The sequence below is a fragment of the Cajanus cajan genome, chromosome 3 (genome assembly GCF_000230855.2).
Source record: "Cajanus cajan strain Asha chromosome 3, NIPB_CcT2T_4, whole genome shotgun sequence".
Classification (NCBI taxonomy): Eukaryota; Viridiplantae; Streptophyta; class Magnoliopsida; order Fabales; family Fabaceae; genus Cajanus; species Cajanus cajan.
In genome coordinates this window covers 38,953,103-39,025,191 of record NC_138519.1, presented here as the reverse complement: position 1 = coordinate 39,025,191, position 72,089 = coordinate 38,953,103, and the positions used below count along the sequence as shown (strand labels likewise).

At 34.0% G+C, this 72,089-nt stretch overlaps 4 protein-coding genes and 1 non-coding gene across 5 annotated transcripts in view; 4 read left to right on the top strand and 1 right to left on the bottom strand.

Moving 5' to 3' along the window:
- The window catches only part of LOC145956278 (uncharacterized), a 1,131-nt gene extending 362 nt beyond the window's left edge, over window positions 1-769 (top strand). The window contains exon 1 of the mRNA XM_083071850.1: window positions 1-769. This exon is cut by the window's left edge and continues 362 nt beyond it. Coding sequence (XP_082927976.1) covers window positions 1-769 — 769 coding nt within the window.
- Window positions 770-982: 213 nt separating this feature from the next.
- On the top strand, window positions 983-7,684 carry LOC145956277 (uncharacterized). Its single transcript, XM_083071849.1, has 8 exons — window positions 983-1,592; window positions 1,770-2,543; window positions 2,901-3,047; window positions 3,369-4,002; window positions 4,135-4,365; window positions 4,558-4,735; window positions 7,204-7,450; window positions 7,518-7,684. Exons 1-8 carry the CDS (start codon window positions 983-985, stop codon window positions 7,682-7,684), a joined length of 2,988 nt encoding a protein of 995 aa, XP_082927975.1.
- A 17,906-nt stretch (window positions 7,685-25,590) lies between these two features.
- Window positions 25,591-26,969, bottom strand: LOC145956555 (cell division control protein 48 homolog C-like). Its single transcript, XM_083072132.1, has 3 exons — window positions 26,924-26,969; window positions 26,528-26,680; window positions 25,591-25,734 (listed from the first exon to the last, which is right to left on the bottom strand). Exons 1-3 carry the CDS (start codon window positions 26,936-26,938, stop codon window positions 25,606-25,608), a joined length of 297 nt encoding a protein of 98 aa, XP_082928258.1. The 5' UTR covers window positions 26,939-26,969; the 3' UTR covers window positions 25,591-25,605.
- A 21,314-nt stretch (window positions 26,970-48,283) lies between these two features.
- TRNAD-GUC (transfer RNA aspartic acid (anticodon GUC)) lies at window positions 48,284-48,355 on the top strand. The gene has a single exon. It is a non-coding gene; the product is annotated as a tRNA-Asp (tRNA).
- A 20,319-nt stretch (window positions 48,356-68,674) lies between these two features.
- LOC109792471 (MLP-like protein 43) lies at window positions 68,675-70,347 on the top strand. The gene is made up of 2 exons (XM_020351886.3): window positions 68,675-68,916; window positions 69,787-70,347. The coding sequence occupies exons 1-2, from the start codon at window positions 68,733-68,735 to the stop codon at window positions 70,056-70,058; spliced, it is 456 nt and encodes a 151-aa protein (XP_020207475.1). The 5' UTR covers window positions 68,675-68,732; the 3' UTR covers window positions 70,059-70,347.
- Window positions 70,348-72,089: the final 1,742 nt, after the last annotated feature.

Below are 72,089 nucleotides of genomic sequence, written 5' to 3'. Positions count from 1 at the left end.
TATTGTATGTTCTACCATGAAGCCTCCTGATGTTCAAGAGGATCACATCTACCTGAAGGCATTTCCACATTCATTGGAGGGAGTTGCTAAGGACTGGCTGTATTATTTGGCTCCCAGGTCCATCACTAGCTGGGATGATCTCAAAAGAATGTTTCTGGAGAAATTCTTCCCTGCCTCACGGACCACTGCAATTAGGAAGGATATATCAGGGATCAGACAACTCAGTGGAGAAACCTTGTATGAGTACTGGGAAAGATTCAAGAAATTATGTGCAAGCTGTCCTCACCACCAGATTTCAGAGCAGTTGTTGCTGCAATATTTCTATGAGGGACTGAATAACATGGAGCGGAGTATGATAGATGCAGCAAGTGGTGGAGCACTTGGTGACATGACCCCAGCTGAAGCCAGGAACTTAATAGAAAAGATGGCCTCCAACTCTCAACAATTCAGTACCAGAAATGACAATGCAATTGTTGTTAGAGGAGTTCATGATGTGGCCACTGATACAGATAAAAAGCTGGAGAGTAAACTTGATGCCTTGGTCAGCCTGGTGAGTCAACTTGCTGCGAATCAAAAGTCAGCATCTGTGGCAAGAGTTTGCGGCCTTTGCACATCAAATGATCATCATACAGATTCGTGTCCATCATTGCAGCAGTCTTCTGATGTTAATGCTCCTCAAGCCTATGCTGCAAATATCTACAATAACAGACCAATGCAGCAGCAACAACAAAATTGTGATTTGTCCAGTAACAGATATAATCCAGGATAGAGGAATCATCCTAATCTTAGATGGTCTTCGCAGCAGCAGCAACAACCTTCACCACCATTTCAGAGTTCTGCTGGTCCAAGCAGACCTTATGTGCCTCCACCAGTTCAGCAGCAGCAACAGCAGCAATATCACAGGCAGCAGAATGAAGCTCCTGCACCATCAGCTCCTCAACCTTCTACTTCCGAACCTTCATTGGAGGAGTTAGTGAGGCAGATGACAATTCAAAATATGCAATTCCAGCAAGAGACCAGAGCTTCCATTCAGAGCTTGACCAATCAGATGGGACAGATGGCTACTCAACTTAATCAGGCACAGTCACAAAATTCAGATAAGTTGCCTTCACAGACTGTGCAGAATCCAAGAAATGTGAGTGCCATCACATTGAGGTCCGGGAAACAGATTGACATGCCCACTGTAGTACCTCCACCGCCATCTGCACCTGTACCAGTTCCAGTTCCAACATCTGCATCTGAGCAAAATGATCAACCAGTTGGTGTCAAAAATTTTCATGCAGGTGGACCTTCTTCCAGCACCAGTTCAGATTTGCAGCCTCCTATCCCTCTTCCATTTCCTCCTAAGGTGATTCCAAGCAAAAAAATGGAAGAGGTGGATAAGGAAATCTTGGAGACCTTCAGGAAAGTAGAGGTGAACATACCTTTGCTTGATGCCATAAAGCAAATCCCGAGATATGCAAAATTCCTCAAGGAGCTGTGCACTCATAAAAGGAAGATGAAGGGAAATGAGAGAATCAGCATGGGCAGAAATGTGTCTGCTTTGATAGGTAAATCTGTTCCTCACATTCCTGAAAAATGTAAGGACCCAGGTACTTTCTGCATACCTTGTATTATTGGGAATAACAAATTTGAAAATGCCATGCTTGATCTGGGTGCTTCTATAAATGTCATGCCTCTGTCCATTTTTAAATCTTTGCCTCTTGGTCCTATGCAACCTACGGGTGTGGTGATACAGTTGGCAAATAGAAGTGTTGCCCACCCTACAGGTTTGATTGAGGATGTTTTAGTTCGGGTTGGTGAACTGATTTTCCCTGCCGATTTTTATGTGCTTGATATGGAGGAGGGATTCTCCCATGGATCTGCCCCAATCATTTTAGGCAGACCATTTTTGAAAACAGCCCGAACTAAGATTGATGTGTATGCTGGTACATTATCCATGGAATTTGGTGATAGTATTGTCCATTTTAACATTCTTGATGCCATGAAACATCCATCTGAAAACCATTCTGTTTTTCGTGCTGAGATACTTGATGATATTGTTGATGAGTATTCTTCTAATTTTCATTCTCTGCATGATAAGAAACATTGTTTTCTGTCTGATCTATATACTTCTCTTGCATGCACTGATTCTGATTCTGTTTTTGATTTTGAATCTATTTCTGTATCAGATTTTGATTCCTGTCCCAAGAATAATTGTGATTTTGTAACTGATTGTGCATATGATGTTTTGGGTGCTGTACCTCTGGATATTATTTCTTTAGAGTCAGAATGCACTAACCATGTTTCAGGAAGTACACGTGAGTCTGACTTGCAGGTTGAGGTACATGCTGTGGAACCCTTAGTTCCTTCCACTGTTCAGCCAGCACCCATTCCAGAATTAAAGCCTCTACCAGAAAACCTCAAGTATGCCTACTTGGAGGATGATGAGAAGTTTCCAGTTATCATTTCCACCTCCCTTGATGCTGTTCAAGAGGAGAAACTGTTGCACGTTCTGAAAAAGCATAAGAAAGCCATCGGTTGGACCCTGGCGGACATCCCTGGTATCAGCCCATCCACTTGCATGCATAGGATACTCTTAGAGGATGGAGCTAAACCAGTCAGACAACCCCAGAGGCGACTCAACCCTGTCATTTTGGATGTAGTGAAGAAGGAGGTGACCAAGCTTCTTCAAGCTGGGATCATTTATCCTATATCAGATAGTCAGTGGGTGAGTCCGGTCCAGGTTGTCCCCAAGAAGACAGGTCTCACTGTTGTGAAAAATGAGAGGGATGAGCTCATTCCCACTAGAGTGCAAAACAGTTGGAGGGTCTGCATCGACTACCGGAGGCTGAATCAAGCAACTAGGAAGGATCACTTTCCTCTGCCCTTCATTGATCAGATGCTTGAGCGTCTGGCAGGTAAATCTCACTACTGTTTTCTTGATGGTTTTTCTGGTTACTTTCAAATCCACATTGCTCTTGAGGATCAAGAGAAAACCACATTCACCTGCCCCTTTGGCACTTTTGCCTATAGGAGGATGCCCTTTGGCCTATGCAATGCCCCTGGTACCTTCCAGCGGTGCATGCTTAGTATCTTTTCTGATTTTCTTGAAAATTGCATAGAGGTGTTTATGGATGATTTCACTGTGTATGGATCCTCTTTTGATACATGTTTGGATAGTCTGGATAAAGTTTTGAATAGATGCATTGAGACTAACCTTGTTCTTAATTTTGAGAAATGTCATTTCATGGTTGAGCAGGGTATAGTTTTAGGGCATATCATCTCTAGTAGGGGCATTGAGGTAGATCCTGCAAAGATATCTGTTATTTCACAATTGCCTTACCCCTCTTGCGTGCGAGAGGTGCGATCTTTTCTCGGCCATGCAGGTTTCTACAGGCGCTTCATTAAAGACTTCAGCAAGAAGGCCCTTCCACTATCCAATCTACTGCAGAAGGAGGTTGATTTTGTTTTTGATGACAGGTGTAAACAGGCATTTGACTGCCTCAAGGAAGCACTGACCACCACTCCAATCATTCAGGCACCTGATTGGACAGTCCCATTTGAGCTGATGTGTGATGCATCCAATTATGCATTGGGAGCTGTCCTAGCACAGAGAGTTGACAGGTTGCCTCGAGTGATATATTATGCTTCCAGGACTTTGGATGCTGCCCAAGCAAACTACACTACCACAGAGAAAGAGCTTCTTGCCATTGTTTTTGCTCTTGATAAATTTAGATCTTATTTGCTTGGTTCTCGTGTTATTATCTATACTGACCATGCAGCTCTGAAGTACCTGCTGAAAAAGGCTGAGTCAAAGCCTAGATTGATCAGGTGGATGCTTTGGCTCCAGGAGTTTGACTTGGATATCCGGGACAGGAGTGGAGCTCAAAATTTGGTGGCAGACCATCTTAGCAGAATTAAAAGACCTGAGGATAGTGCTGACATCTTGCCCATCCAGGATAATTTTCCATATGAAAATTTGTTTATTATTTCTTCTGTTTCTGCTTCTTCTACCCCTTGGTTTGCAAACATTGTTAATTTTTTAGTTGCTTCTGTTTTTCCTCCCTTAGCATCACGAGCTCAAATTGATAAAATTAAGAGTGATGCTAAGCATTATACTTGGGATGACCCCTATTTGTGGAAGTTTTGCAGTGACCAGGTGATTAGGAGATGCATACCAGATAATGAGATTGATTCGGTCCTGCAGTTTTGTCATTCTTCCCCACCAGGTGGCCATCTAGGCATTCAGCGGACAGCTCGCAAGGTGCTTGACTGTGGTTTCTACTGGCCCACGATCTTCAGAGATGCGTGGAAGATTTGTAGCACTTGTGAGCAGTGTCAGCGAGCAGGAGGATCCCTTACATGGAGACAGCAGATGCCTCAGTAGCCCATGCTATTCTGTGAGGTGTTTGATGTTTGGGGTATTGATTTCATGGGTCCCTTTCCTGTTTCTTTTGGATTTTCCTACATTCTTTTAGCTGTTGATTATGTTTCAAAATGGGTGGAAGCCAAACCCACCAGAACTAATGATGCTCGGGTTGTAGTGGATTTTGTTAGATCTCACCTATTTTGCAGGTTTGGAGTACCCAGAGCCATTGTTAGTGATCAAAGAACCCATTTTTGCAACAGATCTATGCAGGCTTTGCTCAAGAAGTATGGGGTAGTGCACAGAATTTCCACACCTTACCACCCCCAAACTAATGGGCAAGCTGAGATTTCAAATAGGGAGATCAAGAGAATCTTAGAGAAGATTGTACAGCCCAACAGAAAAGATTGGAGTAACAGGTTGGATGATGCTCTTTGGGCACATAGGACTGCCTACAAAGCACCTATAGGGATGTCTCCTTATCGGGTTGTCTTTGGCAAGGCATGTCATTTACCTGTTGAGATTGAGCATCGGGCCTACTGGGCTGTGAAGACCTGCAACTTCTCCATTGATCAGGCTGGTGAGGAAAGAAAGTTGCAACTGAGTGAGCTGGATGAGATCCGCCTGGAAGCCTATGAGAACTCTAAGTTCTACAAGGAGAAAACCAAGAAGTTCCATGATAGTTTGATAGCTAGAAAGGACTTCACGGTTGGGCAGAAAGTTTTACTGTATAATTCAAGGCTTGGTCTCATGGGTGGTAAGTTGCGTTCTAAGTGGATTGGACCTTTTGTTGTTACTAATGTTTTTCCTTATGGTACAGTTGAGATCAAAAGTGAATCCACAGACAAGAGCTTCAAAGTTAACGGGCACCGTCTGAAACCTTTCCTCAGCAATCCTTCCCTGTTGAATGCAGTTGTAGAGGAGATGTCTCTGCTCGACCCCACTTCCTTTCCACCATCTTCATGACTTAGGGAGTTCTCTTTTCCCCCTCTTTGCACATGTCCCATTCTGTTGATTATTTTAATTGCTTTGATCTTATGATGTGAGCCACATTGGGACAATGTGTGATTTAAGTGTGGGGGGGTGTCTTGTTTAGATTCTTTTAGGGTTTATTTGTCAATTTTGGTTTAGGTTCTATGTTTAGGTGTCATGTACAGTTTTGCATGTTTCTCTTTGATTTCTGGGTTTTGATAGTTTGTGGGCACTTGCTTCACTCTTGGATATGAGTTACTTGATATTCTATGGATTGAAATCCCTGTCTTTCTCTGCTTGGCAATTTGATTATGAGGTTTGAGAGGTTGAATTGAATGTGACAGATTTACCCTATGTGAGGTTTGACCCTTTCTCTGCTCTTTCTTGTGTGTTTTGCCTCTTGATTGCTTGCACAATATCCTTGGCTTGACTCTGTTTGATATTTCTTGGTCCACATGCATGTTTGGAAAGGATTAAGGCATTTTTATTCTGATAAGCCTCTAGCCAAATAAGCCTACCTTGAATTAACTCCTCTGATAACCCCTGCTGAGCCTATTTCCCCTTCTTTGTTTGAACCTCATTACAAGCCTTAAGTGAAAAACCATGATTACCTTAACCTTAGGGAGTTTTGGAGCTTTGGAATTGTTTTGGGAATAAGTTCTTGAATAAGTGTGGGGGTGTGTGTGTATGTTTCATTGGATGATATATATTGGCTAGTTAGTTCTTCATGCTGTATATTTATTTCTCTGCACATCTTATATTAGATTATCTCAAAATTTCGTGTGTACTGTTCATGCTATTAAAAAAAAAAAACAAAAAAAAAACAAAAAAAAACAAAAAAAAAAAAAAAAAAACGAAAAAAAAAATGAAAAAAAAGAGAAATTGTATGAGGCAAAGGGGAAGAGGATTGGTTATTGGTTATTTTAGAGGTCATTAGAGGTTTTGGGTTTGCTTATTATGTTTATTCTTGACTTATCCCCCATTGCTCCTCTGCTTCCTCTGGTTTGTAGTTACTTATCCCATATATTATCTTCTACCCTGTCCTTGGCCTCATTACAACCCTAAAAAGACCTTTTGATCCTCATGTGCATGTGTGTTGAGTGTTGATTTTAGAGGCTTGCCAAGTCTATCTGTTGCTTGTTTTTCATGAGTGCTTTGAGAGTATACAGTTGCCTAGACACTTGAGAGATACAGTGATACAGTGCATCTTGTGAGGTTCTGTTATTTTTGATTCACCTCTTAAGTTGATTGATTGTCTTGCCATGTTTTGAAATGCTTGGATGATTTCCATAAGTATCTGGTTTCTTTGACTCTTTGTGTGTTGCATGTTGCCTATTCCTCTCTTTTCTCAGGATTCAATGAGGATTATGTAACTCTGTCTGTTTGTGTGTTGTTGTTTTTGTTTTCGTTTTTCTCCATGTGGCTCTCTTTGCTATCTTTGGTATCTTTTAAATTGTTCCTTGCTCTGCTTTTTGATTTTGCCCAGGAGTGCAAAAGGCTAAGTGTGGGGGAATTTGATGAGTCATTATTTTCCCTTATTTTCTTACCTTTCTGTGCTTATCTTAATCTCTGATTTGTGCTTAATTGTTTATATTCTGCACTGTTTTCTATTTGGGCTTTAATTGGACCGGTAATTCATATTTTAACTAAATTGAATTTTCTGGATCTTATTATCCCAATTTTTATTTTCAGGGCAATTTAATAATTATTTGGGCTTGGAATAAATTTTTGGACTTCAAGAAGATCTGCCACATCACATGCCATGTCACCATTGCACCACTTATGCCATATCAGCATTTTATTTTCTTTTTCGTTTATTTTTATTGTATTTTCGGGTCAGACCAGTGGGGGCCCATTTTTACACTCTATTAGGGTTTTTCTAGGGAGAGGAGCAGCTACCCACATGCAGACTTGATGTGACCACGTTGTTGTCTCTCTTGGAACTTTGTTTTTTTTCGTTTTATGCTGGTGGCTCTTTGTTCTTCACGGTTTCTGGTTGTTTTCTGGTTGATCTTCCTCTTGTATCTGAACATTCACGTTTTGCTATTATTATTCACGTTTTGTATTTTGTTCCTGCTTCCATTTTCGTTTTCTTCTTCCTCTTCTCTGTTACGTTTTGCTTGCATTGCTGTTGCCACTTTCATGTTTTCTTGTATTTTCGTTTCTGTTGCTATTTTAATGGAGGGCTAAATCCCAGGGTTTGGGCCCTTGGACAGAATGCAATCCTCTGAAAGAGGTTCTCTGTGCGTTGCATTTCTGCTCCGCTTGATCCTCCCTTGTGGGATCTCTGTTCTGAGGCGTTCAACATCTGAGCCATGCTTAATGACTCTGGGTTGTTCACGTTCAGTATCTCAGGTTGCTTAATCCTGGGGAAGGAGGTCTTGCAAGGTTCACGTTTGCTTAATTCGTGTAGTGAAGTCTCATGTTAGTTTTCGCTTAGTTGATTAATCATGGACTGAACAGGATTATGTTTGGACAGATTATTTGTTGTGAACCAAGGAAATCAGAGGTGCATTATGTTCAGGGGTCTGACCTATTTTAATTACTGCAAGTAATCCATACTTCTGCTCGTTTTATTTAACTCGATAATCTGAACCAACCCCCCCCCCCCCCACTGTGTGTTTGAACCTTTGACTGAGACAATTGGTCCTTGGGAGACGACCTAGGAGTCACTTCCTAGTACTACATTAATTGTTTTTTATTTGACCGGGTACGGCCTCGATCAGTGGGTCTTAGCTCATCTTGGGCTATGGGTCTCTAACTAAAAGTCCAATACCTCTCATATGATTGTATATACATAGTAGTCCATATTATAGGAATTATATTTTTTAGCCTTGTATTTTGGGCACGTAGATTACGATTTTTGGCCTAGTAGCCGATTTAGGCCAATTAGTGGGCTTCATGGGCTTTGGGCTTTTCATGGCCAATATTGATATTGGTCTCATTTTCTTTGTCTTTTAATTTTAAGAATTTTGGACTAGTTTATTTTTGACCTTGTATTTTAGGTCATATAATTTAAGACCATTTAGGGTAGAATGGATTAAATGTACATTATAATGTAAATTAGGATGCATTTCATTTGAATTTGAAGCATGCATGGAAGGCCACACCTAGGAGCCGTTCACATGCTTCAAACCCAAGTGAAATGCACCTTAAATTACATTCAATTGGACATGAAATCCATGTGTGTGTGTGCAGCTTGTGTGTGACCGGCCAAGGCACCCAAAATTTGAATTTCAAATTCAAATTTCAGGCGGCTGGGGTTTAAAGTGACCATACCAAGGTCTACTTTAAACCCTAGTTAACCTAGCATCTCCCACAAGCTTCTCCACTCCTATAAATACCCTAAACCTATGTAGCTGATCACTTTTTGATGATATATGATTTTCACTTAAGAAAATTCTCTCAAAGAGTCCTTATAGCCTTAGGGAAATTATCCCTCCTTAAGCACTTTCACAAAGGAATCCTTCCTTTGTGTTTTGGTGTTTCTTCTTCCTTCTTTAGGAAGACATTACCAGCCATGGATTTAGCTGCATTTACACCATTTCCAAATTCAATTTCATCCATTGGAACCTCAAGGAAGGCGTGTGGACTTTGGAGGAAGCTGGGAGAAGCACTTTCAATCACTTCTACATGAGTTTCTCCATCACAAACAACATATGTGAATCTCTAAGATCATCTTCGGTTCTCCTTCCTCAATGAGAAGCAAGAAGATGAAAATTAACCCTCAAAAGTATAGCTCTTACTACAAAACATTTTTCTCCAACTATAGATATTATTTTGATGATCCGACCATTGAAAACGTATAATGTCCTATAAATGAACTGTCCAAAAATCAACCTAATCCAACGGCAAATGTGTTGAAGATTGAAGAATCTACATCTGGAAGATGTTCCCTAGAAGTTTTAGTTTTGATGTTTTGCTCATGTTGCTTTTTATTTTAAGCCTATGTCAAAAGGATAATGTATTGTTTGTTTAAAAGATTAGGCTTGTATGTGTTTGTTTGTTATGTGTTAAAAATTAGTAATTAACATGAAGGTGAAAATATCATAATACTCATTTTTCTTATTTCATTCATTGTTGAGAACATGAAGTATTAATTTACTGAGTGTTTGAGACTTTAAATGAAAACTTGAAAACATCAGAAATTTTCTGAGTTAAGGAATAGATTACCTGAACTGGTAATAGATTACCTGACTCATGTTGAAAAACTGATTGATACTGGAATAATCGATTACCATGTGTGGTAATAGATTACCAAACTGATTCTGATGATTTCAAGAGGAAAAAGGATCGTGTTAATCGATTACCTCTTTAAAGTAATCGATTACCTCTGTTCCAAATGTGAGTTTTGTGTTATTTTGGCATCGTGTTAATCGATTACCATGTTAGGTAATAGATTAAAACAGGAGCTGAAACAATTAGTTCAGTTATTCTAACTCGTGGTAATAGATTACCATCACAGGTAATAGATTATCTCTGTTATGAATATAACTGAAATAACTGTTTCCTTGCACATGAAAATTATCTTTAAATAAGATTAAAACTGAAGCTTTTAAAAGAGAATTTTCACACACGGAAAGAAGAGAAAATACTTACACGAACAAGAGAGACTTTTTTTTGAATACACATTACTGCAAAAGAGAAAAAGATTTTCTGAAAAAGAAAGAAAGAACATATCTGCTGAAAATCAACTTTTGGAAAAAGAAGTGTGCAAGATCAATTCAAGAAGATGAAGTTCATATAGAAAATTCATTCTAAACTGGTTTACATTGTTGAAGATCATATCTACACGAACAGGTGTACTCGTTTCTGATCTTTTGTTATTGTTTGAATGGTTTTAACTCTTGAGATTAGAGAATCTCTGGAAGAGTTGTGTAAAGAGAAATCTTGAGATAGGTTTTTCTCAAGTAGGATATTGTGGGATCAATATTCTTGGGTTATATGTTTCTTGTGGAGTCAAGAAATGGTTTGTTAATCTTGTAGGTGTCAAGATTTGCTTGTTAAATTCATTGATTGGATATTGCTTGTGCAGGGTGCATGTAAAGAATATCAATAGTGGATTTGACTGGATTTAGAGGTGTATCTAAATCTGAAACTGGATGTAGGCCTTTGGATGGCTGAACCAGTATATATCTTGGTGCATGATTTTCTTAACTCTTACACTCTTTACATTCTGTATAAGTTTCATGATTAATGTTGTATGAAGAAAAACATTATCTGCAGAAACTGAACTTTAAAGATTCTTGGTAATTGATAAATTCAATCTTTACATATCTTGTTATTCAAATCTTGTTGGATAAGCTGTGCATTTATAACTCTGAATTACCTTTTATGTTTAAAGGTTTGTTTTAAATCAAGATTTGTTTGGTAAAGATTTAGAAAGCAAAGAAGGAAAGGAAAAATAACATAGAATCTATTCAACCCCCCCTTCTAGATTCTAACCGTAGGGACCAACAATTGGTATCAGAGCTGTGTCTTGTAAAACATTCAAGACTAGATCTTTAGAAAGGTTAGATGGCTGGTAATCAATTACCGTTTGCTGAAGGTGCTTCTATAAACAGACCCCCATTGTTTTGTGGAGATAACTATCCCTTTTGGAAAGTTAGAATGAAAATTTTCATGGAATCTGTTCATAGAAATATTTGGCAGGCTGTAATCACAGATTACAAAATACCCACTAAGATAGAGGGAGGAAAAGAAATTGAGAAACCATATGATAGCTGGGATCAAAGTGAAATTAGAAGAGCAGAGAATGATGCAAAAGCTTTAAATATCATACATTCTGCACTAAATTCTGATGAATTTTTTAGAATTTCAGCTTGTTCTACAGCAAAGGAAGCTTGGGATTTAATCCAAGTAACACATGAAGGAACTCCAGAAGTGAGAAGAGCTAGAAAGAACACACTCATTCAGGAATATGAAACCTTCAGAATGAATCAAGGTGAAACTGTCATGGATATGCAAAAGAGGTTCATTCACATAATAAATCACCTAAAAGGATTAGGGAAAGACTTCGTGGAAGAAGAAGTAAATGTCAAAATCCTGAAGTCACTAAACAGAAGATGGCAACCAACTGTCACAGCAATTACAGAGTCAAAGAACTTAGCTCAGATGACAAGTGCTGAGTTATTTGGAAAGCTAAGAGAATATGAGATGGATCTGTCAAGGATTGCTGATGAAGAACAAAAAGATAAAAAGGCAAAAGGTCTGGCCTTAAAGGTAAAAGAATCCTCAAGTGATGAAGAGGATAGCAGCAATGAAAGTTCTGAACAAGAAGAATTAAATCTAATGGTGAAGAATTTCAGAAAATTCATGAGAAGGAAGAACAACAATAATAGATTCTCCAGTCAGAAGAAATCCTTCAAGAAGAATGAAAACTCATCTCCAAAGTTCAAATGTTTTGAATGTGGAAAAGCTGGACACATGAGAGCTGACTGTCCAAGCCTGAAAAAGAATGAGGAGACGAAACAAAAGTTCAGATCAAAGAAAAAGAAAGCATACATAGCATGGGAAGATAATGCCTCAACAACTTCAAGTGATAGTGATGAGGATCAGGAAGCAAATCTCTGTCTCATGACCAAACATAATTCAGATTATGAGGTATATGATTCTGACTCAACTATTGACTCGTATGATGAATTGCAAAATGCATTTGCTGAACTGTATGCTAAAGCAAAGAAATTAGAAAAATCAAATAATGTTTACAAAAAGAAAATGACACACATGAGAGATAAAATTTCTGATTTAGAGAATGATAACAGGAAACTACTTTCAGATATCTCTAAACTAAAGTCACCATGTGAGAACTGTGAAACATTGTATGCTGCATTAAAAGCAAAGGATAAAGAAAAACAGAATGTTAATGTTATGAAATCCATTAATTCCCACTCATGTAACTATTGTATGAAATCTGGTCATAACTACTACAGATGCATGATAAGGAAATTTAGCATTCCTAGTGGAAAATATAAATGGATTAAGAAATTAGATTATGTACTCACTGATTCTCCAGGACCCAAGATCCATTGGTACCAAAATCAAATTGAATAACTTGTGCTGCAGGTGTGCTTGAGAGCAAAGCAATCAATGTGGTACTTAGACAGCGGCTGCTCAAGACACATGACAGGAGATAAAAGCAAATTTATCTCATTACAGGAAAAAGAAGGAGGATATGTAACATATGGAGATAACAACAAAGGCAGAATACTAGGCTCAGGCAGTGTTGGTAACAATTCCAATACTCTCATTGAAAATGTCCTGTATGTAGAAGGTCTCAAATATAACCTGCTTAGTATTAGCCAGCTTTGTGACAAAAATTACAACATCTCTTTTAATAATCAATGCTGTATGGTTTGTGATAAGGAATCAAATGAAGTCCTGCTTATAGGAAAAAGAGTCAATAACATATACATCTTAGACTTAGAGCATTCATCATCCAATTCTTGTCTCACATCACATGATAATGTAACATGGTTATGGCATAGACGCATTGCACATATAAATGCAGATCAGTTAAATAGACTTGCATCTAAAGATCTTGTTAGTGGTCTTCCAAAGATCAAGTTCTCTAAACAAGGACTTTGTGATGCATGTCAAAAGGGAAAGCAGACTAGAGCTTCTTTTAAATCAAAGAAAGTTATGTCAACCTCTAGACCGCTGGAACTTTTGCACATGGATCTCTTTGGACCATCAAGAACCAAAAGTCTAGGTGGAAACACTTATGCTTTAGTTCTCATTGATGACTACTCCAGATTCACATGGGTTGCATTTATATCCCATAAAGACAATGCTTTTAAAGCCTTTAGAATCATTTCAAAAAGAATTCAGAATGAAAAGGACTTGAAAATTAAATCTTTGCGAAGTGATCATGGTGGTGAATTTCAAAATGAATCTTTTCAAACTTTTTGTGAAGAAAATGGTATTAATCACAATTTTTCTGTCCCTAGAACTCCTCAACAAAATGGAGTTGTAGAGAGGAAAAATAGATCTCTAATAGAGCTAGCAAGAGCCATGTTAAATGAAAATGGTTTACCAAAATACTTTTGGGCTGATGCAGTAAGCACTGCATGCTATGTTCTAAATAGAATCTTGATTAGACCTATTTTAAAGAAAACACCATATGAGCTTTACAAAGGAAGAAAGCCTGACATTTCACATTTTAAAGTGTTTGGCTGTAAGTGTTTTATTCTGAATAATGGAAAAGACACTCTTGGAAAATTTGATGCTAAGGCTGATGAAGGAGTTTTTATTGGATATTCTGCAATTAGCAAAGCATATAGAGTCTTTAACAAAAGTACCTTATCTGTTGAAGAATCTATACATGTTACTTTTGATGAAACTAACATCCTTGAAAAAGGAAAATCTCTTAATGATGAAGATGAGATAGGTGACAGTATTACACAAGAAGAAGAAAAACTGGAACTACAGCAGAAAACACCATCTGAAGACACATCACTACCCAAAGAATGGAGGAAACCCAAAGATCTATCTCTGGATAACATTCTTGGAGATATAAATAAGGGAGTTTCTACTAGACACTCTTTTAATCTTCTAAGTGATGATATGGCATTTGTTTCTCAAATTGAACCATTATGTGTGGAACATGCATTAAAAGATGAATTCTGGATAATGGCCATGCATGATGAACTGAATCAATTCAAAAGAAATGATGTTTGGATTTTAGTTCCTTTCAATAAGAATATGAATATCATTGGTACAAAATGGGTTTTCAGAAACAAACTAAATGAAGAAGGTGTTATAGTTAAAAATAAAGCTAGATTAGTAGCCAAAGGATACAATCAACAGGAAGGTATAGACTTTGGTGAAACATATGCTCCAGTTGCTAGATTAGAAGCTGTTAGGCTTTTACTTGCATTTGCTTGTGTGTTTGATTTCAAACTATATCAAATGGATGTGAAAAGTGCATTTTTAAATGGTTTAATTGATGAAGAAGTTTATGTAGCTCAACCACCTGGTTTTGTTGACTGCAAATTACCTAAGCATGTTTACAAGCTCAAGAAAGCTTTGTATGGACTGAAACAAGCTCCAAGGAAATGGTATGAAAGGCTGAGTAAGTTTCTACTAACTCATGACTTTCAAAGAGGTAATGTTGATAAAACTCTTTTCATAAAGAGAAAATCAAAAGATATTCTGCTGATTCAGATTTATGTTGATGATATAATATTTGGATCAACTAACCAATCTCTTTGTGGAGAATTTGTTTCCAATATGCAGAAGGAGTTTGATATGTCTATGATGGGAGAATTAAGCTTCTTCCTAGGACTACAAGTCAAACAAATGGAAAATGGAATTTTTCTACATCAAACTAAATATAGCAAAGAACTGTTAAAGAAATTTGATATGGAGAATTGTAAGATATCAAATACTCCTATGTCTACTAATTGTTATCTAGATAGTGATATTGCAGGAAAAGATGTTGAAGAATCAATGTATAGAGGGATCATTGGATCTCTTTTGTATCTAACAGCTAGCAGACCTGACATCATGTACAGTGTATGTGTATGTGCTAGATTCCAATCAAAACCAAAGGAATCACATCTGAAGGCTGTAAAGAAAATACTGAAGTATTTGAAAGGCACAATCAATGTTGGATTGTGGTATCCTAAAGGTACTTCTCCATCTTTAACTGGTTACTCTGACTCCGATTTTGCTGGTTGTAAATTGGATAGGAAAAGTACAAGTGGAACGTGCCACACGTTTGGAGAATGTCTCATATCGTGGCAGAGCAAGAAACAAGCTTGTGTAGCACTCTCAACTGCTGAAGCTGAGTATATAGCTGCTGGAAGCTGCTGTGCTCAGTCAATTTGGTTTAAACATCAACTTCAAGACTTTGGTTTGAAGATTGATCACATACCACTGAAGTGTGACAACACAAGTGCAATCAACATTTCAAGGAATCCTATTCTACACTCAAGAACTAAGCACATTGAAGTTAGACATCACTTTATCAGAGATCATGTAGAGAAAGGAGACTGTGACATCAAATTCATAATGTCAGAAGATCAACTTGCTGACATCTTTACAAAGCCTCTACCAAAGGAAAGATTTTTCAAGCTAAGAACCAATCTTGGTATCATTAGTGAGTCCAATCTATCCTAAATCTCATAATTAAAGTATGATTGTGTGAATATGCATGAAATTGCTAAGCACTTATAGGTTTAAACTTGATGTATGTGCACTCATAATAGGAAATCACACAAAACACAGTATGCCCTGTATCTGCACACATTTCACTGTGATAATCGATTACCTATCGGGTTAATCGATTACCACTCACTCACTTGCATAATTACCCTGTTTCAGTTGCGAGATAATCGATTACCAACTGGGTTAATCGATTACCTGACGCGAACCCCTGTTTTTTTTTGTACTCAAAAACCCTCTTTAAATCTGTTTCGAATTCAAATTAATTCAAAACTCTCTCCATTTTTACTTCAAACTAAAACGAACGAAACCCCTGGTTCCCTTTTCTATCTCAAAATCTATTTCAAAACCTAACCCTAAGCCCCATTCATGGAAAGTCTTGGCAAAGGAAAGCGTGTAAAGCACATAGCCAACAGAGATTACCCTCGTCCTACTACTCAAGGTCAAGGTACATCTAAAAAGAAGAAACAAGAGTCCTCTCGTCCAGAACCTGAAGAAGAATATTCTCATTCGTGGTTCACAAGGAAGTCTCAAGAGGAAACTTTCAATGAGTCTTTTGCTTGCAAAGACATTGTGGCTCCAAAGGTACTCTACTCGTCTTGGCTTATAGAGCAAGGTTTTACATTTCCTACTCTGCTATCTAGTCAAGGAGTTAGCAAATTTGTTGGGTTAAGTGGACTGTACTACCCTGATCTTGTTAGGGTCTTTTACTCAAATTTGGGAAAAGATGAAAATGGTGCTTTGGTTTCAGAAGTTAAAGGAATAAAAGTTACTCTATCTGCTGATGTATTTTTGAAGATTGGTGGATTAACCAGAAATGGTATTAAACCTACCTTCAATGAATTAAAGATGAAAAATTTCTCAATAGGTAAAGATACGTTTTTTATGAGTATGCTGAGGGATGTTTCAGCCTGGGAGGCTAATAAAGAATACAAAAGAAAAGAAAAGAGGAAAATTACATATAATGCTGGAGGTCTACGAATGGAAGATAGACTCCTACATTATGTAATTGTCTGGATTCTGGCAGCAAGGGGGAGCAATCACGCACAAATCAGTGAAGAAGATATGGCACTGCTCGCAGCTTTTAAGAACAACATTCAAGTTGATTGGGTATATGTGGTAGAAGACATAATGCTAAAGACAAGGAGGTTAATGGACTGCAAGTGTCCATATGCTGTGTTCATAAGCAAGGTATTGGTGTTCTATAAAGTTCCCTTAACTGGTGAAGCAAAAGAGGTCACCAGAGATGTTCATGATATCAAGGATAGAGCTCTGAAAATGATGAAGCTAGTGAAAACAGATGTTGGTTGGATAGCAAAGGAAGATGTTCCTACTGCTGAGACTACAGAGCCGTCTCAACCTGAAGTTCAAACTGAAGAAGAGGAAGGTGCTGAAGAGCCCAAGCCTCTTACTACTTTTGAGCTATCTGTTCTGGCAAAGCTAGATGACATCAGAGAAACTCAGAGAAGAGATTATCAAGAGCTGAAGGCTTGTTTTGAATCTATATCTGAACGACTGGATGCGATGAACATACCCTACCCTGAAGAACTTTAGTTATGCATTACATTTTAGGCACTGCATTTTAATTTGTTCTGCATAAATACTTTGATTTATATTTCAGACTTAAAGTTTGTAATAGTTGTAGTATTTGTATGCTTCTGAACATTTTTAATGCTTATATGATGAAAGTCTTATTAAGTGCTTGTTGTTTTTGTTGCATAAGTATCATGTTATTTCTCTGTTTACTCTGTTTTTTGGTTTGGTTAAGCCAAACAGGGGGAGAAATTCATGAGAAACTGATTAAATGTTTATATGGTTGTTTATGTATTGTATAAGAAAGAAATGGAAATAGAACTGCATAATGCTTTGTATGGAAGTTTTTGTTCTAGACATATGCAGGTTCAAATTCAAGTTCAAATTTCAAACAAACAAGTGAAACAAAACAACATGATGATTGTGAAAGTCAACATGAAGAGTTTGGCTCATCAAAACCAAAAAGGGGGAGATTGTTGAAGATTGAAGAATCTACATCTGGAAGATGTTCCCTAGAAGTTTTAGTTTTGATGTTTTGCTCATGTTGCTTTTTATTTTAAGCCTATGTCAAAAGGATAATGTATTGTTTGTTTAAAAGATTAGGCTTGTATGTGTTTGTTTGTTATGTGTTAAAAATTAGTAATTAACATGAAGGTGAAAATATCATAATACTCATTTTTCTTATTTCATTCATTGTTGAGAACATGAAGTATTAATTTACTGAGTGTTTGAGACTTTAAATGAAAACTTGAAAACATCAGAAATTTTCTGAGTTAAGGAATAGATTACCTGAACTGGTAATAGATTACCTGACTCATGTTGAAAAACTGATTGATACTGGAATAATCGATTACCATGTGTGGTAATAGATTACCAAACTGATTCTGATGATTTCAAGAGGAAAAAGGATCGTGTTAATCGATTACCTCTTTAAAGTAATCGATTACCTCTGTTCCAAATGTGAGTTTTGTGTTATTTTGGCATCGTGTTAATCGATTACCATGTTAGGTAATAGATTAAAACAGGAGCTGAAACAATTAGTTCAGTTATTCTAACTCGTGGTAATAGATTACCATCACAGGTAATAGATTATCTCTGTTATGAATATAACTGAAATAACTGTTTCCTTGCACATGAAAATTATCTTTAAATAAGATTAAAACTGAAGCTTTTAAAAGAGAATTTTCACACACGGAAAGAAGAGAAAATACTTACACGAACAAGAGAGACTTTTTTTTGAATACACATTACTGCAAAAGAGAAAAAGATTTTCTGAAAAAGAAAGAAAGAACATATCTGCTGAAAATCAACTTTTGGAAAAAGAAGTGTGCAAGATCAATTCAAGAAGATGAAGTTCATATAGAAAATTCATTCTAAACTGGTTTACATTGTTGAAGATCATATCTACACGAACAGGTGTACTCGTTTCTGATCTTTTGTTATTGTTTGAATGGTTTTAACTCTTGAGATTAGAGAATCTCTGGAAGAGTTGTGTAAAGAGAAATCTTGAGATAGGTTTTTCTCAAGTAGGATATTGTGGGATCAATATTCTTGGGTTATATGTTTCTTATGGAGTCAAGAAATGGTTTGTTAATCTTGTAGGTGTCAAGATTTGCTTGTTAAATTCATTGATTGGATATTGCTTGTGCAGGGTGCATGTAAAGAATATCAATAGTGGATTTGACTGGATTTAGAGGTGTATCTAAATCTGAAACTGGATGTAGGCCTTTGGATGGCTGAACCAGTATATATCTTGGTGCATGATTTTCTTAACTCTTACACTCTTTACATTCTGTATAAGTTTCATGATTAATGTTGTATGAAGAAAAACATTATCTGCAGAAACTGAACTTTAAAGATTCTTGGTAATTGATAAATTCAATCTTTACATATCTTGTTATTCAAATCTTGTTGGATAAGCTGTGCATTTATAACTCTGAATTACCTTTTATGTTTAAAGGTTTGTTTTAAATCAAGATTTGTTTGGTAAAGATTTAGAAAGCAAAGAAGGAAAGGAAAAATAACATAGAATCTATTCAACCCCCCCTTCTAGATTCTAACCGTAGGGACCAACAAAATGCAACTCTGGTTGCAATTCTAAAATCATTGTCGGGTGAATATGAGTTATGTAACGACCTGTCCTAGGTCATCACATCAACAACCAATATGACAACTAAAATAAAATAATATATAATTAAGAAAAGAGAGCAAAGGCCAACTACACTAGAGTGTAAATATAAAATGACGTATAAATTGTTTTCATCATATAAAACAATTTTATAAAAGGGTCATCATCAGTAGGGTTATACAGTCATCCAAAAAGATAATGAATGTACAACATCATGAAAACATCAAAAAGGACACCCTAGGTGCTGGTCAAGCTCTAAGTCTAGCCACTTCTCAAAGTAGCTACCAAAAGACTCATTGTCATCCTAAACCTTCACACCTAATCTGCTCCCTCACATAGTGAGATCATCACAGTCCACATCATGGAAATATAAGGGTAGCACGTATAAAACTAACCATAGTACAACATAATGAAATATCATTAAACTACATATTCATCAACAGTATGTATCCATACCAAGGGAATGGCAACATTATAACAAGTCATTTCCATGCCAAATATAAACCAATCCAAAATCCAATGTATACACATCCATGCCAATGCATACATATTATATGATAATAAAGTATCCATAACCAATGTATACAATCCATACCAAATGCATACATATTCCACATCCAAACCAAAGTCACACCACTGTATAATCCCATGAAGTAGCCAACACATCCAAACCAAATGTTGACCTCAACACATCCAAAACAAGTGTTGAATTCGTGAACATGTCACCTGCCCATGTCACACACCTAACCTTTCATGGAAAATATACAGTTGGGTTACGTCATCACGTAACCCTGGTAATCGCGGCCACTTCATCCATCGGTATGACTCGGCCTTGCCCTCGTATCGGTAGCAAATAGAATACTTAGAGGAGCACTTCAGAATCCACCTAACATCTGAAGTGGTTTATTATATAATATTTGGAAAATTTCCATATTGGAATCCTCACCATGGGACTCCCAAATTTCATATTTTCCCAAAGATTATATCCTTATCTGACCAAGAGATCTCCCAATCCATAGCATAACCTTAGTTCTCTAAGTCCTATTAGCTTTCCAAACCAAACACACATAGCATATTCCATAATTACATACAAAATTTTCCATAACCATGCCAAATTACTCAATATAACAACATAAATAATTAAACACCTAAAACAACTATCAATTTAACCAAATCACTCTTTGTGAAATGGAAATCTTCACATAAAATAGCATATCAAGAGTTATACTACTCCTATCATGCTCATCTTTATCTCATATGAAAGATAAGAAGGTTTCCTACAACTCTTATGAAAATATCAAGTCCTAATTCCATCATCTACTTTGTTAAAAATTCTAAAAACCGCAACAGCTATAACTAATGTTGGCAGCTTGACCCCTATTCACTAAAACAATCATATCTGGAGTTCTACACCTCCTTTTTGGGTGATTCCAACGCCATTGGAAAGATAAAATCCAAAGCTACAACTTTCATAGACTAACATACTAACGCCCGGCGCACTAATATCCTGCCAGGCGCAAAACTCAAATAGAGACCTACAGAGGTCATTGCGCCCGGCACAATTAACCTATGCCCGGCGCAATATCAGTAACCAAAACACAAGGACCACATCTGATAGTGCGCCCGACATGGTTCTCCCCATGCCCGTTGTGATTCACCCAGGGATTCTCATTTCAAATTGCACCCAGCGCGACTAACCTCGCGCCTGGCGTGATTTGGCAATGATGGTCTCTGATGAATTCACGCTTGGCGCCAAGAACTGTGCCCGACGCATTTACAACTTGAAACCCTTGAAAACCTCAAAAATTTCTTCCGATCATGAATCCAATCCAAATTACATGAGTTTGAACCATTATAAAGCATAAAAAATATCCAAAAACAACATTTTAAGCAATAAAATCAAGTGTTAACTATTAATCCATGGAAATCATAAAAACCCCTAATCAAAACCCTTTCCCCTCAATCCATCCTTAATCAAGCATAAATCATGGAATTAATATGATATTTCAAACCCATACATACTAGATTAAGTCTTATAAGTACTACCCTTACCTTAGAAACCTCAAAAATGCAAGATTTGGACAAAACCCTCAAATCCCAACTCAAACTTTAATCCCCCTTTTCAAGGCTTTAGAGGCCAAATCTCTTAAAACTCCAGTTGTGAAGATTGATCCTGGCTTGATAAGCTTCCCAAATGTGTCCTCAACTTCCCTCCATACCAGAGCCTCTATCTCTACTTCCTCTCTCTAGAAACTGTCTTTGTTTGACAAATGAGATCATCCGGTCCTAAGTCCCTATATATAGCCATTTTCCAAAATTTCCAAATTTCACCCTTAGCACCTATTCACCTCAAATATTCTATTCCTTGAAGTATTTCAACTCCCTAAGCTCTAAAACAACCTCAAATTCACTCAGAAAGACCGGATTTATCTTATGTTCCTATCCTTCAATATCCTATCCATCTTATTCCTTTCCATGTAATACTCACAACTCACCACCATATGAAATGCAACATGTATATCAACACTCAAACAAACATCACTTTCATATACATATGCTTGGAATAATGAGTTGCATGCCATAATACTTTACTTAACCAAGATGAGAAGGAAGGTGATCAGTCTTCTTCCCTCTTAGTACCAATTCAGTATAATGGCGTACAATGCATCATTCACCACATTCATGATACACATGCCTATATAAACCTCATCTCATACTACAAAATCACTACCACCTCCAAACAACTAATCAAAACCACATAATTATACAACATGCACAAAGATAAGTACATTTCAAATCCACATCTCCATAATCCAATCCAAATCCATATAAACAACATATACATACATGCATACATACATACATATATATATAGAGTATATCTACCAAATAGCTCGGTATTTCCATGGAGTTACAAGTTAAACAATCAATTTTCTATATTCTTTTCTCTCTTGTCTTTTGCTATTGTTCTTTCTCTTTGATGAGTCATTTTCTCCTCTTTAGAGCATAAGGATGCGTATTAATGAGAGACAATTCTAAATTGTTAATCTATAAATAAGGAACACTAAACCCTAACTCTTGCATAATCCACCAGTAAAGCCTGTTAAACCAACTGTTAGATATTCCTCTTTTGAAAATTTAATATAAGGATCAACTAAAACATATTATTTTTATCAATAACTCTTGTCATCAAAAGTATCCCAATGAATTATTTAAAACTAGATAGATAATACATAAGATAATATCTCTATAGATGATACATAAAGATAATTTTTCTTCAAAAAATAATTTCAAAATCTTAATTTTCATTATCTAAAAACATTCTTATCTACAAAACCTCTCAATTAATCAAAATTGTAATAAATAATCAAAATACATTAAAATAAATAAAATATATTTATATCTCTAGTAATTAATATAACAAATAATTTTACAAATCGTTCTTTTATTAAGAAAAATACTCATTATTATTTTAAGTCTTTATTATAATTATAAAATCTATTTATTTAATTAAAATATTATTTTAACAATTAAGAAAACTTAGTATATTACAATAGTAAGTTTTCCACCAAAATTTATGAAAAAATGTTTTATTGCTATTTTGTCTATGTCTAACCTCTTTGTGATAGATCCTTGTGCTACAAATGATTTTGTTATTCTCTTAGGTTATCATAATAATGTTTATACCTATATGTATTGATGTTTGTTTTTTGACCTTGGTGTGTCACTTTCTTTCACTTTTTTTTAATGTGAATTTTTCATTAAGGTTAACTTTGCCCAAGCACAACTTCACCCCAACAATTGGAGTTTTATGAGGGCTTTTCAAGTTATTTATCTTTTATGGGTATTCAACCTCTCTTGTTATGTTTATACATTTTTATCAACTAAAATACGGGGAACCAATTGGCCAGATATCCTTGAATGGAGTTTATTCTCAAGGTCTTTTCACTTTTTTTTGTTCTTCTTACAAAAATTTCAAGGATGAATTTGTTAGAGGTCGGCCTGTGAATGCCAACCTCGATGTTGACAACCATTTTTTTTTTATTATGAAAATGGTAAACCAAAATTTCCTCTATATTGGAAATTAGAACTTATGAGGTTCAAAAGTATAGAGGATGTAATTAAGGGGGAACATATAAACAATTTAAAAGAATTACCTCATCCTTTAGATTTTGTAAAGACATTTTACAACTTACCTCTTCAAATACTTGCTCCATAAATTTAGAGAGTGATTGTTATAATAATATATTACGGTATTATATTATGTGTAATTTTTTCATTTTAACTACTAGGAAATTTTCTTTTTTTGTAAGAATAATGATCAAGAATAATTAGAAGAACTTGAAAAACATGTTTAAGCTGGTGCAGGTCATTCTTCTTGGTGGATAACCTATTTAGAGAAGTTGTCCATGCCAACGTGAAATTTGATCTTCCTCATTGGAAGAAACAAAGAATGACATTGGGGACCTAGAAACAAATCGTCTATGAGGTTGTCGCAAATTGATGGAAATATGCCATGGCCAAGGAATCCAAGAGGTGATACATTAAAGGAACCAAGAGGAATGGGATGATTTTGAAGACCTTTTCAAATGTTTGTAAATATAGTAGGTACTTGTATAGGTTATTTTTCCTTTGTATTTGTGAGGCACTTTGTTTCCTTTTTGTAGATCATTGTATAATGAATTTAGAGTAGGTTCTTTGGAGACTTTTACTCCATTTGACCTTGTATTAAAGGCCATTCATTTTTACTTTTTCAGTAGTAGAAGTGGGGTGGCAAATAGCAAGGCTTGAGGGTGCACTACTAGAAAAATTAAAATTAGAGAGGGAACAAATCCGTCACTAATCTTGATAAAATCCGTCACAAATAAATTAGTGACGGAATTTATGACGGAAATGATTCCGTCACAAAATTTGGCGTCACAAAATATTTAGTGACGGATTATTTTCTCCGTCACAATTAGTGACGGAATTAAGGCATCACAAACAATATAATTTCTGTTACTAATTTCTAACAATAAATGTTTAGAAATTAATAAAAATCCGTCGCAATTTGTGACGCCTCTAACTCCGTCGCAATTTGTGAGGGATTAAATCCCTCGCAATTTGTAAGGAATAAAATCCCTCGCAATTTGAGAGGGATTAAATCCCTCGCAATTTGAGAGGGATTAAATCCCTCGCAATTTGAGAGGGATTGAGAGGTATGTTAGTCCGTCACAAATTGTAATGACACAAAATCCCTCACAAATTGTGATGAACGAATCCGTCACAAACCGTGATGCCTATAATTGACTAGAATCCGTCACAATTTGCGACGGATTTTATCCGTCACTAACTGGGATGAATCCCTCGCTAACTGGGCGTCTTTGATGACTAAATTTGAGGAAACTATTGTTTTAAAAGTCTGGTAATCGATTACCTATACATGTAATCGATTACCAGACAATGAAAATCATATGTTCGAAATTTACTTATTAAAAGGTTCTCTGGTAATCGATTACCAATTTCTTGTAATCGATTACCAGAGCCTATTATTGAAACAATTTCAATCAAAACAAAAATATCAAGTCTTTTTTTATGAAAATGCATGATATCATTTAAAATGAAGATAAAAGAATAATACAGACATCAAGAGGAGTTCCCAAGATTAATGATGTGCTTAATCGGCAAGACAACACATGAAAAATAATGAATGACCTCTATCAGTGTAACTATGACAATAAAGCTTCATTGGAGTATATCCAGGCCATGATACTTTTCATCATTTAGAGATCAAAATCCACAAGGCACACATTTAGGCAAAGAAACCCCTTCAAACAATACACATGAAGCAACCTAATTTTACTAAGCTAGATTGCTTATATAGTGATGACCTTATACCTATCTACCAAACATACAATTAATAGAGGCAACATGTTGAAAATTCCAAATCAAATCATACAAAAATTCAAATACAGGGGAAAAAATTCTTAAAATTGATTACCTTTTTTCTTGGCCTAACAAGCCTCAAGGCCACCTCAGCAGCAGTATTTGCAGTAACAATAACATCAGTTGCCCTTCCTGTGACAGGACCTTCCTTAAGAACATGAGTGTGAGCCACAGCCACGATGAAACCATCTATATGACAAGCCAAATCACTACAAACAACCAAAGAAACTACCATCAACTTCCCAGTAATAGCGAAAAACACAAATTTCATTCCCCCATCACTCATAACAAAATTCCTACTGAGATAAAAAAAACCATGCTCAAAAATCTTACATTTTCATTATATCACCTTCTTCCAACACTGTCTCGTCAACTGCAAGTTCGCTTTCTCCAACATATTTATTTAGAAGTGAAGGTCCCTAAAATCCAAAAAAAAAAAAACAAAGCAATTTAATCATTTACAAGATGATTTATTCAAACCAGAGGAATGTCCTGTAAGACTATCGAAACTAATGATAAAAGGGTGAAGTTTTTAGACACATACCTTAACATGAATAAAATTAGCCCCTGCCACATGGGCAACAGCTTTTGCAATCAGCGTTTTACCACAACCAGGAGGTCCATAAAGCAAAAATCCCATCTCGAGATCTATCCCAAGTCCCTGAAAAAAAATGAATCCAAAAACAGTGATCAGATAGTGATATACAACTCATTATACTTTTTCTTGAAAAACCAAAGACAAATCAATTGATCATTTTCTAGAAAAAGAGCAAGAAACTTATCAGGAAAACTTAAATATACAGCTATGAAATTATTGAGCATTGATCAGATATTTTGTGAATACTTATGATATGGAAGGGCATATAGTTGTTACGTTGATCTAGATCAATGTAACACCATCATTATCAGTTATTTCATAAATCCCCATACCACAGTAACTCTCTAACTTGAGGAAAAAAACAATGATAGTTCTGGCCAATCACCAGACTTTGTATTAAGAAACAAATTTCTAAAATTTACACAATTAACACGATAGCAGCATATTCCATCACAACTTCTGTTCAACGGCAAACAGAGTGATATCATCAGTTAGGGAGGAAATCAAGAGAAATTAAACAAGACCAAACTACTTCTGTGTCAGGACCTAACTATGTAGTACTAAAGAACCGAAGGCCTTACAGACCCCATATTAGAATTTCATACTGTGGACCACAAGTCCCATACCTTGAAAATGGATTCTAACATATTACAGCTACTCGAAATCATTGCCCTAGAACGGAGATGCAGAAAATATAGATCCAGCCACACATGCACATAAATTTCAACAAGATTTGGGTAGTGTGAATTGTGAAAAGAAAAAAGCCATTTATAAGAAATCAAGAGACAAGGAAATTAGAAAAGAAATAAAATTCAACACAAAATGCAATATTAAAAAGTTAGTATTCAATTATTACCTCATAATCTTCAGGATATTTTATACGCCTTACAATATAACGTTCAAACTCCTGTCTTAAAAGATCAAGCCCTCCTACGTCTTCCCATTTCACATCAGGAATAGGAGAGAACCCATCTCTTCTTAACGAAGGTTGCACCATGTTGACTGCTTCCTGCATGCATGCCCAGAAATTCAAGGAAAAGCTAAAAGATAGGTCATAGAGAAAAAAAAATTACTTGCAAGAAGACATGGAGGATAAGATATCCCCTCCCAACCATAGGATAGTAAAAGCTGGGATTAAGACATTATAGATGCGATGATAAGGGAAAGGGACACAAACATAAACCTAAAGAAAAAAGCTCTTGTCAATTACAAAGATTAAGAATAAGTAAACAAGGACACAAATCTAAAGCACCTCAAAATCAGACATTTTGACGGCAAGCTTATTTATTTCTTCAGGCAACCAATGTACTTTCCACCAGTCTTCAGCATGCTCGTTCATGTGATCTTGAGATAAATCATGTCTCCTTCCAACAATTATTCTCTTCATTGCCAGATTACCAGCCTTGTTAACAAGAGCCACCATATGGATCAATCATGATTCTATTATATATTATATATTGATACATAATAAAGTTGACTTGCATGCAGTTATTCATCATTTTCTGTCTTAGGGAATAAGTTCAATATCTATAATATTGTTTTACAGCAAGCTCAAAGTTAAATTCTATTTTGCTTAGTGACTATACATAGAAAACATTTTAACACCAATGTTACTAAGCAATCAGTGTTGGATTTTTTAAATCCTCCATGGACTAGCACAGTCACACATTTAGTTAAACTCATTATATAGTTTTAAATTGCACTTCCCAACCACTCCCCAACTCTCAACATAACCACAACAATTCAGCATATAATCTTATTGTCTCACATTTGTTTTTTATATCAAAATGTCTATTTTCCTTAATGTAATTTTAAAATGATACAAACTAACACAGTGAATAGCTCACAATATTGCAGGTGGTGTCAACATGCACTTCTAGGGGCTGTAATCTGAACTTCCCAAGAAGAGTTATTGATTGTTATTTACCATACTCCCTGCATCATGCATCCAAACCTCCGACGTCTCTGGAAAAAAAATTCCAACGCTCTTTTGCTTGAAAATTGGTTTTGATTTAAATCTAGGTACCAAGTTTCCTCTAGCTACATGAGTCTCTTTAATACCTAGAACATAAATGCAAGAGCAAATACATTATGTAATGATGGTGTAAACAAACTAATTCATTTGTGTTGGTTGGCATATAATGCATAAGCTAATGCACAACTGCACTGAATAATCTAATAAAGTATTTATGAGAAACGCATATAGCAATGTTTAATAAAGAGAAAAGGCAACATGAAGAACAGTAGAAAAATAGGTTATAGGAATTTTACTTTTGCATCAAATTCACCAACCTCAATCTATGGATTCTGTTGTTTGAGATTGTTGCTCCTCAAATAACGATTGTAGTCTCTGTAGTAAACAACATACCTTAGTAATTAGCCAAAAGAATAAAACCAATGCCAAAATTGTAAATCTAAATCTTTTTTCTTTTCTCCTTTCTTGTCAAGTAACAATACTATAAGCATGTTCAAATAAACATTTTCATAAACACTTCTAAGAGAAAAAAAAATGAAATAAGTTTTTCTTTTAGTAAATGAAAATGAAAATGGAACCTCAAGAGCGTGGTGGTAACGCTTCGATTTGACTAGGGTTCTGGCGATGCGTCTAAGGTAGGAGGGTGAAACCTCGTTGCCTCTGTTCTGTTTCTGGTTCTGGGTTACAGCATCACGGGAGGCGACGACTTGCTCGACAATGGCGGTGGCGTCCGCGACAAAACCCTAACCCAATGGCATCCGCGAAGACTGAGGAAACGACAATGGCTGAGACAAGTGAAGAAGACGAAAGGGAACTCGAACGGAGGAAATGACAATGGCTGAGACAAGTGAAGAAAGCCACAAACAGAATAGAGAATCGATGAAATACCTAACAGAGAAGGAGGCGTCGTGGCTGGCGAGGGAGGCGTCGTGGCTGGCGAGGGCAAGAGCTCTTATGAGATGTCTTTCGGAAGGAGATGTGTTGTTTTAACATGTTTAGGGTTTCCCCTGGTTCCTCTCTGAGCGGGTTTATGAGCCAAATTCATAAACCCAAAAAAATAGCGGGAGCCCAAAAAATAGCGGGAGCCCAAAAATGAAAAAAACTAAGCCAAATTCATGCCAATTTTAGACATTATTAAACCAAAAGATTATAAAAAATTATTGGGTCATGGTGCAGTCCAACATGAGACAATAATAATTTAATGTTAGATTGTGATATGTAATGTTTGTGATTTTGGATTGTATTTGAAGTTTAAGATAATTTTGGATTATATTTATCTATTTGAGATTATTTAGATTTGATTTGATTGTATTTAAAATTATCATTTAATGTTTGGGATGAATAATTCATTTAAGGATGTCTTAATTAAGAATCTCAGATTTTTAAAATAAGTTTAAATTTTTGGGCTTTAGTTGTATATTAAGAAAAATAAATAAATTTTTTTTTTTAAGGTGAGCCAACCCGTTTAACCCACCAACCCGTGGTGGACCGGGCCGGGCTCGATTTTTTTGAGCTCACTAATAAGTGAGCCGGGTTGGGTTGGCCCACCAAATGGCCAACCCGTGGTGGGCCGGGCCGGGCCGGGCCGAGTAGCCCGTTTTGACAGCTCTAGTTCTAGACTACTAAAATAGCCTATTAAAATTAAAGCGAAACAGACCGTTCTAACACATGAATTTATGATCACTACGCCAATACAGAACGGTCCGTTCCACTTTGGGAACGGGCTGTTCCAGACATGACTGTTGTACCTTAAAATGTGATTCCAGAACGGGCCGTTCTGGATATACATGCTTCTTTTGTTAGTTTTCTTATATTTAAATATAAATGTATAATTTTAATATCTCTATGGTTCCTATGAGAAACCTAAGGGAATGCATTTGTAATTGTAAGAGACAATTATATGAGTCAGATGTTTATTGTATGGATTAGAGTGCTCTGTGGGTTCTTAAGAGAACCATAAGAGAAACAAACAAACTATACAAGTTTATATTTTGCTTTTTGATTGTTCTGTTGTATTCCTTGTTACATGAGATGTATGAATATTTATTTAATTCCACAAATAGATGAGTTTTGATTTGAATTAAACATGTTTGATCTCTTATTTCATTTCAACTTTTGAAATATATATATTTTAAAATTAAATATCATGCACACTATGATTTAAAATATATATCAACTTTAAGTAATAATTTTAAAAAATGAATTGAAAAATTCTTATTTTCAAAATCAAAGATGAATGAAATTCATTTTTCATAAAAATGACATAGTATATATTGGATGCAATTAATTAGAAACAAATGATAGACGCATATAATTAATTTGCTTAACATAAATTAACTTTTTCCTCCCTTATTTTAATTAATAATGATATTTTGGGTTTTTCTTGTAGTGTATGTTATTTCCCTTCCTTTTTCTTTGTGATACATTTGAATATATAGTTCTAATATTTATTCATTTAAATCAATTTTAACTCATATTTTTCACAATATTAGGATACTTGAAAACACAAGATCGAGTAATACCTGTCATATTAATAACTTTCATGCAAAATAAAATATCTCCATTTTTTAGGTTGTGCTTATTTCTTTCATAAATCTAAATTAGATTATTTTATAAGTTTGCTTTTAAGCATAAAAATTAAGAAATTAAAGGATATTATTTTATTATCAAAAAATAAGAAATTTTTAATTTTTAACTAAAAATTTAAATTTTAAAATTAAAAATTAAAAATTATGAAATTAGAAAGATATTTTTCAATAAATAACTAAATTAGTTAATTATTATTTATTTTATATTTGTGGACATTATCTTCTTATAGTTATTTTAATGACTTTTATAGAATGTTTTAAAGGTTTTTAATAATTATTAGTATTTTAATAATGAATATTTATGAAAATTAATTTTTGTAATATTTTGATTTTTAAGTAGCCCAAAACGGGCAGTTCTCAAACTTGGGCTTCTACGCTCTTAAGTAAAAAGAGTTGCGCCCTGACTATCAGCTATAGCTTTTGGTTTAGTGGCCTACCATGGTCATGTAATCGATTACCAGTGCGTGTTTGCTTGTTCTGATATATGTAATCGATTACAGAGTATTACCAGTGCTAATTCACTTATCTGGGTAAAGTGTAATCGATTACCATGTAATGTAATCGATTACCAGGGGCAAAATGCACAGAATCTGAAAAGGGTGTAATCGATTACCATATGCATGTAATCGATTACACGGCGCATCTGCACTTATATTCGTGCAGTTCGTCTTCTTCCTCACGAAAGAAAACCCAAAACCCTTCGCGCCCTTAGATCTTCAAATCCCCATATCTTCCTCAAATCTTAACCAAATTGAGCCCCGTTTGTTCCATTCTTCATCGTTTTCAAGTCTCTTCAACTCTACCGATTGCATTTTTCAAAACAAACACTCAAATGGCAGAATCATCCAAACGTCATAAGGGTTCTTCGTCTCGTTCAACCACCGCCAAGCGCCGCCAACAACCTCCCTCCGACGACGCCCCTACTCCTATGAATCCCATTCCGTACGCTGGACGTGCTCTCGCTTTGTTCTCCACAGACGAAAAACGAGATAAGTACTACCAGTTATTTTCTGAGACAAATATTGTTGATCCCAAATATATCAGTATTGATTTTTTTGAGGATGAATCTTTTGAGTGTTATACGATTTTTAAGAATTCTGGGTTAGTAGATTTTATGGCTATGAAAAACCCTGTTTATCCAGAATTAGTTAGGGTCTTTTACAGCAATTTGGAAATTAGGAATGGAGTTTTTTACAGTGAGGTTAAAAAGATTCCAATAGTGATAAATCAGTCTCTGTTCCGGGATTTATCAAAATTAAAAGATCAAGGTACTCTGTTTGAGGGAACGATTCCGGATACATGGAAACTAGAATATTCCCATCCCAATGCCCGAAGTATGATTTGTGTGGATAATGTTGACATGACTGGAAGATTATTGGCTGGCTCAATGAAGTTTGATTATAGAATCATGCATTACATAATTGTTCGGGTACTGCTTCCACGCACGACTAACCTTGCACAGGCTTCAGAAGAGGACTTAATTTTGATATGGGCTCTAATCACTAGCCGGGAATTTAGCTGGGCTCATCTGATTAGGAGTCGAATGAAGAAGGCCTTGTGGGTTAATGCTTCTCTTCCATACCCACATTTTGTAACTACTATTTTGGAACATTTTAAAGTTCCTTTGGAAGATGAAACCTGGGTTCCAGTTAAGAGGGTCTTTGAGATTGGAGCAAATGCAATTGCTTCCTTTGGGTACAAGAAAGCACTGGACAACACCTGGGTCAGGAAGCGGGATTTTCAAGCAGTAGACACTGACGATCGAACTCCGTCACCACCTCCTCAAGATCCTTCATCAGCACTTCTCTTGGATGTTCTCAATGAAATTAGAGATCTCCGGTTCTATGTTGGTGAACGTTTTGATTCTCTTGACACTCGCATGACTCGTCTTGAGGAGGAAGTAAAATCTCTTAGACGCCCTTCCGAGTAGCTAGTTGACTCTGATTCTGTTATTTGCTATTTTAGTTTATCTTATGTTTTGGACTATTTTTTAGTCAATTTTTGGATCTTTGATTAGTATGTTTTAGATTAATTCTGCTCGCTTGACTCTAACTATTTTGCTCATAGGACATATTTTACTTTTGTTTCTGAATGGTGTTTGTTTATCTTATTCAATTTTTTTTATATATTGTCTCATTCCTTTTGATGTTGCCAAAGGGGGAGAGAATATTGCATAAAGTTCTTGGCCATTTAAAATAAAGAATTTCAAAGAAAACTCAAATATGATTTATATTAATAAGGTTTTGAAAATAAAGGTTTTCAATATTTTAAGTTTTCATAAGGCAATTATTGTTTTTAAGAGACTGGTAATCGATTACCATTACATGTAATCGATTACCAAAGGATGAATATTATATGTTCAAAGTCACTCTTTTAAACGTGCTCTGGTAATCGATTACCCATTCCATGTAATCGATTACCAGAAGATGAAAATTTCAAAATTTAAATTTAAACTTTACAACATTCCAATCATTTTGAAACTAAACCATTGTAATCGATTACCAAGTGTTGTAATCGATTACCAGAGCCTATTTTCTGGAAAATTTTAGAAAGTCACAACTCTTCATGAAAAGTTATGACCTATGAAACAATCATCTATAAATACTAATAATTTTTCAGACAAAGGTTACAAACTCAATTGTGAAAAACTATCTTTACAATCACTTGGCCAAAAATCATTTGCAAATTATCTAAAGAGTTATACTAAGATCAACAAGTGTAAAATCCGCTCTTCAAAGAGAGTTGTTATACTTCATTCATCTTTTCTATGGATCTGTAAAGGAGAAATTGTTGTTCTCCTTGGTGGTCTGTGATTCTCAACACGAGGAAAGAGAATTCCTAGGTGTTGAAATTCCTCATATTTTTTCCCCTTATTTCACTTATATATTTTATCTTATATCTTCATATTTTTAATTATTGAATATTCAAAAATACTTTAAAAATTATTAAATATTATCTAAATTAATTTTTAAAATTATTAAATATTTAAAAATTGGTTAACATTTTTTTTATAAAATTTTATTTAAAAATCTCAACATATAAATATCTTTTTAAAAGCAATTTTATCATGATAGAATCATATTATCATATCCAAATTAACAATTTAAAATTTAAAAAAAATTGAATTGACTTATCCAAACAAAATATTTTAACAATGATAGAAATTGAAATCAAAGTAATTCAAATATCAAGAATTTCAAATTCCTTGAATTTGTAAAATTACTCATCCAAACACACCATAAGGGAATGCAATTGTAAGAGACAATTATATGAGTAAGATGTTTATTGTATGAATTAGAGTACTCTGTGGGTTCTTAAGAGAACCTGAGAGAAACAAATAAACTATGTAAGTTTATATTTTACTTTTTGATTGTTCTGTTGTATATTTATACATAAACTAATAATTTGATAAATATAACTTATTATATATTAATATACTTTTACAAAAATATAAATATACATATCTTATATATCTACTATATTTATATTTTTGTAAAAGTATATTAATATATATTAAGTTATTTTTATCAAATTATCAATTTATCTATAAATATACTAAAAATATTATTGATATTAATTTATTAGCAATATTAAATTATTAATAATATATAAATTTTATTTATTTAGTAATAATAAATATATATCATTTGTTACATTAATAAAAATTATAGTATGTTAACTTAAATAACCTATTTGTGACAAAATTTTGAGAGGGGACAATCCGTCACTAAATTTTTTCATTTTAGTGACAAAATTTGTAACGGATTTTTTAGAGACGAAGTCCATTCCGTCACAAAATCCGTCACAAACATTTTTTTTTATTTAGCGATGAAATTTGTGACTGATTTTTAGAGACGAAAATTTTCCGTCACAAAATCCGTCACAAATTTTTTTTGTTTTGATTCAGTGACGAATTTTGTGACAGATTTTTAGAGACAGGATATATTCCGTCACAAAATCCGTCACAAAATTCAATAAATTCTAGTCCGTCACAAAACTTAAAATTCCCTCACAAAATGCGTCACTATTAGCGATGCTATTTTTTCTGTCACAAAATTCGTCACAAATATTAATTTTTCTAGTAGTGGTGTGTTTAACAATTGGGCCAGAATTGTGCCTAGGCCAAATTTTACATATTGGACTTGTTTTGCTCCATATTTTTCAAGGAATTGATTTAGCTAGGTCTCACCATCATTGGATGAACCTAGCTAAACCAAATCCAAAATCTTTGAAATAAATTAAGTGGAGAAACAAGCTCAAGGCCGCCTAGCTCTCTCATTTGGCCAGAATTGCTTCATGAACCTTGGAGCCTTAGGAAGCTTGTGCTACAAGCTTCTAACTTAGCTTGCTTCCGAAGCAAGCTAAGACAGAAGCTTGCTCCACAAGCCTCCTAAACTAGAGTGGACGGTCAAGTTAAGCCAACCATGGTTCACTTGAACCATGATTAAGCTTAGCTTCCTCTACAAGCTTTCTACTTCTATATATTCCTAAACCTTTCATTTGTAGACACTTTTTATGAATGAAATATGAAAATTCTTTAGAATTTCTCTCTTCTCAAAGTCACCAAAACCGTGGAGAATATTCTCCCTAGGTTTTCTCTCAAAGGTACTTCAACCTTTGAGTTAGGTTCCTCAAGCTTCTTGATCTTCTTGGAGTGGTCGAACCTCCTTAGTTCTTCTTCACCATTGAAGCTTCCTTCAAAGGTGTTCTTCATCATTTGGACGAGTCAACCTCAAGAGAAGACGGGACTTAGCATGGATTTACTTGAAGAACATCAATCTCCTTCAAGTAGTTCCATCACAAATCAAGAGGGTGTTTTATCAAGACAAGTTGAAGATGAAAGGGGCAAGTTGGCATTGTTTTTTAAAAGCCAAACAGGGAAGAGGTTGAGGTTTTAGAGGGAAATGTTAGAGGTTTTACTATAGAACCAGAAATCATTATTCTTGAGAATATTAGGGAGGAGAATTATCTTGATGGTACTAAAGAAATTCATGAATGTAACACCCCGATTTTCACAGATTATACGAAGGCTCAAAGCCCAATAAAGGTGATTTAGTAGCCTAGAACGGGTCGTTCCAATATACTAAAATGGCCTATAACCCTAGTTGGGAACGGGCTGTTCTGATTTAAGAACGAGCCGTTCCAAACATGGCCGTTATGAGTTAAACTCAACTCTAGAACATGCCGTTCTGGTTTAAGAAAGGGTCGTTCCAGATGTGAATTTAACACATGATGAAAGGATCCAGAACGGGCCGTACCAGATTCAAAACAGGTTGTGTGACACCCTTCTACCCCATAATAGATAAGTAACAACAATAAGAATAATTCAATAAATATAACATCAAGAAGGGTCCACATATTTTAATAAAAACTCATAGGTTCACAAGTCTTGAAATAAATAGAAATAATAATAATAATAATAATAAAGTTTTACTCTTAAAAGAAAATTATCAAGGTCTCTAAAGAAAAATGAAAGGGATCCAGAATTTACAAATATAAGGTGAATATAAAACTCCTAAAAATAAGTCTCCTCAAACGACAAATAACAATTCATAACTAAAGCATCCTAAATTCATGCCCCAATGTCACATCCTATCAGAGCAGAACCCTTTCCCTTTAGAACTCAACACTATGAGTGCCTTCATCTTCACCTAAAAGAAAACCACATAAAAACAGGACGGTGAGAGATAGATAACATCATATATGAACATAGAGCTACCCAATTCCCACCCCACACCGTGCACCAAAATATCATCATTAACTATAAACAACAAATACATCTCGTATAATTACCAAACATCATTTTTTTTCAATCATACAAGCTTTCATACACATGCTCACTATATGCTCATACACATCTCCTCTCCTAAGAGTCTCAACTTGGCACTCCGCACAATGGGCGTACCTCGTCAATTCCCTTAGTTGTTGTCAATGCGGGCATACCGTTCTCACACCCTCCCAGGGCCGGTATGTTGCACGGTTAAACACCCAGCGGCCCGTGCAAAGGCAATCCACCCACCGTTAAACCCTCTGTGGCCAGTGAGTTGCGCAGTTAAACACCCAACGGCCCACGCATGGAATGCCTCCCATCATGGTCCCCCTGTCTCAACCCCTCTCTGGGCCCAGGCTCCAATGCAATATAGCCACGTCTGGCTTCTCAAGCACCACATGCAACTCATAAGTCTCATGCAACTCATGCATCCCACGTAACTCATAATTAATGCATCTCCATTATATAACATCATCACATGTCAATAACAATCCATGCAATATCATCCTCACATGCTAGGTACCTATCATTAAGTTATCAACATCATAGACCACAAATTTCACATAATTCTTCACACACATCACAATATCTATGACATTCAGTTAATAATTTAACCATAACTCGAGATATACATATCCTTTCTAAGTGATCCCAACTCCATTAGAATCCTAACATCAATATATACAACTTTCATGAAGAACACAAATCCTAATAAAGTCGTTTAGGTTACCATTCAGGGCTCACAAAAATTGATGTTGTGGTTCGCACCCAGATTGGAAGGCTCAAATTGCAACTCACATAACTTGATCAAATATTAATATTTTTACACGATTCTTGTGTCTAAATGGTATCCCCAGATGTCTAGTTTCTAACAAAACAAACGGAACTCGATTTAGATAACTACACAGAAAGATATCGCAAAATTACAAATGTATGTCGGGGTCCCGACGCCCGACGCCCAAAACTGGCGCTGAGCGCCCAAATCTCTGTCCAGACTCCCCTCTGTGAAATTAAACCTGCGTTTTACGAGTTTCAACAAGGTTTTTACCAATTTTCACTACTTCTACACCCCGTTGGTTCAGTTTAACTCCATTTATATTCTTCATACGTTCCAAATCAATCCATACACATCTCAAGCCTCAAAAATTGGTTTCCATTGGTTTTACAAAAAAAAATCTAAACTCTTCTTAACACATAAAATTCAAGTCATCAAATTTAAGGATAAAGAATTAACAAGAAAGCCCCAATGGAATTCAAAGACAATTCAAGAAATAAGTTCTTCCAAATGAATTAAGAATTTAGAACATCGATTGCACAGATAATCATTCAGAATTTTAAATAGAGTTCCTAGAGGGACTTAGGGATTGCCCTCACTACCCGAACACCCCTATATTCACATATGAAGAAACCCATCTCCCCCGTACCTGGATGAGTAGAAGATGAATGGTCTTGGTGTGATCTAAGATCGTTCCTGAGTACTCTTCCTTAGAGCTCTTTGTTTCTCCTGTTTTTTTCCCTAACCCTTCAGAACGCAAATGAGGCAGATAAGGTTAACACCACCTGACTCCTTTCTTAAAATTAATCCATTGGACTGGGTCAACCCAACCCATTTTCCTTCTCTTCTAACCCACTTCTAATTTTCCTCAAAATAATTAAATAAAATAAATACATGTATATTATAAAATATTTTTTCTCTATAATAATAATATATTTCTGATCCTAAATATAATAATATAATTTCAATAACAAAATATCATATAAAATCAACCTTCTCTTAAAACATATAAATATTTATTTAAAAATGCTAATAAAAATACTTATTTAATACGTACAAAATAATTGTCCAAAATAATAATTATTTAACGTACAAAACAATATTCCTCTATAATTATTAAAATAATTATGACCAAATACCATATAATAATAATAATAATAACCTTTTTGAAAATTGGGGTGTTACAATACTCCCCTCCTTTAAGAAATTTCGTCCCCGAAATTTTTGTAATGGTAGACTTCTCTCTTCTTACTTTCTAATCCTTATGCAACCTCACTACCTTATTGATGTACAACTCTATCAATTTCACCAAAGGATATCTAAAGGTAAAACAAGTAAACTTGGCGAGTCTATCCGCTAAAACACAAATAGAATCGATCTCTTAAGTATCTCAGACAAACCTACAATTAAGGTCTATCCACTCACCATTACAGTTCCAAAATGGGACGTCTAAGTGCTACAAAATTCCAAAAGACTTCTTGCATACTAAACTCGAGCATACAATTTCTCTACTCCTCTCTTCACCTTAGGCCACCATGCTTCCGCTGCACCACTCTGATACATCCTCCTAAGGTCCCGATACATCTCAGTAGCTCCTAAATGAATGTCCTTCCTCTAAAATCATCTTTCTTAATTGAAGGTTACTAAGCACCCAAATTTGTTCTTGCACCTCAAAATAACATCGATTCTACTCAAAAAAAAATTATCTACACTCCTACCAATCTTTTCCACTTGGTTCTTTAAGAAAGACTCTAACTCCTAGGCTTCTCTAATCTCATCCATTAATTCACTAGTCACTTTCAACATAATCAATTCAATGCTCCTAAGGATAATCTCACACACAAAGCATAAGTCTCTAAATTCTTCAATCAAATCCAACCCTTAAATCATCATAAACGATATACCAGAGGTTATCATAATCAAGGCATCTGCTACAACATTGGTTTTACTTCTATGATCATCTCTAAAGATTAAGCACCTAAGCGTAAGTTCACTAGGTATACATATCAGATCTCTAATTTCACCACTCCATCTACACCCAAGTCAAACTCTTATCCATCACCTTATCCTATAGCCTCATATCTTGTCACCAAAATTGTGCTTCTCCAATTTCCTTCAACAATCCATTCGTTACTCAAGTCATACTTAGTCTCACACTACTAAGAGTAACCTTATAAGCCAAACTTAAATCTCTAATTTGAGCCAAAAGGATTCATCTCTCTAATCATAAGGGAAGATAAATATAAAGGTTTCCTACACAAAACATCGGTCACCACAATAGCTTTACTCAATTAACAACTAAGTTTGAAATATTAGTCCTCTAGAAATTAAACTATCTCTTTAGTCACATAATTAACTACTCAGTCAACAGATAATTAAGGCTCTAACGATCAAAAAATATTTCAAGCTTAGAATCATATACATAATGTCTCCAAATCTTAGTATAAATATTAAAGCTACTAACTCAAGGTCATAGATAAGAAAATTCCTCTCATGAATTTTCAATTGCCTAAAATCATAACCTACTACCTTTCCTTCTTGTCACAATACTCCTCCCAAACATATCTTTAGAAGCATAACTATATATCACAAAAGGCTTACTAAGATCGGCCAATGCTCACACTAGCGCACTAGTCGATCTTTCCTTAAGAATTTGGAAACTACTATCACACTTACTATCTCACACAAAAATAACACTCTTCTTACTCAATATGTTCAAAGGTAATGTTATCTTAGAAAGTTACTCAATAAATATCCAACAACAATGAGCTAATCCAAGAAACTCATAACCTCGCTAATAGACTCATGTATCTCTCACTTAAGCACAACTTCTATCTTAGATAGATCTACGTTATACCTCCGCAAGAAAATTACATGGCCTAGAACACTCATCTCATACAGTCAAAAATCATACTTAGATAATCTATCCTAAATTTATCTTGGATATATCTTCACACTTAACTCTTAATATGGTGATATCACATCCTAAGATCAATCTCATTAATACACAAACATCCACTAATTGATCCATAAAGTCATCTATCCTCATATATACATACATGCATATCAAATCATATTAGAATACCTACTTTAAAATCTTCATATATACTATCCCTAAGCATATACGAATCAATCATCGTTTACACCATAAAGCATGAATCAACTTTACCACATAACATCATACAATCTTAAACAACCTCTCAATCCACCTAACATCTTAGAATCATGACAAAAATCAATTTTTATCCTTGCATTGTCTAACGATTCAAAAATATCATGACACCATACATATCCCTTCAACAATGATCAAAGAAAATGATACCTAGAGAGTTATACTCATCCAAATGATCTCAAACCTATCTCAAAAGAAAGCTAAGAGAATAAGTTAAAACTCTTATGAAGACATAAAATTCTAAAAGATCCTCTTCTTAGCTAAAAATTTCAAAAACCGCAGCAGATATATTCGGCACTTACAGCTAGACCTTTGATCACCAAAGTAGCTATAACTGGAGTTCTAGACCTCCGTTTTACCTGATTCCAATTCAATTGGAAAGATAACGTCTAAGGCTACAACTTTTATGAAGATCATAAAATCTAAATCTGTCAATATGGTAGTCATAATGGCACAACAAAACTGCAGCGAAAATATCCTCTACACCAAACAGCAATAGTATATCAATATATCTAAGGCCACAAAAATACATCAACCCTTCCAAACTCACACCTCAACTTCATATTCAAGCTTCCCACTACAATCCTAAACCAAACAACTCACATATTTAGCACAACAGACTTAGAAAATAAAACTCACATGCTACCTAAACCATAAACGGTAAACATGCCAACACCAACACTCAAGGGAATTACCAACATTTCAATCTCTCATCAAGGATACCAAAACTCCAATTCTCATATACAACCTCCTTGGATTCAATCGCTACAACTATAGATTCTAGAAACTCCATTAACCGTAAACTCTCGACAAATCAATGTCTCACCCAAATCTAAGGTCCCAATAATTTCTAGTTGATTAGCAAGGCTTCGTCCACTACTACTGGCACATATGCTTGCAATACGAGCGATACCACTCAACCACTACTTCTTACGTAAGCTGTGAAGTCCCACATCGGTTAGGAAGGAGAACGAAGCATGCCATATATATGGGTGTGGATACCTTCCTTGTGTGGACGCGTTTTGGGGTAGCATGCGTGCCATTGCCAGAAGCAAAACCGTGAGGGCTGCGGCCAAAGCGGACAATATCCACATGCGGGTTGCTGGGGTGTTACATTTGGTATCAGAGCCGGGACCCGGACCGGTGTGCCAGCGAGGGCGCTGGACTCCCTTGAGGGGGGTGGATTGTGAAGTCCCACATCGGTTAGGAAGGAGAACGAAGCATGCCATATATATGGGTGTGGATACCTTCCTTGTGTGGACGCGTTTTGGGGTGGCATGCGTGCCATTGCCAGAAGCAAAACCGTGAGGGCTGCGGCCAAAGCGGACAATATCCACATGCGGGTTGCTGGGCTGTTACATAAGCAAGAAGTATCAAAACAAATAAGCAATCATGAATAGCCTCAACTAAGCTATATCATGTCTTTCAGCCAAATTCTGAGAAAACAATATAAGTGTAAGCACAACACTAACAACACAAGGGAAACATCATCATCATCATCATTATCCTCATCATAAAGCAAAACATATTCCATCATTCATCTACCAAACAAGCATAATAGACTCATAACTCACGGCCGATTGGATCGACCTGCTCTGATACCACTAAATGTGACACCCTTCTACCCCATAATAGATAAGTAACAACAATAAGAATAATTCAATAAATATAACATCAAGAAGGGTCCACATATTTTAATAAAAACTCATAGGTTCACAAGTCTTGAAATAAATAGAAATAATAATAATAATAATAATAATAATAATAATAATAATAAAGTTTTACTCTTAAAAGAAAATTATCAAGGTCTCTAAAGAAAAATGAAAGGGATCCAGAATTTACAAATATAAGGTGAATATAAAACTCCTAAAAATAAGTCTCCTCAAACGACAAATAACAATTCATAACTAAAACATCCTAAATTCATGCCCCAATGTCACATCCTATCAGAGCAGAACCCTTTCCCTTTAGAACTCAACACTATGAGTGCCTTCATCTTCACCTAAAAGAAAACCACATAAAAACAGGACGGTGAGAGATAGATAACATCATATATGAACATAGAGCTACCCAACTCCCACCCCACACCGTGCACCAAAATATCATCATTAACTATAAACAACAAATACATCTCGTATAATTACCAAACATCATTTTTTTTCAATCATACAAGCTTTCATACACATGCTCACTATATGCTCATACACATCTCCTCTCCTAAGAGTCTCAACTTGGCACTCCGCACAATGGGCGTACCTCGTCAATTCCCTTAGTTGTTGTCAATGCGGGCATACCGTTCTCACACCCTCCCAGGGCCGGTACGTTGCACGGTTAAACACCCAACGGCCCGTGCAAAGGCAATCCACCCACCGTTAAACCCTCTGTGGCTAGTGAGCTGTGCAGTTAAACACCCAACGGCCCACGCATGGAATGCCTCTCGTCATGGTCCCCCCTGTCTCAACCCCTCTCTGGGCCCAGGGTCCAATGCAATATAGCCACGTCTGGCTTCTCAAGCACCACATGCAACTCATAAGTCTCATGCAACTCATGCATCCCACGTAACTCATAATTAATGCATCTCCATTATATAACATCATCACATGTCAATAACAATCCATGCAATATCATCCTCACATGCTAGGTACCTATCATTAAGTTATCAACATCATAGACCACAAATTTCACATAATTCTTCACACACATCACAATATCTATGACATTCAGTTAATACTTTAACCATAACTCGAGATATACATATCCTTTCTAAGTGATCCCAACTCCATTAGAATCATAACATCAATATCTACAACTTTCATGAAGAACACAAATTCTAATAAAGTCGTTTAGGTTACCATTCATGGCTCACAAAAATTGATGTTGTGGTTCGCACACAGATTGGAAGGCTCAAATTGCAACTCACATAACTTGATCAAATATTAATATTTTTACACGATTCTTGTGTCTAAATGGTAGCCCCAGATGTCTAGTTTCTAACAAAACAAACGGCACTCGATTTGGATAACTACACAGAAAGATATCGCAAAATTACAAACGTATGTCGGGGTCCCGACGCCCGACGCCCAAAACTGGCGCTGAGCGCCCAAATCTCTACCCAGACTCCCCTATGTGAAATTAAACCTGCGTTTTACGAGTTTCAACATGGTTTTTACCAATTTTCACTACTTCTACACCCCGTTGGTTCAGTTTAACTCCATTTATATTCTTCATACGTTCCAAATCAATCCATACACATCTCAAGCCTCAAAAATTGGTTTCCATTGGTTTTACAAAAAAAAATCTAAACTCTTCTTAACACATAAAATTCAAGTCATCAAATTTAAGGATAAAGAATTAACAAGAAAGCCCCAATGGAATTCAAAGACAATTCAAGAAATAAGTTCTTCCAAATGAATTAAGAATTTAGAACATCGATTGCACAGATAATCGTTCAGAAGTTTAAATAGAGTTCCTAGAGGGACTTAGGGATTGCCCTCACTACCCGAACACCCCTATATTCACATATGAAGAAACCCATCTCCCCCGTACCTGGATGAGCAGAAGATGAATGGTCTTGGTGTGATCTAAGATCGTTCCTGAGTACTCTTCCTTAGAGCTCTTTGTTTCTCCTCTTTTTTTCCCTAACCCTTCAGAACGCAAATGAGGCAGATAGGGTTAACACCACCTGACTCCTTTCTTAAAATTAATCCATTGGACTGGGTCAACCCAACCCATTTTCCTTCTCTTCTAACCCACTTCTAATTTTCCTCAAAATAATTAAATAAAATAAATACATGTATATTATAAAATATTTTTTCTCTATAATAATAATACATTTCTGATCCTAAATATAATAATATAATTTCAATAACAAAATATCATATAAAATCAACCTTCTCTTAAAACATATAAATATTTATTTAAAAATGCTAATAAAAATACTTATTTAATACGTACAAAATAATTGTCCAAAATAATAATTATTTAAAACGTACAAAATAATATTCCTCTATAATTATTAAAATAATTATGACCAAATACCATCTAATAATAATAATAATAACCTTTTTGAAAATTGGGGTGTTACAGGTTGTTCTGACCACTCTTGATGTCTATAAATAGCACGCTCTAGCACTCCCAAAAATATATTTTTTACTTCTGACTTCTTTTCTTCTACACTCTCTAAAGACCAAGGAGAACCCAGAGGAGGAGACCAACCAGATCTTGCTTTAGTTTCAGCTACTGCTTATCGAGGTATGGGGGAAAAAGGAATTATTTGTATGAAAATTTACATGAGGGAATTGGGTAAAGGAGGAATTTCGTAGGATTATGGGTAATTTTATAATTATTTTTTTTTGAGGAATCAATGATCCCATTAGATTTTTCATGTATTGAAGATTAGGAATATGTAAACAATTTGTAAAAATGATTATTTGGGAGAGAGAATGAAATTTTAGAAAAGTGCCTGTGAGTTAGGTTTTGGAAAAATTGGGGGTTTTACTATTTGAGTTAAGATTCTATTAAATTGGTGATTCAATCAAGTTTTATATTAATTTATAAATGTTATTGTTATATTATTTAGTAAAAATTGATGATCTAGATGTGGATTCATGGTGAATTGCTTGAGGGGTATGTGAACCACTATTTTGTGTGGACTTATCTATTTTGTGTATGTGATATGGAATTGAGTTATGGAATGTGGTGTGATGTCTTGGCACAATTGTATACATTATATCTACCATTTTAGCAATGAATTGATAACATGATGTGGCGAATGGTATGTTATGACTTAATTGTTCAATTAATTATGATGTGAGTATGTTGACATGAAATGAGATGTTGTGTGGAATATGAATGCGATATGATTGTGGTTCCTCACACTTATGTTAGGAGTGGCACGACCTTGAGCAAGAAATGCTACAGAGGTGGCGTGACCTTGGCATAGTGTGGGATGTGTGAGCTAATTAACACTTATGTCAGGGGTGGCACGACCTTGGGCAAGAGATGCTACAAGGGTGGCGTGACCTTGGCATAATGTTAATTGCAAGATTTGTGATGATTATGAATGAAATGTGATTGTGGTTCCTCACACTTATGTCAGGGATGGCACGACCTTGGGCAAGAGATGCTACAGGAATTGCGTGTCCTTGACATAATGTTAATTGCAAGATTTATGTGTGGTAATTAGAATTTATGTTGGTGTGCCACGACCTTGGGCACGAGATGCTATAGGGGTGGCGTGAGCTTAACATAGTACATATTATATGATGTGATGGATTGGTGTGATTGTGAATTGTGATGTGAAGATGATGCATGATTGATAGAATTAGGATATATAGAAATGGTTGTGAATATTTCATTAAGTAATGAGTTATGATGACATTATGTTGCGGATTTTCCTTGTGTGCTTTACATATAAATGTTTTCTTTTCTCACCATACAATTTGTGGATGTTTTAGGTGAGGAAGATCTAGCTTTGAGTGACATCTAGAATGCCAACAGTTGAATTGTGGGTGTGCTCTGATATTGTGACATCGGGGCAAAAGATTTCTAGGACATGGATTTTTTGTATGTAGTTGGAGTTGTACTTATTATTTTAAAAATAATTTGTAAACTCTTATGTTTTATTTTCCAATTTTTATTTTCAATTATTTTGGATATTGAAGAACATTTATGAAGGCTTTTATGTGAACCCTTTTACCAATGTTGAAAATTTTATTTCCTTAGTTTATTTACATTATTACAATATATGTGTTGGGGTAGTAAGGGTGTCACAATGAACCCATAAAAATTGTCAATATATCGATGTAATTACCAACCAACCTACTAATGTGGTTATCAGCCAATGCACTAATATTGTTGTCGTCGAAGAGAGGGATAACATCAACACTACCAATGAAGATATTCCAATAGATGATATCACTAACTTTGAATTAGATGTACTCACTCCTATAAACCATGAGGAGAGTTAATGAAAATCCACGAAGAAAAGGAAGAGACATCGTTTCCTGAAATGATGTGATTCATGTCTTAGGAAAAAAAAACTCCAACCAATCAAAATGCTATGTGTTGAAGCTTTTCAAATCTAATAGACAATATTGCAGTAACACTTCAACCAAGAGATATAATTATAATGTTGTCCTTTCATTTCCTTAGTGTAACTTCCTTCGTACACGCCCTCATTAAAACCCTTTGACACATAGTCCTAAGTTTAAATATATATGTATATATATATATGTGTGTACATAATGACAATTTAGCACATGGAAAAGTATACATTTCTAATCTCAATGTCCCTTATTCATTCTTCTATTTGGGACTTGAGGACTTGCGTACTAGCTAACCTATAAGGTCGGATAAAATGATGAGCCAATCTATAAGGTTGGGTGGAATAAAGAACACCAATGTATGTGGATGAAGATTTGGTATCGTTACATGGAAGACAATTACAACAAAGCAGTTACCAAGATGTGAAATATGCATATATACATTAGAATAATATAATTTGGAACTGACTTGATCTTTGGAATTCCTTTTGCAGGTACCTAACCTCACTTAGAAAATCTTGAATAGTAAGAGTTATTACTCATACCAGGGGACAAAATACAAGGATTCTGCCAAGAAGTAGATCAATAGAGATCTTACTCTTGATAAGAACAATTAATTTTTATTCTTACATGTTATGTCACTAAGTATCACATGTCTTAAGTGGTGAGAAGTTATTGAACAACTTTTAAATTTTATTAAAAGGAACCAAACTTTATGGTAGGACTAAAATTTTGTATTTTTAAAAATAAAGGGATAAAAAAGACAATTTAGCCAAACAAATACTATGTTTGAATATATAAATTATATTTAAAATTTGAATAAATAAACATTTAAATATATAAATTATATTTTAGATTTATGATAAATCAACCTCTATATATTAAATACAAACGTATTTCTTATGTGAGAACGATTTTAGGGACCTTTATTTGACGAAAGGACTTTTAGAAATTATTTTAACTTATTATCTAATTCGATTTTTATTTATCATAATTATTTATGAATCAAATTTTAATATTTTTAAAAATAAATTAATGATAAATAAAAATAATATTTGGCTACAATATAAATTATTATTCATAAAATTAAAGTATAATTTGTATGTTTAAAAATATTTATTTATAAAAATTTTAAGTATAATTTATATATTTAAGTATATATTTATATATATAATTTATTATAAATTTTAGTTATATATAATAAAATTTAACATGTGTATTACGTGGACTAGAATATTAGTAATTTATATTGTAGTACAAAATTATTTTTATTTATTAATAATATATTTTAAAATACTAAAATTTAATTATAATAAGTAAAAAACAAATTAAATATAAATTTAAAAAAAATTCTAAATATCTTTCCATAAAAGGAATTCCTAAAGAAACTCTTATCAAAATAATCGTTCATATTCATGTATGTTTTATATATAGGGCTTCATTTCTTTTCACCCACAATACCAATACATCTATTTTAGAATAAAAGTAGTGATTGACTCTTGCACAAAGGAATAGCTGGAAATTCTTTAATTTCTTTTGAAAGCAGATGACAAATCATATCTACTTATCACATTCCAAGAATAGTCTCACATTAATAAGGAATATCAAGGTTGGGTAGTCAACAAACCTTTAGCCTATTGCATACATGGGCTCAGTACACTAAGATATGAAAATCATTATCTGAGAAACAGTACAAAAGCAACAATGTTTAAATAACTCAGCTTCAAGTCTCCTACTATTTTTGTTTTTATTTTTAATATCACTCTACATCAACAAACTAGTTTATCATATGAAAGCTGGTATCAAATATGTACTTTCATTTGCCAAAAACTCTTCTAGAATAAGTAATTTTGTCCCAAATATATATTGAGTAACTTCTTCAAAGCTAGGATTTGAGCCAATGATACAAAATCTAAAGTCATTTGGCAAAGATGAATTGGCATACAGTTCATTTCATTACCCAATAAAACTGATAACTTAATTGGGGTCCACTTGAACTATGGCAAGACAAGTTGTAACTACAATACAATGAAATGAAATTAACAAAATTGTTCCCAACTTGCATAATCAAGCACACTCTTCCAAAGATACGATATAACTACAATACAATGAATCATCATTTGGCTCCTAACACCAAAAATAATCTTCAACTCAGAATGAAGGGTAAGATATTTTGAAAATCAATTTTACACTATCTAAAAGTTTAACTCGATTTCAAATGCCTTCACCAATGCCAAAATATATATGTATTTGAATAAATTTATTTTGTTTTAAAATCGTCCCAATAAGTCGTTGTAGTATAGTGGTAAGTATTCCCGCCTGTCACGCGGGTGACCCGGGTTCGATCCCCGGCAACGGCGCTTTTATTTTTGTGTTTTATTTTCATATTTTAATGTAAAATATAATTGTCTATTATTAGACACGTGTTTCAAATTTCAATGAAGCAAAATGTAGTAATCTAATAGTCTATTCCCTACAAGACAATAGGTTGAAGCAAAACGACATCCATTAGCTCTTGGATGTCCTTTTTTTTTTTTTTTTTTTTAATCAATGTAGAAAACTTCTTGAACCCTGACCCACTTTAAGATTTTTCTAGGATTATATGAAAATACTTATCTAAACTTATTTAATTATAACTAAATATTATGTTTTAGGGTCTGCTAAAAAGTGGTAAGTGAGACTTAGAAATAAATTTTGAGATTTTATGTTTAAATTAGTATGTTATTCATTTAATTCATGATTATCTATTTATTTATAACTTATATATTAAAACAAGTTAATATTAAAATAAGACCAATAATAAGTTAACAATGTTAATTCATATAATTTATGATTATATATTCATATAATAAAATATTATTTTTTATGAAAATAACTTGTGTTGTTGTATTTTTTATATATAAATATTAATATTATAGTCTATCACTAGGATTTTAACTTATACATTATATAGTAGAACCAAATTCAAGACGGGATAGGTAGGGCCAATCTAACATATTGCTAGGTCTAAGGTATTATTATTTAACAATATATAATGATGATACACCTATTTGATGTTCACTTTTGAAAGACATATATATCTTTATTTTATATTCAAAGAAAGAAAATAACCGCTCACTAATAACTACATTTTTTTACTTACCCATTTTATTTTTAAATGGAGACATGTAGTGTTTTTTTCACTTCTAGTAATAATAAAATATTTTGACGATGGGTATAGGAAAAATTATATTTGTATATCTTTTAGAGATAGACTCTTTAGAGTAAACTTTTAAGAATTAAAAAAGTGACTTTTAAATTATGTGTATTGAAAAATATATAAATATTAATGCAAAATATTTTTTTTAAGAAAATCTAGAGTAAGGGTTTTATTGGCCTCATGCTTAGATCAATCCTAGGAGCAAGTACCCCTCCACCCCTTCTCCCTTGATTATTTGGAACTTTTTTACAATAAAAATATATTTAGGCTTAAATATGTTTTTGGTCCATAAGTATAATAATTGTGTGATTTTAGTCCTTTAAATTTTAATTGAATAATTTTAGTCTCTCAAGTATTGTAGTTGTGAAATTTTAGTCCCCAAGAATGGAAGGCTTGGAGAAAAACATTGAACTCTTGGTTATAGGCGAGGTAGTTGAAAGTGATTCCATAAATTTTTTTCCAAAAAGCAATAGGATGTCCATCTTTCAAAAAGTAGCCTCCACATCTAATTTAGATGCATGATATTCTAACTCAAAATATTTTAAAATGTTTGGTAGGCCCAAAACATTTGTATGGAAGAGTTCACTCTGTGAGGGTTGAAAAGCCTGTTCAAGCTTCCCTTCCTTAAAAGAAGGAACAATGTTTTTTACCAACTCATTGAGAGGCAGTTCAAGAGTTTGTTGAAGATAGAAAGTTCTTTTATTTGACTTTTTAGAGAAAAATGACTCTCTTTTCTTAAGAAGAAACATTTTCCCCCTTTTTTACTTTCACTCCGCCTTTTTTTCTTCTTTTATTTTCTCATTTTCTTTCATAAGTTTCATTTGTGTTTGATGCTCTACCACTTGTGTAAGTGTAAGAAGATGTAAAACAAATTTCTTTTCTTTATGAGAGAATGTTATCTCATTGGTAAGACCATTATGCATGGATTTCCTGTCAAATTGTCATGGCTTCCCTAAGAAGATATGCCAAGCTTCCATGGGAACTACATCACATAAAGTTTTTATCTTTATAATCCTTAATAGAAAGTTTGATCTTCACTTATTTATTGGTGACCATATCGTGTTTTTCATTAAACCATGCCAAGGTATGAAAAATTTGGTCCAAACTCCACAAGTCTAGCAAAGGTTCCCTTTTTCTTTTATCTTTGATTCTTTTTTATTTTTGTTTCTTTTGTTCCTTTTGATACTTGACTAGGTAACGGTTTTGAGGTCCAAAGGTCCAGCCAATTCACTTTTTTTTTTTTTTTAATTTTATAGTTATCGTTTGCTTGGGTTTTACACTTGTGTCTTGTTAGTTTGATGAGCAAGTCCTTGAAGTATCCTTTTAGCAACTTACAATGGCTTAAAGAGACAAGTTTTGAGTGTTTTCTTAAGGTTTTTAGTGTGCAATGTCCAGCAATAAGAATTTGCACATAAAAGTCATTTTCATACTCAAAACATCAAACAATACATAGGCTTATCAAGTGCACCAAGGAATACACAAAGTGGCCAAAAATTTTAAAGCAAGTATGTGCAAAGAAATTAATCACACATGATATTTTAGGAATGTAGAACATGCTAGAACTAGTTAGCATGCATGATTGACTCTCTAAAGCACATCAAGGACTCACAGCCATTTCATCAAACAAGTGGCATGCATGTCATTTTTTTGTTCATTTCAAGGGCTAAGCATAAAAACTTGGAATTTCTTTCTAGGTAGTTCAAAGGAGACAAGCTTATGACAAAACCATATGGATTATAAAATAAAAAACATCATTATATCATGCAGCCCAAAATTTTCCAGCAACTCAAATTTAAAGAGAAAATGGTAGGAACCCTAACAAGGAAGCCTAAAGCACCAAGATGATTCACAAAAATGATGAGGCATGAATCAATACATGAAAGGAGGAATATGAATCATGACATATGGCAAGATGATGACTCAATCATGCACAACTTAGAAGACAACAAAAAGACTCAAATTAGACATGACCGAATTTAAGAGACAAAAAAAATGTTACCCTTGAAGAATCAAGGCTCTAGATACCACATGATGGCATCCTTACTAGCATTGATGGATTGGTTGATCAATGTGAGGACACCTTGACTCCTTGGATCAAGTCCTTCAAGGGTGGCGTCTAGTTTAGAGAAGAAATATGGTGGAATGGGCGAAAATGGAGAGTGTGGGTGAAGTGTTTGATGAAAGGTTTGAGAGGGGTACTCTAGGTTTAGCTGACTCCAAGGTAGTTGAAGGCCACTTCTAGGGTTTTCTCTCAAGGTGGAGATGGGTAGGGTTTGGCCGAAAATAGCCAAGGGAGACTAAGGAAAATATAAAGGCACAAAAGGCTCACTCTATATTAATTTCCAAAGTGATTACAAGTTGCATAGCCTAGGGTATTTATAGAAGGAAGGATGCAATAGGGTTGCATTTGACAGTGCCTTGGCGAAAAAATGCAAGCCAAATGCACTTCAAATGAAACCTAAATTAACCCTAGATGCTACTTGGTGGCCAAGGATGAAATCTTTGGGTTTGGTTAAGCTACATCTAGGTGCATGATAAGACTATGCATCCTAGGTGCCCTCCAATTGGGCCTAAGCCTTACCAAGTCCTAAAACAAATCCAATGCTACAAAAAATATACGTCTAGGCCTTTTTCTAACCCTAATAAAATACCCTAACTATAAAATAAAATCCTATAATCTAAGGCACCCCTTGTATAATGGGAAATACAAGTAAAAATAAATCCTATGACTAAGGCACCCCAAAATACAAGGGTAAAATGGGAAATACAAGTAAAATAAATCTTATGTCTAAGATACCCAAAATACAAGGGTAAAATAGGAAATTAAAGACAAAGGCAAAATAGGAATAAAAATAAATGCTATGCTAATAAAAACTTAGGAGCTAAAGCCCAAAAGTAGGCTCATTCCTCCTATGGTTTTTTCAACACTAACTCATTCCTCTTGTCTCCTTCAATGTATCACCTCTTGGTCTTCTTGGCCTTAGTGTTATTCCATCACACATTTTTTCTATTTCTTTTTCTTTATTTTTTCTATCTCACTTTTTTCTTCTTTCTCAATATACTTTTTTCTTTTTCTATTACCTCATACTCCTTATGACTATAACACTACATTTACTATTAGGAGTAGGTTATGTGTGAGCAATAAACTTACTAGAAAATCCCTTATTCAATTGAGTAGAAATTTATTCCATCTTGATCTTCAAGTCTCTAATTGTGGCCTGTGTATTCTTCTAGTTAATGCTAGAAGTGTGTATGAATTGGTGAAAGGCATCCTTCAATGTTATTTGTCAATCATATAGGTCAGGATTTGGAGTTGGAGGAGATGCACTAGGCATGTTTGCACTGTTCTAATTCCATCCAAAGTTTTGATGGTGTTCTACTCCTCTTCTGTTGAAATTCCCACCTTGATGACCTCCACATCTTCCTTGATTGCCCATATAGTTCACCTCCTGTTGAGTTTCCTCCATCATTTCTCCACATTGCCCTTGTAAATGCATGCCTCCACAAATCTCACAACCATTGATGTAGTATGTATAAGTTGATGTAAGTGCTTGAGATTGTAGTTTGGATTCATTATGGTAGCTTCTCCACTATCTTGTTTAGTATCTTAGTTTTCTATGCTAGAAGTTTGTCTTTTGATCAATATAGCATCATTAGGACCCCAACTCATACACTCCCTTCCATGGTGAAAATCTCATCCTATGGAGTCCATTATGGCTACTGGAGATACTGTCTATGATGATGAATGCTTATTTCGATTTCTTGTAATTTATATTTACTCTAATTGAGGAATCCAAAATGAATTTAGTATCATGTAACAGTTCATCTAAGAAAGTACACATTTGAAATGACTCATCTAACTTATATAGTAGACCATGGTTAGGGCACTTCTTTAGTAGATTTTGTTATTTATCCCATGTTTTTGATAATGACTTATTTACCTCCTACTAAAAGTTGTTGATGGCCATCTTGCACTGCTTGATTTTCTTTGGAGGAAAGTGCTTTTCTAGAAACTTATTAGCCAAATCATCCTACATAGTGAAACTATTTGGTGGGAATGATTGCATCCAATAACTTGCTCTCCCAACTAGTGAAAAAGGAAATATCACCAACCTAATACTGTCATTTAGAACACCCTAATATTGCAAGTGTTTCATTTCATGATGTACTTAGAAAGGTATGTGTGGTGTGTTGAGATTCATAGTGGTGAATCAACTCACCTCTGGAGATTGAAGATTTTGATGATACCAAAGTGTGGAACAAGGCTAACCAAGGACATCAATAAGTCAAAAACAAAGTCAAGAAGAAAAATATAACTATTATGTTGTAATAGGAGTAGCTCATAATTTGTGTTATTTTGTTGAGCTTATTTTTCTTGTGTGTGCTTTGTGCTTAAGCTAATCTGTATCTAATCTGATTAGGAGTGAGTATGATGATGAGTTTAAAGATTAAGAAGTTATTTTGAGACTTAAAACAGAGTTTTGAAAACTAACTCAAAATAATCGATTATCATTAAATATAATCGATTATTCCATCAACAGGTAAAAATGATACCTTGCTGCAATAATCGATTATTTGTGAAATAATCGATTATCCTAGAAATCACTCTCTGAAATAATCGATTATCCTGCAAAATAATCGATTAAATTGTTCTTGGTTGATTTCCAGAAATCATGAAGAACAAAATAATCGATTATTCTTTAAAATAATCGATTATCTGGTTCTGAAAAACTTATAAATAGTTTGAACATTTTGAAGCTTCAGAACAAGATAAAATTGAGAATCAAAAAGAGAAAAACATGTTTGTGAAGTCTTTGTGACATTATTGGAGAGTTTTCTGTGTGAAACCAAGAAGAAAAACGTTTTTGAAATGCTTTGAGAAAAGATCATCATCATCATCACATTCTTGAAAAGAGAAAGATTAAGATTTGCTTCTGAATTCCAGGTGAATTCGTTCCTTAATTATTTGTGAATATTTGTAAATCTTGAGTAGGTTTCTCAGGTGGTAAGGAATTCTTGTAGTGGGTTTCCACAAGGGGTGCTTTCTTGGGGTCAAGAAAATGGTTATCTTGAATGTAGGAGTGTATGCATGTGTTGTATGCTTGTAAAACTTCTTCATTAAGATAGTGGAACAAATCTTGATCAGGTTATGATTGAGGACTGGATGTAGGTCACATGTGGAGTGGCTGAACCAGGATAAAAGACTTGTGCAATCTTCTCTTATCCTTATCTTTTACTTTGTGTAATATCTTGGTTGTGTGTTGAAGAGATTATTCTTGATTAAAATGGTTGTATGTGCAACATTGGTTTAAACTGAATCAAAGTATTACATATTAATTGTTCTTAACTTTGAATCTCATTAAAGATTAATCAAGAAGGTATATAGGATTCATTCTTCATTAACAAGTCTTTAAGGAACTTCTTTGAAAATTCATATTAGAAAAGTTTGAATTGAAATAAAGATCCTAAGAACTCTGAAAAAAAATTTAAGTGTCATAGAATCTAATTCACCCCCCTCTTGGATTGAGCCATTCTTTTCTAACAATTGGTATCTAGAGCAAGGTTCTTGAGTGTTATTCAAGATTTCAAAAATGGCCAATAGCAACATACCATATGGTGAGGGTGTGTCTATTCATAGACCTCCTGTTTTCAATGGTGAAAACTTTGTCTACTGGAAAATTAGGATGAGAATTTTCATTGAAGCAATTGACATTGCTGTGTGGGATGCAATTGAAAATGGACCCTATATCCCTATGGCCAAAGATGATGATGGGAAGAGAGAAAAACATTAGAGTGAGTGGAGTGATGATGAGAGAAAAAGAGCCCAATATGACTATAGAGCCAAAAACATCATTACATCTGCATTGTCTATTGATGAATTTTTTAGAATATCACAATGCAAATCTGCTAAAGAAATGTGGGATACTTTGCAAGTCACTCATGAAGGAACAAGTGATGTAAAAAGATCTAGAAAGCATACTCTCATAAGAGAATATGAATTTTTGAGAATGAACAATGGTGAATCAATTTCTGACTTTCAAAAGAGATTTACACACTTGATAAATCACCTTGTTGATCTTGGCAGGAAACTTGAAGAAGAAGAGTTAAATTTGAAAGTGTTGCAATGCTTGGACAGATCATGGCAAGCAAAGGTGACTGCCATAGAAGAATCAACGGACTTGACTTCATTGACGCTTGCTACTCTCTTTGGGAAGCTAAGAGAGCATGAGTATATTTGAGGAAAATGAACAGCAGGACAAGAAGGGCAAGGGAGTGTCACTAAAAACCTTGAAATTAGCCAAAGGCAAAGAGGTGTGTGAAGAATCAAGTTCCAAAGATTCTGAAACAGAGAACTTCAATTTGCTGGTGAAGAAGTTCAGAAAATTCCTAAGGAAAAAGAGGAATTCCCCTTACAAGTTCAATAAAAAGACTAACAAGAAAGAGGAAACAATTACATCCTCCTACAATTGCTTTGAGTGTGGGAAACCGGGACACATAAAAGCTGAATGTCTGAACCTCTTGAAGAAGCAACAAGAGGAAAAGAAAATGAAGAAAAATGGTAAAGGAAAGGGAGCCTACATTGCTTGGAAAGTCAATGACTCAAGCACAACAAGTGATGAATCTGAATTTGAAGAGAACAATTTGTGTTTGATGGCTGGAGCTGACCAAGACACAATAGTAAGTGATTCTGACCTTGAATCTAATCTGGACTATGATCAACTCCAAGAAGCCATATTCAAATTCACAAAGAGGTTGTGAAATTAGATGCCTTAAATTCAAAGCTTAAAAACAAGCTGTCATGGTATGAAAATGATTTAATTAAAGCTGAACAAGAGCTTGAGGATTTGAAAAATGAGCATGACAATCTTCAAACTATTTTCAACTTTAATGAAGCTCATTGTGAAACCTCCTCTTCCTCAAAAGGTGTTTGTGAAAATTGCAAGACTTTTGAAAAGGAAAATGCTGATTTGAAAATCACTCTTGCAAAGTTCACAAATGGAAATGCAAATTTGAATATTATTTTGGGAAAACAAAGAAATACTTTTGATAGAAGTGGACTTGGTTTTAATCAAAGCATGAGCATGCTATTAAAATCAAAGAAAGGAGTTTTTATGAAAAACCAAGATTTCAGAAAATTTAAAAGCAATTTCACTAGACAAACAACTTGCTATTATTGTTGTAAGAAAGGTCACACAATAAGGAATTGCTACTCTAGGAAATATGGAGTTCCAAATGGAGAAATGGTTTGGATTAAAAAGAGCCAAAGGCTGAGAACTAACCATCAAGGACCCTTCACATGGGTACCTAAATCTTTTTTCTGAATCTTTATTGTAGGAATGCTTGAAGGCCAAAAGCTTACTATGGTATCTTGATAGTGGTTGCTCAAGGCATATGACTGGAGATCTTTCAAAATTCTCAAGTCTGAAATTGAAGAATGAAGGGTTTGTTACCTATGGTGACAACAACAAAGGGAGAATTCTTGGTCATGATAATATTGGTAACTCCTCCTCCCTAACATTGATTGAGAATGTATTGCTTGTTGAAGGGCTGAAACATAATTTGCTGAGTATTAGTCAACTTAGTGATAAAGGCTTTAAATTGAATTTGATAATACTTGTTGCTTGATATGTGATAAAAGGACAAAAGAAATCAGATTCATTGGAAAAAGAATTGACAACATATACATGCTTGACTTAGAACACTCCATAGCAATTTCCAACACTAAGTGCTTAATAACTAAAGAAGAAAATATTTGGCTTTGGCATAGGAGAGCTGCACATATTCACATGGATCACTTAAACAAACTTAGTAGAAATGAGTTAGTGATAGCATTACCTAAACTCAAGTTTAGCAAGGAAAAACTATGTAATGCTTGTCAAAAGGGCAAGTAAGTGAAGGCTAGCTTTAAAAGCAAAAATCAGATTTCCACTGCTAGACCTTTGCAATTAATTCACATGGATTTGTTTGGTCCTTCAAGAACCATGAGCCTAGGTGGAAACTATTATGGGTTAGTTATTGTAGATGACTATTCAAGATCCACATGGGTTATGTTTCTTGCAAACAAAAATGAAGCTTTTAATGCTTTTAAGAAATTTGCCAAGCTTGTTCAAAATGAAAAGAATTCAAACATCACCTCTATTAGAAGTGACCATGGAGGTGAATTCCAAAACATTTTGTTCCAAAAATTCTGTGAGGAGCATGGTATAAATCATAATTTTTCAGCACCTAGGACACCTCAACAAAATGGAGTTGTTGAGAGGAAAAATAGGTCTCTTGAGGAACTAGCTAGGACTATGTTGAATGAGACCAAGTTACCAAAATATTTTTGGGCTGATGCTATTAACACAGCTTGTCATGTGTTAAACAAAGTTCTGATCCGACCCATACTAAAGAAAACACCCTATGAAATTTATAGTGGGAGGAAGCCTAACATTTCATACTTCAGAGTATTTGGGTGTAAGTGCTTTGTGCTGAACAATGGGAAAGAGCAACTTGGAAAAATTGATGCAAAGGCTGATGAGGCAATCTTTTTAGGATATTCTACAAATAGCAAAGCCTATAGAATCTATAACAAGAGAACTCTAATTGTTAAAGAATAAGTTCATGTTTTGTTTGATGAGACTAACAAACAAGAGACAAAGCAAACTGAAATAGAAGACTTGACAGATTTGCTTGATCAACCTCTATTGGAGAGTAAACCTAATGAAAAGCCTAAAGAGAGTGAAGCAACTGAAACCACCAAGGATACAAGTGAACAATTTCCTAAGGAATGGAAAACTTCTAGGGACTTATCAATGGATAATATAATTGGAAATATTGGTAAGGGAGTGTCAACTAGAAGAGCCATCAAGAATATTTGCAATACTATGGCTTTTGTGTCACAAGTTGAACCTAAGAGTATAGATGAAGCACTAAAAGATGAACATTGGTTAATGGCTATGCAAGAGGAACTACATCAGTTTGAAAGAAATGAAGTATGGGATTTAGTGTCATTACCAACTGATTATCCAATTATAGGAACCAAGTGGGTTTTTAGAAATAAGCCTGATGAATCAGGAATTATTATAAGAAATAAGGCAAGACTAGTGGCTAAAGGGTATAATCAAGAAGAGGGAATTGATTATGATGAGACTTTTGCCCCTGTAGCAAGGATAGAAGCCATTAGATTACTTCTTGCTTATTCTTCTATAATGAATTTCAAGCTTTATCAAATGGATGTGAAAAGTTCTTTTCTTAATGAGTTGATACAAGAAGAAGTGTATGTGGAGCAACCACCTGGTTTTGTTGATTTTAAGTATCCTAATCATGTGTACAAACTTAAAAAGGCACTCTATGGCTTGAAACAAGGTCCAAGATCATGGTATGATAGGCTGAGCAAATTTTTTATTGAGAATGACTATGTAAGAGGGAAAGTAGATAATACATTGTTTGTGAAAAAGTTTAAAAATGATACAATGTATGTTCAAATCTATGTGGATGACATTGTTTTTGAATCTACTAATGTCTCTCTATGCAAAGAATTTGCTAAGACCATGCAAGGAGAATTTGAAATGTCAATGATGGGGGAGCTTACATTCTTCTTGGGGTTGCAAATCAAACAAATAAGTGATGGAATCTTCATAAGTCAAAGCAAGTATTGCAATTAACTATTAAAGAAGTTTGATATGGAAGGGTGTAAGGAGGCTGCAACACCAATATCAAACACATGCAATCTTGACTTGGATGAGAAAGGCATAGCTGTTGATAACTCAAAGTATAGAGGTATCATTGGATCACTTTTATATTTGACAGCTAGTAGGCCTGATATAATGTTTTTTGTGTGCTTGTGTGCAAGATTTCAGGCAAATCCAAAAGAATCTCACATGAAATCTGTAAAGAGAATTATTAAATATCTGAAAGGAACAACTAATGTAGGTTTGTGGTATCCAAAGGGAGTCTCACTAAGTCTGATAGGCTACTCCGATTCAGACTATACTGGGTGTAGACTTGATAGAAAAAGCACAAGTGGTACTTGTCACCTACTAGGAAGTGCACTAGTCTCATGGCATAGCAAAAAGCAAGCTTGTGTTGCTTTAAGTACAGCTGAGGCTGAATATATAGCTGCTGGGAGTTGTTGTGCTCAAATTCTCTGGATGAAACAACAACTAAGAGATTATGGAACTGAGTTGAATAAAATTCCCTTGAGGTGTGATAATACAAGTGCAATAAATCTGACCAAAAATCCAATTTTGCACTCTAGGACAAAACACATAGAAATAAGACACCACTTTTTAAGAGATCATGTTCAAAGAAATGATTGTGTTGTAGAGTTTGTTGAAACTAGTAAGCAATTAGCTGACATATTTACAAAACCTCTACCAAAAGAAAGATTTAATCAATTAAGAATTGATTGATTGGTTGATATATGTGTAAAACATTGATGTATAATGCATAAAAGAGAGTGTTCAAGAGTTGAATTAGATTTGGAGTGGTTTAAAAAGTTAAATTTAAGAGAAGCAAAACTTTTCTAGAATAATCGATTATTTTAAAATTTAATCGATTATTGTAAGTAAGCCTATAAGAATAATCGATTATTTGGGCAATAATCGATTATCTGGGAAGAAGAATGGCAAGAATCTCTGGAATAATCGATTATTTTGGAAATAATCGATTATCTGGGAAAAGTTGAGGAAAATGACCCTCTGGAATAATCGATTATTCCTAAAATAATCGATTATTTAGTGCATAAAGGGTTTTTAAAGGATTTTACTGATACAAATAATCGATTATTTGTATAGATAATCGATTATTTGCGCGACCTTTGGTTTTCTAGAAGGTTTTTGAACGGTTTTATTCGCGCCAATCCTTAACTTCCCATTACTCTTCAGTTATGTAACCTCTTCTCCACCCAAAAACGTGTTAGGGCTTACATAACCTCCAAACCCTCTCATTTTCCAAATACTCACATTCTCTCATCTCTCAAACCCTAACATCTTCATCTTCCTCATTTTCTTCACCTCTACCAAAACCCAACAATGGCTTCATCCTCCAAAAGACCAAAGAAGCTAGAAGTGAGGGGGAGCAAGCGTCCTCTGCCCACGGAGCAACTCATTTCTAAATGGTTTGCGGATGAGAAAACCCAAGAGTACTATTTCGAGTGGTATGCGGGTCGGAGAATCATCCCTCCCAAAACCCTAAAGCTGGAGTGGTTCAAGAACGAAGGGTTTAGCTTTCCTACTCTACTAGAGCACCAAGAACTTGGGAAGTTTTTGAAACTGGAAGGACCCTACTACCCTGAGCTGATAAGGTTATTTCTCTGCTTTGCCTCAAGCAATGAAGGGATAATGCAATCAGTTGTGAAGGGCAAGCTGATAAAGCTTGATGGTCCAACCTTGAAAGAGGATGCCGGGCTGAGTGGAAATGGGAGTACCAAACCCCAACCCATCAAATTCGGTGATTTTGAGGAACTGACAACCTTCAGAGACTGTCAGAGAAATTCAGAGAACACCAACTACAACAAATTTCTGGCGGGAGGTATGAAGAAAAATTCCCGTTTAATTTCTTTCATTATAGCTTGGATGCTTAAACCGCGTTTGCATAACCATGCTCAAATGTTAAGGGATGACATTTTGCTGATGCATGTTATCAAAAAGAAAATTAAGATTGATTGGGTATCTGTGGTGAACGATTGTATGTGGAAGGCCAGGAGGAAAGAGGAAAGTCCAATTCCATATGCTTTATTGTTATCTAAAATTTTTGAGAAAGCAGGGGTAGATCTGAAAGGGGAGAAAAAGATTATTCTCCATGCCTCTAATAAGATTGAAAAGTCTCCTTGCATCACATGGGGATGCTAAAACAGGAAGATAAATGGGTATTCAAAGGGGATGTCCCTCCAACCCCTGAACCGGCCACTGATGAGGATGGCGTTCCATCTCAAGATGAAGACCAGCCACCACAGGTCGAAGTTGAACCTGATAGAGAGCAGGAAGCGGAGCCTAAACCATTCTCTCTATTCGAGCAGATAATGATTAATAAGCTTGATGCGGTCATGGAGATGTCTAGAAGGCACGAGTCGATCTATTCGGGTATTCTTGATCGGTTTCATAACCTTGATCATGAGATAGGCCGAATTAAGGCTCAACTTGGGATGCCTGAAGACTCGGAGTGATTTATTGTTCTGTTTAGTTTTTAGAAGTTTGGTTTAAATTTTTAAATTTCGATTGGGTTGTAATCGCTTTAATTTCTGAACAATTTTCTTGATTTATTCTGTTGAACAATTTAAATTCTGTTGGAATGTGAAGTTTAATTGCTGATATATTGTCTTTGAATGGTTTGATAATTCTGGTTTGGTTGATTGGTGGTGCGATGTTCTATTTTTTGAACATTGATATGTGGTCTTTGATATATGTTGGCATAATTGATGATGATTGTGGACTTTGAATTGTAATAATGTACTGCACATTGTGATTTTGGTTGACAAATTAATGTTTGTGTTGCTGATCATACTTGTGGTAATGGTTTTGATATTGTGATTGTATATCACTTGATAAATTTGAAAATTTTTTGATCACAAAATTTGGTATCGATTGACTGGTACAATGTTTTGTGGCATTGATTCTGAGCAAATAAGGAGTATGCATAAAGCTTATACTTGTGAATTCTGGACATACATATATTGGTTTGTTTTTGATGATGTCCAAAGGGGGAGAAAGGTGTTGTGAGTTTGTTTTGCAGGAATTGATTTGTTGTGCAATGTGGCAAAACAACATGGCTTGGCTTGTATGGTTTGTCATCATCAAAAAGGGGGAGATTGTTGAGATTCATAGTGGTGAATCAACTCACCTCTGGAGATTGAAGATTTTGATGATACCAAAGTGTGGAACAAGGCTAACCAAGGACATCAACAATTCAAACGCAAAGTCAAGAAGAAAAATATAACTATTATGTTGTAATAAGAGTAGCTCATAATTTGTGTTATTTTGTTGAGCTTATTTTTCTTGTGTGTGCTTTGTGCTTAAGCTAATCTGTATCTAATCTGATTAGGAGTGAGTCTGATGATGAGTTTAAAGATTAAGAAGTTATTTTGAGACTTAAAACAGAGTTTTGAAAATTAACTCAAAATAGTCGATTATCATTAAATATAATCGATTATTCCAGCAACAGGTAAAAAGGATACCTTGTTGCAATAATCGATTATTTGTGAAATAATCGATTATCCCAGAAATCACTCTCTAGAATAATTGATTGTCCTGCAAAATAATCGACTAAATTTTTCTTGGTTGATTTCCAGAAATCATGAAAAATAAAATAATCGATTATTCTTTAAAATAATTGATTATCTGGTTCTAAAAAACTTATAAATAGTTTGAACATTTTGAAACTTCAGAACAAGATAGAATTGAGAATCAAAAAGAGAAAAATGTGTTTGTGAAGTCTTTGTGACATTCTTGGAGAGTTTTCTTTGTGAAACCAAGAAGAAAAACATTTTTGAAATGCTTTGAGAAAAGATCATCATCATCATCACATTCTTGAAAAGAGAAAGATTAAGATTTGCTTCTGAATTCCAGGTGAATTCGTTCCTTAATTCTTTGTGAATATTTGTAAATCTTGAGTAGGTTTCTCAAGTGGTAAGGAATTCTTGTAGTGGGTTTCTACAAGGGGTGCTTTCTTGGGGTCAAGAAAGTGGTTATCTTGAATGTAGGAGTGTATGCATGTGTGGTATGCTTGTAAAACTTCTTCATTAAGATAGTGGAACAAATCTTGATCAGGTTATGATTGAGGACTGGATGTAGGTCACATGTAGAGTGGCTGAACCAGGATAAAAGACTTGTGCAATCTTCTCTTATCCTTATCTTTTACTTTGTGTAATATCTTGGTTTTGTGTTGAAGAGATTATTCTTGATTAAAATGGTTGTATGTGCAACATTGGTTTAAACTGAATCAAAGTATTACATATTAATTGTTCTTAACTTTGAATCTCATTAAAGATTAATCAAGAAGGCATATAGGATTCATTCTTCATTAACAAGTCTTTAAGGAACTTCTTTGAAAATTCATATTAGAAAAGTTTGAATTGAAATAAAGATCCTAAGAACTCTGAAAATTTTTTAAAGTGTCATAGAATCCAATTCACCCCCTCTTGGATTGAGCCATTCTTTTCTAACATGGTGGTCCTCATTGTTAGTTTTAGAGAATTGGTTCCCTTTTTATTAGATTCAACAATGCTAGCTTGATCTCAAATTGGGTTGCGGTAGTAGTAAGTTGTGCAATGTTATTAAACTTCTAAAAGCCACGGTGTGGCATTTTATCAACCATCGTCCTCTTTTCTGGTTGTGGATTAGGAGGAGGAGCGACAACAATGGCAGTAGTAGATGGTGGATTTATATTTTCTCCTGCTTTTTCCATTAGCTTAGTTGTTGAAGAACTTTGGCTTGCTAGAATTTGTCTCCTTCATACGTAGAATATTGTTTCTTCTACAAGTCCTTTAAATTTTCAGGTTGTAGTATAAATCAATGGTTGGATTTTTACATTGCATAAACATAATCAAGCTAGAGGAAGAACAAGTGAGATATAATAAACTTAAAATAAAATTAATTGAATAAATAAAATTGACAATCTAAAATAGAAATTAAAAAAACTAATCTTGCACTGTATTATAATTAAACAATTATAGGATGCAAGTCCTTGACAATGATGTTGGCCATTTACTTGATATGCATTTGATAAGTATATCAATTATCGTAGGTAGTAAAGAGAACAGAAATCCAAGTATCAAATCCATAGGGACTTGAGTTTATAATTATTTAATATAATTGTAATACTAAATAGATGAATAAGAAATTTGAAATTTGTTCAACAAGAAATATTTAAATTTGATAAGAAGAAAGTAAGCAGTAAATAGTGAATAATTTGAATTTATAGGAAGAACAGTCAGAGATTGATTTACTAATTATCTTTATATAAAATCTCTTAATTTTCCATTCAACATTGTAATTATACAGATAATTGAAAGTATACATTTATATTTAAACCTTAATTTCTTAGGCGAGAAAGTCTAAGTTGTTTAAGGAAAATCCCAATGCCTTGGTGATTTTTGTTAAAAATAATACATTAAGGTCAAGGACCAAAATTTGACTGATAAAGTTTATCCCAATTCCTTGGTAATAACTGTTATCAATGTTTTATCTAGGTTGTAATTTAAAAAGGGTTTTCCCAACCTCAATTAAAAATTATGAAATCATGGAAAGGTTAATCAAGTCACAACAAGCATTAAGTACAAGACTTAAATGATTAACTGAATAAATACTTTATTGAAGGAAAAATAGGGTGAAATTTATATAGTTCCAGTAGCTACCTCAATCTCCAACAATAAAGACTTGGCCACTCATGATTAAAGATTACACAACAATAGAATGACCTTTGAGTGATTTGTGATTACAATGATGATATCATAGAAACTCTCTCTAATCTCTTTAGAATTATGCTAAGACAAAAAATGATGATTAGAAATTGGATAAAGAGACCTTCCAGAGACCCTAATTTCATAATAATTCTTATAGACTTTTAGGTTTGAACTGCTCGCTCAAAGAACCTATGTAGGTCCCTTTGAGTGACCATATACGTGCTTCCAAGGGTGCTCTCTGACTTCACTCGCTTAGAATGACCATGTGTATGCTTCCATGGTTACTCTTTGACTTGGCTCGCTAATAGCAAGTTGTTAGTCACTCTAAGAAAATTTCCTTATCTTGGAACAAGTCTTTGGTGTAGCTTGGAGCAATGGTTCCCCTTTTAGACTTGTGGCTTCCAAATTATTTTCTCCTTGTGTCATATTTCAATAACAAAGAAATAAAAAATACCTAATATTTAAACAGTTAAATCCTAAAATGAAATTAACTCTTGATGATGGCAAAACTAGGTGAAGTGAATGATGAACTCCCCTTGGCTTTGCTCCAACGTCTTGATCTTCTCCTTGAGGTGATTCTGGAATTTTGAATCCAAAAATGGATGAGGACACATGAAAGAGAATAGAAGGAAGAACCTAAGCCTAAAGGAGCAAAGGATTGCTCACAAGGTTTAGCCTAGAAGCTTTCTAGGTTCTCCTAATTTTGAGCGTGACTTTGGGACCCTTGAGAGAGATTTTGGCTGAGCAAATGTGCTGAAAATCTCATATATTCAAAAGTGAATCCAATGTGTGAAGGTGAGTCTAATTTATAGGCTAGATGGCTTGATTTTTGGCACCACACTTCAAAGGCTAACATTGGTGCCAAAAATTTTGAATTTCAAATGGAATTTGAATTTCAAAATTTTGGCAGCCACATGCAATCCTCCATGTGCAGTACAAACCTCATTTGAATGTCATTTAAGTCTAATTTGAGTTTATGTGGTTCTATTCATGTGTAGCCAACCTTAGGCTAGCACATGTACTCCAAATACAACTCAAATGACACTTAAATGAAATCCAACGTAGCTAATCTTTGCCTAATTAAACTCTCCCTCATTAACCTATACTAATTGCCTAAATACAATGGCCCACCTATCACAAATACTAAGAAATAATAAAAGAAGCAAAATGAGTCCAATATTGGATAGCAAAATATCCAAGACCCACTAAACCCAAAAACAGACCCACTAAGCACATGGCCTAAAAACCCTAATCTAGGTGGTCCAAAATATGTATGATTCCTATACTAATATAATATGTACAAATAAGGTGTATCAATGTGTGGCCCAGGTGAAGAGTACCATAGGCCTACGAAGCCCATTAGGCCCACCAAACTCTGAAGTAGTACAATCATCAAGAAGTCTCGCTCTTGGCCATAGATCTAGTTGTTGGACCCTTGGTCCATGCTCTTCCATCGCTTGACTATGTGTTTTGTGGTAAAAAACAAGAATTAGAAGCACAATATATATTAATAATTGTCTAAATTGAATAAAATATGTATGCAAATTTGACAATTATCACCTAATCTAGGTAAGCGTCCACGTCATCTTTGCCATGAAAGTAAGGGATATCCACCTTGAATTCCCTTACTCTAGTCTCTCTCTCCCTCTCTCTCTTAACCTTAGGCTTTCTTGGTTCACTTTGGTAGTAGTTAGTCACTCATGTTAAGACTATCTCTTTGTTTGCTTTTGTTCTTAGAAGAAACTTCTCTTTTAAGAGTTTTTCTTTTTCTTTTAGATTCTTAATCTTTACCTCTAAGTGTGCTTCCATTTTTTCCTTCTCTCTTTCTCTTTTGTTTTTTTTTTTCTAACCTCTTCTCCCCTTTCATAGTTTTAGTTCTTTTTGTTCAACCATTAGTTAAAGGTTTGGTGGTAAACTAGAATCACTACTACCATGAGACTTGTGATGTGTTCTTATTCATGATGCAAGTTTGGAGAAAAATGTTTTTCTTAAGCTAAACACAAATGCAACTGAATGTATTTGAAGAAGTCTTTGGAATCTCTTAAACACTCTAACATTTACAAGACTTAAAAGAAACAACAAATGTCGAGGACTTGCATCTTATAATTGTTCAATTATAATATGGTGCTAGATTAAGTTTTTAATTTTCTACTTTTTTAGTTTCATTAATTTTTAAATTTAATCAACTTTATTTTAATTTTATTAGATCTCACTTGTTCTTTTTCTAGCCCAAGTTTTGTTTAGGCGAGGTAAAACTCTGATCGTAGAGTTGTACTATGATTCAAAAGTTAAAAGGACTTGTAAAAGAAACATTAATGCTATGCAAAGGGGACAAATATAAGCAAACAAAGACACTTTAGCATCCGAACTAATGGTAGAAAAAGGAGCAAATTGTTCTTTTCCTCCTCCTACATAATTAGAGAGCATAGTAAATAAAAGTTAAACTCAATAATAATTTAATATGACAAAACTCAAAAAATGTCAATAAAATAGACAAATTAAAATTAAGGCAAGATTTGGGAGTTAGAACTCAAAGGAGTCTTAGATAGGTTATAGAGTTGGACCATAAAAGCAATAAAAACTCAAGTTCTCTTCCAAATTAGTCACATAAGAGTAATATGTTCATAATTAAACACAAGAAGTATGCAACATCATCCAATAACATCTCAAATAAAGTCATTATAAAATCATCTCGTCACATGTTAATAATTCAATCGTAGCTACTAGATTAACAAAAAACTAAGTATTTAAATTAATAACTTATATTAGTCTTATAATATTATTAATATCACACATTAATTTCTTAGTCATCAGTATCACTAAAATACCTCAAATCGTAACATTCATAATTATTGTAGTTATAACTTGATAGGTTACTGCTCTTAAAGAATGAGTGAGTGTAAGTTAATAAATTATATATATATATACATATATATATATATATATATATATATATATATATATATATATAATATAATAAATAACTGGGAAGCATACGTGTCTCCGCTTGTACCATAATAACTTTTGACATAAGTTTAGATCATAACTTTTCTTTTTCAACCCAATTATTGGTGTAGAGGTCGAAATTTGAATAATTTACGTAAAGTTCTAAATTCAAATAATTTGCTACAAATGGATAGAAAGGTCATGTCATTCTTTACATATTCGGAGAGATGAAAAATATATCTTGTCAAGCACCTTTCCTTGATTTTTAATTATGGAATTTTAAGAAGATTTTTTTATTTACTTATCATTTTTTAAGTTTAAAACAATATTAATTACTTTTTTTTAAATTATACTCCTATATTGCACTTATCTTTTAAATAATTTATATATATTGATAATATATATTTATTTTCTTTAAAAAAAAGAGTATAGTAGCAAAGATCAAAATCATTTTAAGAAAAAATAGAAAATTTATTATATTCCTTAATTTGTATATAATAATCTTAAACCACTGTTAAAAAAAGAAGGTAGTATTATATAAATAATTTTTTTTGAAAGATACATATAAAATGATTTTATGATTATCTGTCAATTTAAATTAATAAAATGAGATATCAAATAGTTTTTAATTTTTTTAAAAATTTACAAATTTAATATATTCATTAAGAATTTTAAATTCAATAGTTAGATTCTTAAAATTTGATATATAACATAAATTATTAGATGAAATAAGTAAATTTACTCTTAAAATAAACGGATTCTTACATATCTCTATATATAAGAGTGATCAACTTACTCAAAAAATAAGTTTACTTATGCTTACTTCACTCAATAAGATATATATTATATTAAATTTCAACAATTTAACCGTTAACTTATAAGTTCTTAATATATAAATCTTTTACATATTTTAAAAAATTAAAAATTATTTAATATATTTTATTTTATTAATTTAAATAGATAAATAATTATAAAAATATTTATACGTTGATTTAAATTATTGAAAATTGTTCCGACCCTGAGCTCTTAACCCACAAATTATATAGAAAAATTAGGAAAATTATGTGTCGGACTCATTTGCATGTGATGAAACAATAATTTAGTTTGTCGTATGCATACGCTGATGTCTATTTAAAGGATCCATCATGAATAAGGATGTAATTGAATAACCACACATCTACATTTTCTTTGTATAGTTATTAACTACGAGATGGTTCTAAAGGGTAAAGTGGTTACAGAACTTGAGATCCGATCACCTGCTGTCAAGTTCTTCAATGGTTATGCAAAGCAACTTCACAATTTATCAAACATCGTTGACAATATTCATGATGGCCAGTTGCATGAAGGTGATTGGCATGACATTGGTGCTGTTAAGAGCTGGACTTTTACCACAGGTAATTACACTTTTCTATATATGCTAATCAAAACGTTTGGGACCCACTCTTTCCTTATAATTAATTAATCCTCAAATACAGATTCTGATGATATACAGTTATGCAAAACTGATGTGTTTTGAGTCCTTGTATTTTGTCCATCACCCTACTCCTAAGTTCCGCAAAGAGATACAAAATTCACCAATTTAAAAAATAAAAAAAAAAGATAAAAATTATTACTTTTAAAAAATATATGACTTGCTTATCCCATATCAATTAGTGGTGTGATCAAATTAGAGTATGTAAATGAAGAGAAATCTTCATTTTACAAGTTAATTTTGTAAGTTTTTATTTTCTATCTTAAGATAGTATCAAAATATATCTTAGTTAATGTTATTTATTTTATCAAATCACTCACTATTGGATCATTATCGGACCATCACATATGTTTAATTCACCAAACTTCATGTTTGAATTATCCAATTCTCCATATTATATGAGTATTAGAAATCTTACATTGATTAGATGAAAGACAAAATTATAATATATAAGTTAAGAACAATAATTACTTTACAAGTTAATTTTATAAAATTGAGCTAATTTTTATTACACTTTCTTAAGAAGGCAAAAGCTAATTTTCATAAAGTAATTTTTATAAAAAAAAAATATGAAAGTGTTAGAAATCTTAAATTAACCGGTGAAATGACAAAATTATAATACATAAGTTAGGAACAATTATTATTTTACAAGTGAATTTTATAATATTGAATTAATTTTGATTACACTTTCTTAAGAAGAAGGCTAAAGCTAATTTTGATTTTAAAAAAAATTGTGCAAGTGGAAGTGGGTCTATTACTATTCTCACTTTTTAATTCTTGTGAACTACTACAGAAGGGAAAGTGGTAACATTTAAGGAGAGCATTGAAGCTATTGATGATGAGAAGAAGACAATATCATTCAGTATCTCCGGTGAAGAAATTACTAAGGATTACAAGATGTTTAAGCTCCACTTGCAAGTGATTGATAAGGAGGAAGGTGGTGCTGTTACTGTATGGACTATTGAATATGAAAAGCTGCATGAAGATATTACACCTCCATATCGCTTCTTGGACATCATAACTGTTACTACTAAAGATATCGATGCTCATGTTCTGAAGGAGTAACAATAATAATGCAATATGTAGAGAGAATAAGCTAAACAACGAAAAAGAATGAGTTTAGCATGAGAATATAAATGCTTAGTTATTAAAGTGTCAGTGTTAAATATAATTTCTAAAGAATAAGGAGGTGATGGCTCCCAAGTATGGTGTGAACAAGGACAAGCCAATTTTATTTTACTTTATATATATATATATATATATATATATATATAAGAAAATATTACTCCTTTCAATATTATTGGTGTTAAATTGAGTGAAATAAATATAATTATATTTTTGCTTCTTTTGCTTATATATCGATCTCATGTACCTAGTAGAGTAGCCAGTTAAAATCTTTTCATGTCTTTTTCTTCTTCTAATTTTAAGTGACCATCTAAGAATCAAAGCAACAAAAAAAAAAATGTTAATGATCGTAACTTTTAACAGAAAATAATAATTAATCGATTATTTATTATCTACTGTATGCGTAAGGAGTTGGGACTTATATCCTTAATCTTAATACTGCAATCAATTCGTCCAAAACTTCAGTTTATTTAACTTTTTTTATCCTTTTTTTTTATCGATAGTTTATTTTACTTAAAATATGTTACAAGTAAATAAACGTGCTTTGTCATGTCAGCTTTAAGGCTAACCTTACATGATTTTGGAATCCCCAAATTTGTTTGCAATCTTCAATAAACGTAGTAGGTGTTTAAAGAAAGTGACGGAAATAATTTAAAAAATAGCAATAACTATCAATTAAAATAAAAAATTGAAAATAGTTAATACATAGTCAACCAATTTAAGTAAGTCATCCTATCAAAACACAGTTTATCAAGCATGCTATATATTCGCAAATAATCATTTAATAAAGAATTGATTATTATATTTTTAAATATTTAAAATAATAATTGGTGTGTGAGGCTAACCTTCCATGATTTTGGAATCCCCAAATTTGTTTGCAATCTTCAATAAACGTTCTACACTATTTTCAAATAATTCAAAGTAGTTGTTTAAAGAAAGTGACGGAAATGATTTAAAAAATAGCAATGATTATCAATTAAAATAAAATAAAAAATTGAAAATAGTTAATACTTAGTCGACCAATTTAACTAAGTCATCCAATCAAAACACATTTAATCAAGTCATGCTATATATTCGCAACTAATCATTTAATAAAAAATTGATTGTTATATTAAATTGATTATTATATTTTTGATTGGGGTATTTAAAATAATATTTGGTGTGTGTGGATTCCACTTTTGGAATTGATGTATGTGTCTGTGCGTGTGGATTCCACTTTCGAATTTGCAAAGGAGAATATTTAAAATATATACAAATTATATATATATATATATATATATATATATATATATAAATATATATATATATAAACTAATGAACTCATACATGTATATACGTGTGTGTGTGAATTCCACTTTCAGATTTGCAAAGGAGATTTGTCTATATGGATAAATGGCTTGATGATGAATTTTTATGCCATTTAGTCCCATATGTCAAATTATATAAATAAAAAACTAATCAACTCATACATGTATATATGTGTGTATGTGTGGATTCCACTTTCAAATTTGCAAAGCAGATCTGTCTATATGGATAAATGGCTTGATGATGACTTTTTATGCCATTTAGTCCCATATGTCAATATCCAAGTCAGGGATTTGCGAATAAAGGATATTTATCGTGATTCCTAGCATTTCGAAATGCATGCTACTGTCATTTCTTTGGAGATAAAAAATCACCTTCAAAGTGTTATTATCCATGAACATAATGATGATCTTATCATATGAACAAAGTCTCCTAATGGGGTTTATTCTTCCAATTCAGCTTTGAAATGGCTCATTGTCGAGAAATTATTGTCTATTATCTCAATTCAACAAATGGTCCTCAGTATCTAGAAATTAAAATTACTTGAGAATATTAAACACTTATCATGATCACTTACCTTCCATGTAGCCAGCCAACTAATAATTTTCGTGTCTATAGGCACCTTTCTTTGGATTCTTCTTGTCATAGGTGTGGCTATGGAAATAA

Bases quoted from the DNA above. Each gene is read 5' to 3' on its own strand.
- LOC145956277 (XM_083071849.1), top strand. From the start codon at position 983: ATGACAATTCAAAATATGCAATTCCAGCAAGAGACCAGAGCTTCCATT. The intron at 2,544-2,900 runs GTATCAGCCCAT...AGCGTCTGGCAG, and splicing joins GACCCTGGCGGACATCCCTG to GTAAATCTCACTACTGTTTT. The intron at 4,003-4,134 runs GTTTGCAAACAT...GAAGTTTTGCAG, and splicing joins TCTGCTTCTTCTACCCCTTG to TGACCAGGTGATTAGGAGAT.
- LOC145956555 (XM_083072132.1), bottom strand. The intron at 25,735-26,527 runs GTAATAATTGAA...ATTTTTTTTCAG, and splicing joins AATATCCTGAAGATTATGAG to GGACTTGGGATAGATCTCGA.
- LOC109792471 (XM_020351886.3), top strand. From the start codon at position 68,733: ATGGTTCTAAAGGGTAAAGTGGTTACAGAACTTGAGATCCGATCACCT. The intron at 68,917-69,786 runs GTAATTACACTT...GAACTACTACAG, and splicing joins GAGCTGGACTTTTACCACAG to AAGGGAAAGTGGTAACATTT.